Source organism: Homalodisca vitripennis, chromosome X (genome assembly GCF_021130785.1).
Source record: "Homalodisca vitripennis isolate AUS2020 chromosome X, UT_GWSS_2.1, whole genome shotgun sequence".
Lineage (NCBI taxonomy): Eukaryota > Metazoa > Arthropoda > Insecta > Hemiptera > Cicadellidae > Homalodisca > Homalodisca vitripennis.
Window position 1 is genome coordinate 158,638,111 of NC_060215.1, and position 72,089 is coordinate 158,710,199.

Consider the following 72,089-nt stretch of genomic DNA (forward strand, 5'->3'; position numbering starts at 1 on the left):
CATAAATGATTATACAAACTACACTGAAACTGACTATAATGATGACAGTTATGATCTGATTAGGCTAGAGAAATTTTACAAAACTGTTAGGAAAAAATTGCAATTTACGTGCATTGCAAAGGATTAGTATTTCCCAAATACCAGGCCAGGCCTAAAGTGTAATATCAACATAAAATGCACTTCCTGTGGCATTGTTGTATCTGAAGACAATTGTGAAAAAATAAACATGTAATGTAGGTATGATATTAATGTGAGGTTAGCCTATGCCTTCGGCAAGGGAGAGGAAGCGGCAAGAAACTTTTGTGGCCATAATGAATATACCAAATCCCCCTGCATTCAAGTATTATAGTGATAAGCTTTTACAGGCAACAAAACAAGTTCTTTTTGTATTCAATGACACAGGTCGTAGAGGAAACAGTAAAAGGTAATGACGAGTGTAGGGACATATCAACCATATTTGATGGATCATGGCAACGTCGAGGGACGTGGTTCACTGAATGGAGTTTGTAACATCAATAAGTGACATCAATGGCAAGGTAATAGATGCCAGAGTGTATTCAAAGTTTTGTAAATGCAAACAGAGACTGGACAATGTTCATGAAGTCACATGTATTGCAAACTATTTTCGGGAGTTAGTGGGGGCTATGGAGGGTGAAGGAATTATGGAATTTATGGACCATGTTTGCACAGTCGCAAGCTACACATAACATAAGATACAAATATTTCCTTGGAGACGGAGATAGTGCCGCATTCCCTACTGTACAAGCAACAAAGCCATATGGAGACACATTTTCAGTAGAAAAACTTGAGTGTGTCGGCCATGTGCAGAAAACGGATGGATGGATAGTCGGCTCAGAAAATTAAAAACTAAGATGGCCAAAACCACATTGACGGATGGTTAAAACTATCGGAGGCCGTGGGCGACTCACATTCGCTGCAATATAAATGAAATTCAAAAATTACTATGATTTTGGCAATTCGTCGTAATCCAGGTAACTTAGATGCCATGAAACAGGCTGTCTGTCTGGGCTGAATTCTTTCACCAGTCATCATCCAATGAAGAACCAGCTCACGGTCTTTGTCCGTCGGGTCCGGAGAGTTGGTGTATATATAAAAAAGCAATTAGAATCACATGAAGGTTATGATCAATAACGAGCATACACACTTGCCTACTATAGTAATGAATGAGATCAAACCTATCTTTAAAGATCTGGCTAAACTTGAGCTTCTTAGGGCGGTGCTTACATGGTAAGACTCAAAATGTATGTGAATCACTGAACAATTTGATTTGGTCAAGGATCCCTAAAACAACTTTTGTTCAGAAAACCACTCTTGAAATTTGGAGTCTATGAAGCCACTGCAACTCACAATTGAAGGCAGCATAGTTAAGTGTAGGATTCTTGACAAACTCGGTATACAACCAGGATCAAACTGTGTGGAGAGGTTCAAAAAAGTCTAAGAGCTCCGAATTAAAAAAAGCGGAAAAAGCAAATTGACGAAGTTGAAAAAAATGCCGTCAAAAAAAACATAAGCCAAGAGAAGGCTTGAAGACTTATGAGAAGAGCATGAGGACCCAGACAACCCATCTTAATGGAGCTGGAATGCACTGAGGTAGGATTGCAACAACATTAAAAAAATGTTGTTCTAGTTTAGCTTTTAAACGCAGTTTACTCAAAATCGTACTTTTTCACACAAAAGGTACATTTTCTCGAGAACCAAAAGAAGATATCATCATGATTTTTGTTTTTTAATATTCATTACGTAAATCTGCACATTTAGAAGCAGACTGAATTTCAAAATTAAGACTATTTTTTATAGTTCAAATTTTAAGCCTAAAATATTAAAAAAATAGTTCCATTAAAAAAAAAATAAAAAAATAAAATAATAATTGACCAATTAAAATTTCCCGTGGCTTAAATTATACACAAAGGCTCACTAAATAAATGTATATATATATATATATATATATATATATATATATATATATATATAAAACATTAAGATAGCTCTTATAGTTTATGAGAAAATGTACCTCAAACCTAGCAATTTTAACATGGTAAGCATAGGTCCATCCGACTCCCCTTAAGAGGAATGGAAAGGCTCTGTAAAGAAAGGCATAGTGGTAGAGACGGGATGTGGTATGTATATCGGGTGAGATGTTATGTTATTTCATAGGTTTGAGCTACAGGTTACCCGAATCTCCATACCACAACAATGTTTTTACAATATAACAAAAACTAGTTTAACGGAACTTATTTTACGCACCATCTCTTGAAAGAGTTCTGAGACTCTTTAGCATATTTTGTTGGCAGTGTCAGGCAAGCACAATCTCCTAAGGAAGGTTTCGTTGCTAGCGTGGCAGAATAATCCATCATTCAAGTATCGGAAGACATTCTTCTGGAACGTTACCTTCCCACCAGCAATCTATGGTTTGATAATAAGAACCACTTAATAAGATTTTAAATTGGCTTGTGAAAGTAAAGATAGATATTTTTCGCCCAATTTTACATATATCCAATAGGAAAAAAGATTTGGTATTAGAGGTACAACAGGTGTTTGGAAAAAACTAGTTCGAAGACGAAACATCTCTGGACAAATATAAAGGTCAAGTACAGATAAGAGATAATTCTGGGTTTCAATTGAATCACCACAAACTAAACGCTGGGGATACGTCGGTAAGTGAGGTGTTAGGCCAAAGATTTTAATTTGAAAGAAAGATAAGGAGAGAATGTGAGTGAGGAGTGATAAATGAGATGTCAAGTAGATTTTTTAAAAAGTCGAGGAACATAAATTACTCCTGAGTAATTAAACACCTCGAGCGGAATGCATAATGTGGCCTTAGTTAGTAATAAACTGAGACAAAGGAAATGTTTTATTTTCTAATTTATATATTCACTACATTTTTTGCATTTTAACTAAAGATTGAAATCTAAATATGGATTTTTAGAATAAAACAATTAATAATATTTATTAGTGGATGTATAAACTATAATATTACATTGCAAGGAATTTTCTCAAGGGTTCCGACAACCAGAGCTTATTGGTATTAATAAATAATACCTAAACTACCTATCATTACGTCTATTAAATGGGGATGAATGCCCATTTATCTTTTCCAATTGCAATCGCAGAGTTTTTAGTTTTTTAATTGCTCTCTTACAATTTCATTTACAGCCCACACTATCATCTTCGAACGAGGTACCTATACACAACACTTACTCATCTTGGTTAGCAATACTCTACAAGCATACTCGTTATTCGTGTGTTTTAATATTATATATAAGTTATTTAGGTCTAATTCAAAACAAAATTCCTTTAACTTTTTTATATACTCAGCGAAGTCTATGCAAAACATATCATGTTGTATTTGTTAGTAAATTTGAATTATTGATAAATTTTATCATTTAAAAACTGCGTTTATGTTTGTGTCAGTTTTATGGGTCCATAAAACTTTATATTACCAAAAACTTTTAGTCTGTCATTTGTAAATTTGACATCTTTAACAAAACAGGATTTTATATTTTTGTTTGTTCCCATGGTTGAAAATATAATGCAGTTAACTACCAATTTGAAATATATTGTTTTTTGTGTATATAAATCACACCTACACACACACCATCACACTACACACACAAACACACACATCCATGAACACACACGCGCACACACATCACAAGACACACGACATACACAAAACTTAGTTCGAGAAAAATTTGGACCCATACATGTTAATTGAAAACTTTTAATTATTGTTCCTATTTAAATACACACATTAGCCGTTATCACCAACCAATTTCAAAAAATATTTTCTTGTGAATACACATATATTACAAATAAGACAATAGTCTTTATCCCACAAAATTATTTGCATTCGGTAATAAAATCCAACAAAACAATATGTGGTTCCCAATCATGTATAATTCGTATTTCCTCAGAAGAGACCAGTCAAAATAAAAAATAGTTTAAAAAAAACTTTTAAGTTTATTGGTGGAAACAAACCATTGGGTTTTAGTAATTGTGGGAAAAAGTCTGGTGTTATTGTTAATAGTTTAAGGTTAAAGAAACTAAAATAGTTTTTCCTGTTCACTACGACAACTACTAAAGCAGAGAGAACTAATTTGTATACCATTATTCTGTTTTTAATATCTGTTTATTATATTCTTTAGAAATATTGGTCTACTTCTTCAAGTTGCTAATAAACTCATTTTTCAGTTTCTGTCAATTTACTGTCAAAAACCCAACATAATATGTAAAAAAAACCTTTTGCTATTCCCACTAGAACCACAAACTTCATACTTGTGTCTTTTTAAAACCTGAAGTGATTAATTATCAACAACCTGGTCTACTGCAAAGCAACGCACGAGTTAAAAACGATTTGAAAAAATTCTCCCATTCAACAGAAATACAAATTGAGACATCCTACTTTCGTCAGTTTCTCATATTCCTCCGTGCGCATTTGATTGGTGCATACTAGTGGACTACACACCAGCTACAAAAGCGCAGAAATGTTACAAATTCCGGGAAAATCCATGTCGCTAAGGACTTTCACCTCAATATAACTATCTCAAAACGCTGATCAGGCAGGACTTCAACCAGCAAATTCTATGTCGACAAGCCCTTATATTGTAATGCGTATGAATCCACCGGTTTGACATCTGTAAAAATGTATTTTTCAAAGGGATAACAACGATTCGGACAATGGAGTCGGAACACCGTTTCCGACGATTTGATACTGTATGCTTTTTCTCAGCTTTGAAAACTCTAGGACACAAGGGTTAAAGCAATAAAAATATTCAAAACAAACAATAAAATACAGAGAACAGACTTTGTTCAAATAGTACTTAAAAAGCAAGAACAAGTTAAAAACGTAAAAAACATTCAAGCGATATACCCAAAAAATTTCAGAACAGGTTAGCAAGGGGGGATAGCAACATAACTATAAGTCCTTACACAATACAGATGTACTAAACAATACATGCTGTACATACCAGAAACCGGTGATAGACTGGGAGACATTTACTATATTAAAATTCAGTTTGCTTTCATAAACAACATACAAAAACATTAGGTCATTAGGTCTGGGAGGGAATTTAGCAGACGCCTTCGCTGTTACGTTTTGCTCTTGATTATACAAGTAGTCATTGCTTCATCAATTGGGCTGAAGATTCTTTGGTTGTTAAACATTTTTACGCTTCATAGTTAATCTTTTATATTGATAGTAAATAAACAGATCAGCTTTAATCAGAATATTGACTTTATTCAGCTCTGATCATGCATTGTGTCTAATGATGGAATTATGTGTTACGGGTGGAATAAAAAAATGTTTAATTTTACGATTAAAACTACTGGCCACGATAATTAGTGCTCCAATTTTCGTCAGTATTTTTAGCTAAATTAATTTCCTGAGGTTCCTTGTCTTACTGTGAATACGATAATATTTAAATATGAATGACATAGTCCATCAGAAATATTCCTATTACACCACCTTTAGTTGCTGTATAAATTCTTTGTAACGTAATGTGGAATAGAATTCCAATTCTCTCGGTCCAAGCGAACTCATTTATTTGGATATCTTTCGTACTAAATGTCCTGCCTAAAGGATTTAAATTACTGTATCAGGCAATAAATTTTTTTATGATTATTTCGATCGTTTTCATCCGCAATATGAAACATTAAGCTGAGCAGCAGTAAAATAAAGAATAAAAGAATCGTCCTTAGGTGGAACAGGGCGGATTGTAAGAGCAAAGATTATCGAGTGAGACTGAAATTTACAAACCCAATACAAAAGAGTCGTGACCCCAAACGCGTTAAAGGAGTTGGCCCTAACAGAAGTTACTGAACAGAGTATTAACTGGCATTTATCACAGCTAAGTTTCTCATTACACGGGAATAGTAGCGAAAAGTTCTACCTGTAATACCCCCCCCCCCCCCCACCCCCCCCCCCCCCCACCCCCCCCCCCCCCCACCCCCCCCCCCCCCCACCCCCCCCCCCCCCCACCCCCCCCCCCCCCCACCAAGTGACAAAAAAGAAAGCCCCGTGGAGGAACGATGTCATAAACAAGCAGACTAAACTAAAAAACAAACTCCGTAAGATATATTGGAAAACCAGGGACAGTAAAGATTGGGAGATGTATAAAAGAACACGCAATGAATTGAATGGGATGGTGTGGAGAGCAAAGAGAGATTTTTTCACTGAGAAATTATCCACTAACAAGGATCCCAAAGATTTTTGGACTTGTTTGAAACAGTGTAAATATAGTTATGAAAAACAGAAAATGAAAACATTCCACACCAACTGAAGCTTGATGACATCAATCAGTATTTTGTCAATATGGGGAATGGAAATGAAGCCAGAGTTGAAGAAATCGATGTCTTCAGAACTAGTAAGAGAATTTGAATCGATGAATGATTTTAGCTTTTTCTGCTGTCACTGAAGATGATGTAAAAAAAAAGCACTAAATGAAATAAAAATCTAGAGCTGTTGGTAGTGATGAATATATCCATCCAAATGATTAAGGCCGCCGTGAGTACGTATGCTTTGGGTGCAATTACTCATCTCATGAACAAATCATTGATGAGCGGTGTGTTCCCGCAGAGATGGAAAATGAGTGTTGTTCATCCATTGCCAAAAGTAACGTCCCCTAAAAGTGTCCCAACAACTGAGACCCATCTCGATTTTACCAGCAGTATCAAAGATTATGGAAAAGATAGTAACACGTCAAATAGCACAGTATATGAACGAAGTAAACATATTGCCAAAAACACAATCTGGATTTAGAAAAAATCATAGCACATGCACTGCCCTGGTAAAGTCTGTTCAGTGACTTAATTGATGCGAAAGATAAAGGGATGTGTAGTTCACTAGTGATACTAGACTACTCACAAGCATTTGATTCCCTTAACCATGAACTTTTGTACGCTAAGATGCATTTTTAATGGCTTTGGCAAAAATTCAATCGAGTGGGTAAAATCATACCTAGGAGACAGAAATCAGGTTACAAAGATGGGAAGTGAGACGTCAACTTCACCTTGTCAAAAGGCGAGGTGTTCCTCAAGGAATTGTCTTGGACCTATATTGTTCAAACTTATATACGTCTGACTTCCCAAGTTGTGTTCAAAGCTGTGCAGCTCACCTGTACGCAGGTGATTGTCAAGTTGCGCTTGTCATACGAGCCTGGCTCCATTGATGAGGTTATTGAGAAAATAAATTCCGACCTAGTGAACATCAACACTTGGTCGGTTAACAATGGCCTTAAACTCAATATAGGTAAGTGCATTGTCCTTCATCTTGCCCCACACAATCTGGTGCAGGCCCTTGGTCAGAGAGGAGTGAGAGTAAGGCTCAGTGGGGAGAGCCTGTCTGTCTCTGAGTCAGTCAAGACTCTCGGAGTTGTGCTTGACAGTAAGCTCACCTTTTCTGATCATGTTAACTCATGCTATCCAGCGTGCCCTTGGTAGGCTGAGGGGTCTGTACAGATTTTAGAAGTCTGCTGCCATGAATCCGCTAAGCTCCGGCTTATGAGTTCTCTTGTTCTGTCTGTATTTTATTACTGCTATCCTGCATACGGCAACAGTATCTCTAGGGGAGACACAGATCGGATTCAAAGACTGCAAAACTCTGCAGTTCGATTCATTTTCAATTTGAGGCGCTTTGATCATGTGTCACCCTTCCGAGATGCTGTCAGTTTGTCCCCCATGGAAAATGTATGCAGGATTCCTGACATGTGGCATGATCCACAAGGTGCTTGCGCTGGGTGAGCCGCGGTACCTGATCGAGAAGCTCCAATTTCGGGAGGAGGTCTCTCAACGCAGTGTCCGCCATGGTGACCTGCTTCACTTTCCCAGAGTCAAGCATGAGTTTGGGAGGAGGAGCTTTTCTTACTTTGGCCCAAAGTTGTACAATGACCTCCCCCCAGAACCTTAAACAGACTTCTGTTACTGTTTTTAAAAGTAAACTAAGAAAGATGATTGTACAGTAATTTATTTGTCTTGTTTGGGTGTTTCCTTTAGTCTATAGGTTTTAGTTTTTATTTTTATTTCCCAGTATTGTAAATAGTCTAAGATATGACAAGAATTGTTCTGTAAAGCAGTTGTTATACTGAGAAACGCTTGCAATAATGGCATTTTTATTTATTATTTATTTATTTAAGCATTTAATGTACAATACAAGGTGATATAGCCATATATAACTGTAAGGTCTAATATTATGTTTTTATTTTATTAATAACTATAAAATAAGCTTTTAATTTTTTAAGAACTATAATAAGACATGAGTCGTTTTGTAAACCAGCAATTATTGTTGAAAACCGCTCCAAAATAAAGTTTTTATTTATTTATTAACACGGGTTCAGACCCTTTATACATATTTATTATAGAAGTCTTAGCCTACTTATTATGTAATTTACACGAGTTTGGACGTGTTACAGATATCTATGGTAGCAGTGCTTGTCGACTTATCATGTATTAACACGGGTTCAGAACCTTTATACATATTTATTATAGAAGTGTTAGCCTACTTATTATGTAATTTACACGAGTTTGGACGTGTTACAGATATCTATGGTAAGCAGTGCTTGTCGACTTATCATGTATTAACACGGGTTCAGACCCTTTATACATATTTATTATAGAAGTGTTAGTCTACTTATTATGTAATTTACACGGGTTTGGACGTGTTACAGATATCTATGGTAGCAGTGCTTGTCGACTTATCATGAATTAACACGGGTTCAGAACCCTTTATACATATTTATTATAGAAGTGTTAGTCTACTTATTATGTAATTTACACGAGTTTGGACGTGTTACAGATATCTATGGTAGCAGTGCTTGTCGACTTATCTTGTATTAACACAGGTTCAGACCCTTTATACATATTTATTATAGAAGTGTTAGTCTACTTATTATGTAATTTACACGAGTTTGGACGTGTTACAGATATCTATGGTAGCAATGCTTGTCGACTTATCATGTATTAACACAGGTTCAGACCCTTTACATATTTATTATAGAAGTGTTAGTCTACTTATTATGTAATTTACACGAGTTTGGACGTGTTACAGATATCTATGGTAGCAGTGCTTGTCGACTTATCATGTATTAAACACGGGTTCAGACCCTTTATACATATTTATTATAGAAGTGTTAGTCTACTTATTATGTAATTTACACGAGTTTGGACGTGTTACAGATATCTATGGTAGCAGTGCTTGTCGACTTATCATGTATTAACACGGGTTCAGAACCCTTTATACATATTTATTATAGAAGTGTTAGTCTACTTATTATGTAATTTACACGAGTTTGGACGTGTTACAGATATCTATGGTAGCAGTGCTTGTCGACTTATCATGTATTAACACGGGTTCAGACCCTTTATACATATTTATTATAGAAGTGTTAGTCTACTTATTATGTAATTTACACGAGTTTGGACGTGTTACAGATATCTATGGTAGCAGTGCTTGTCGACTTATCATGTATTAACACAGGTTCAGACCCTTTATACATATTTATTATAGAAGTGTTAGTCTACTTATTATGTAATTTACACGAGTTTGGACGTGTTACAGATATCTATGGTAGCAGTGCTTGTCGACTTATCATGTATTAACACGGGTTCAGACCCTTTATACATATTTATTATAGAAGTGTTAGTCTACTTATTATGTAATTTACACGAGTTTGGACGTGTTACAGATATCTATGGTAGCAGTGCTTGTCGACTTATCATGTATTAACACAGGTTCAGACCCTTTATACATATTTATTATAGAAGTGTTAGTCTACTTATTATGTAATTTACACGAGTTTGGACGTGTTACAGATATCTATGGTAGCAGTTGCTTGTCGACTTATCATGTATTAAACAGCGCGGGTTCAGACCCCTTTTTACATATTTATTATAGAAGTGTTAGTTCTACTTATTATGTAATTTACACGATTTGGACGTGTTACAGATATCTATGGTAGCAGTGCTTGTCGACTTATCATGTATTAACACAGGTTCAGACCCTTTATACATATTTATTATAGAAGTGTTAGTCTACTTATTATGTAATTTACACGAGTTTGGACGTGTTACAGATATCTATGGTAGCAGTGCTTGTCGACTTATCATGTATTAACACGGGTTCAGACCCTTTATACATATTTATTATAGAAGTGTTAGTCTACTTATTATGTAATTTTACACGAGTTTGGACGTGTTACAGATATCTATGGTAGCAGTGCTTGTCGACTTATCATGTATTAACACGGGTTCAGACCCTTTATACATATTTATTATAGAAGTGTTAGTCTACTTATTATGTAATTTACACGAGTTTGGACGTGTTACAGATATCTATGGTAGCAGTGCTTGTCGACTTATCATTGTATTAACACGGGTTCAGACCCTTTATACATATTTATTATAGAAGTGTTAGTCTAACTTATTATGTAATTTACACGAGTTTGGACGTGTTACAGATATCTATGGTAGCAGTGCTTGTCGACTTATCATGTATTAACACGGGTTCAGACCCTTTATACATATTTATTATAGAAGTGTTAGTCTACTTATTATGTAATTTACACGAGTTTGGACGTGTTACAGATATCTATGGTAGCAGTGCTTGTCGACTTATCATGTATTAACACGGGTTCAGACCCTTTATACATATTTATTATAGAAGTGTTTAGTCTACTTATTATGTAATTTACACGAGTTTTGGACGTGTTACAGATATCTATGGTAGCAGTGCTTGTCGACTTATCATGTATTAACACGGGTTCAGACCCTTTATACATATTTATTATAGAAGTGTTAGTCTACTTATTATGTAATTTTACACGAGTTTGGACGTGTTACAGATATCTATGGTAGCAGTGCTTGTCGACTTATCATGTATTAACACGGGTTCAGACCCTTTATACATATTTATTATAGAAGTGTTAGTCTACTTATTATGTAATTTACACGAGTTTGGAACGTGTTACAGATATCTATGGTAGCAGTGCTTGTCGACTTATCATGTATTAACACAGGTTTCAGACCCTTTATACATATTTATTATAGAAGTGTTAGTCTACTTATTATGTAATTTACACGAGTTTGGACGTGTTACAGATATCTATGGTAGCAGTGCTTGTCGACTTATCATGTATTAACACAGGTTTCAGACCCTTTATACATATTTATTATAGAAGTGTTAGTCTACTTATTATGTAATTTACACGAGTTTGGACGTGTTACAGATATCTATGGTAGCAGTGCTTGTCGACTTATCATGTATTAACACAGGTTCAGACCCTTTATACATATTTATTATAGAAGTGTTAGTCTACTTATTATGTAATTTACACGAGTTTGGACGTGTTACAGATATCTATGGTAGCAGTGCTTGTCGACTTATCATGTATTAACACAGGTTCAGACCCTTTATACATATTTATTATAGAAGTGTTAGTCTACTTATTATGTAATTTACACGAGTTTGGACGTGTTACAGATATCTATGGTAGCAATGCTTGTCGACTTATCATGTATTAACACAGGTTCAGACCCTTTATACATATTTATTATAGAAGTGTTAGTCTACTTATTATGTAATTTACACGAGTTTTGGACGTGTTACAGATATCTATGGTAGCAGTGCTTGTCGACTTATCATGTATTAACACAGGTTCAGACCCTTTATACATATTTATTATAGAAGTGTTAGTCTACTTATTATGTAATTTACACGAGTTTGGACGTGTTACAGATATCTATGGTAGCAGTGCTTGTCGACTTATCATGTATTAACACGGGTTCAGACCCTTTTATACATATTTATTATAGAAGTGTTAGTCTACTTATTATGTAATTTACACGAGTTTGGACGTGTTACAGATATCTATGGTAGCAGTGCTTGTCGACTTATCATGTATTAACACCGGTTCAGACCCTTTATACATATTTATTATAGAAGTGTTAGTCTACTTATTATGTAATTTACACGAGTTTGGACGTGTTACAGATATCTATGGTAGCAGTGCTTGTCGACTTATCATGTATTAACACGGGTTCAGACCCTTTATACATATTTATTATAGAAGTGTTAGTCTACTTATTATGTAATTTACACGAGTTTGGACGTGTTACAGATATCTATGGTAGCAATGCTTGTCGACTTATCATGTATTAACACAGGTTCAGACCCTTTATACATATTTATTATAGAAGTGTTAGTCTAATTATTATGTAATTTACACGAGTTTGGACGTGTTACAGATATCTATGGTAGCAAGTGCTTGTCGACTTATCATGTATTAACACAGGTTCAGACCCTTTATACATATTTATTATAGAAGTGTTAGTCTACTTATTATGTAATTTACACGAGTTTGGACGTGTTACAGATATCTATGGTAGCAATGCTTGTCGACTTATCATGTATTAACACAGGTTCAGACCCTTTATACATATTTATTATAGAAGTGTTAGTCTACTTATTATGTAATTTACACGAGTTTGGACGTGTTACAGATATCTATGGTAGCAGTGCTTGTCGACTTATCATGTATTAACACAGGTTCAGACCCTTTATACATATTTATTATAGAAGTGTTAGTCTACTTATTATGTAATTTACACGAGTTTGGACGTGTTACAGATATGTATGGTAGCAGTGCTTGTCGACTTATCATGTATTAACACAGGTTCAGACCCTTTATACATATTTTATTATAGAAGTGTTAGTCTACTTATTATGTAATTTACACGAGTTTGGACGTGTTACAGATATCTATGGTAGCAGTGCTTGTCGACTTATCATGTATTAACACGGGTTCAGACCCTTTATACATATTTATTATAGAAGTGTTAGTCTACTTATTATGTAATTTACACGAGTTTGGACGTGTTACAGATATCTATGGTAGCAGTGCTTGTCGACTTATCATGTATTAACACAGGTTCAGACCCTTTATACATATTTATTATAGAAGTGTTAGTCTACTTATTATGTAATTTACACGAGTTTGGACGTGTTACAGATATCTATGGTAGCAGTGCTTGTCGACTTATCATGTATTAACACAGGTTCAGACCCTTTATACATATTTATTATAGAAGTGTTAGTCTACTTATTATGTAATTTACACGAGTTTGGACGTGTTACAGATATCTATGGTAGCAATGCTTGTCGACTTATCATGTATTAACACAGGTTCAGACCCTTTATACATATTTATTATAGAAGTGTTAGTCTACTTATTATGTAATTTACACGGGTTTGGACGTGTTACAGATATCTATGGTAGCAATGCTTGTCGACTTATCATGTATTAACACAGGTTCAGACCCTTTATACATATTTATTATAGAAGTGTTAGTCTACTTATTATGTAATTTACACGAGTTTGGACGTGTTACAGATATCTATGGTAGCAGTGCTTGTCGACTTATCATGTATTAACACGGGTTCAGACCCTTTATACATATTTATTATAGAAGTGTTAGTCTACTTATTATGTAATTTACACGAGTTTGGACGTGTTACAGATATCTATGGTAGCAGTGCTTGTCGACTTATCATGTATTAACACAGGTTCAGACCCTTTATACATATTTATTATAGAAGTGTTAGTCTACTTATTATGTAATTTACACGAGTTTGGACGTGTTACAGATATCTATGGTAGCAATGCTTGTCGACTTATCATGTATTAACACAGGTTCAGACCCTTTATACATATTTATTATAGAAGTGTTAGTCTACTTATTATGTAATTTACACGAGTTTGGACGTGTTACAGATATCTATGGTAGCAATGCTTGTCGACTTATCATGTATTAACACGGGTTCAGACCCTTTATACATATTTATTATAGAAGTGTTAGTCTACTTATTATGTAATTTACACGGGTTTGGACGTGTTACAGATATCTATGGTAGCAATGCTTGTCGACTTATCATGTATTAACACGGGTTCAGACCCTTTATACATATTTATTATAGAAGTGTTAGTCTACTTATTATGTAATTTACACGAGTTTGGACGTGTTACAGATATCTATGGTAGCAATGCTTGTCGACTTATCATGTATTAACACAGGTTCAGACCCTTTATACATATTTATTATAGAAGTGTTAGTCTACTTATTATGTAATTTACACGAGTTTGGACGTGTTACAGATATCTATGGTAGCATGGCTAATCCACGAATTATGTACTTATGAGATTTTGACGTGTTCAGGTTACCATGGTAGCAGCTTTAGTCGGCGTAGCATGTAACCAATTCGAGTGTAGAAATATTAGTAGTCGCAAATTATAGTAAATATTGCGTTAAATTAACGTACAGAGTGTTAAATCCATATTCATACCTTGTGTACAGCAATATTTTTGCATTTTTATTATTTATTCTACATCTATTTAAATTGCGAAAAACTTGTTTAGTCAATTTGTTTTGCTAAATTTTGATTAGATTTATTTGATATACTACATAATACGGTATTAATATAATTTAACTAATGTTTTTGTCTCATGCATTTAAGAGGAAATTCGGATTGAATTTCAATTGGTTTACTTTTTCATTTAGTATTCTTTGTTTTCTATTTAGAATTTCGGAAGAAGAAATTCTAAATAACAACCAAGCAACAACAAAGTCTTCCTTATGACAGACAATAACTTCAAAGAAATTTGAATTTATTTTTGAATGACTGCAGAAGATGATGTGGTAGTATTTAAAGTAACTATTAACCTAATGTGTTCATTAATTATATAATAGAAATCAAAGTTTTTATTATTACTGTTAACGTATCTCTTAATCTAATCTAATAACATATCTTATTAGGTCTTTAATATTCATTCTATTTTTGTTATGAATTAGTAACACTTAATCGGTTGTCTCATGAGCATCATACCGATTACTTATGATGCCATCATCAAGTGTTATTTCAGGATCTAAGATACATTTACGATGGAACCCACATATTTTAGTTTCGTGGTATTTGTCTCCTTCATAAGATTTGTTCAAAATGATAACGTGTTCACAAATAGGTACAGTGACATACGATTTTCTCCTACATTTGTTGATAAAACCACCTTGATCTACGAAGTTTTCAAACACAAACATTTATTTTTAAATGCACCCAAATATTTTGGCAAGTCCGTTAATTTGGGGATGCTGAACATGTTTTTATCAAATCTCCGAACGAGAGAAACAATCGAAGAATATTTTAATGGAACGAAAATTTGGAATGACGGAGAATTTGTAAAGGAACATCTTGGGAACCATCCAGTGATCGTTTACAACGCATCGGCTTACTGTGTGGTTCACGATGAAGATCATATGATAGTTACCATCATGTGGTCTTTGTTTGAAAACATTTATAGATCACGCATATTTGCTACATTGTGACACCGTGAGCGATGAAGATATGCGTTTACTACGGTTGTTCATGGACAAGAAGAGAATCCAGAGTTTAAGGCTTTCGGATGTCTCAGAGGCCTTGAAGTTCCTCGCTCGGCTGCTCTACCAGCACCACGGCAAGCAGGTAATTCTACTAGCGGATGATATCGGTTGCGGAGTTATGGAGAGAGTGTTAGAAGACAATCTTGATTTAAGGTACCTAACTACTGTGGCAGTTGATTGGTACAGGTCAGTGATAAATTCAATAAAAAATCAGAAAGTGATATCCCACGTCGTCATGTCAGGAGAGACATGGCTTTACGGATTAACTGATCTGGCCAAGGAAATATTTTACCAGGTACCATTCATGTCCAACAAGGAGTTCATACACTTTTATGGCTTTACCTATCCGGAGGTCCGGAAGCTTTTTGATGATTTCAATATCACCAAAGAACAAAGAAACGATGTTATTGAATGGTATTGTGGTTACTCCAGTGTAGATGGAGAGTTCAAAGCGTGTAATCCTCTCTCGATTCATCATTACCTAACCGCACCACATAAAATGTTCAAGGTTTACTGGAGTAGCTCTTCTATAGGACATAACCTTTTGGAGAGGTTGGTTAGGAAAGAGATGTACAAGAAACGCCTTGAGGTCCTTATCAAAGGAAATGCCATTAACATCACTGTTGGCATACGTGAGCAAGGTGAAGCACTGACAGAACAGAGACAAAAGGCTGAGAGCATCCAAAATTACTCAAAAAGTTTTATAAGCCGGGTACTCCTAGAATTAGGATACCTTACTTTCAGTGGGCAGCAATATTCAGGAACATTGTCACTTAGAATTCCTAATGAAGAGATCAAATCAATTGTCAAAAAACTGATTAATGCAAATCTAACGTCTATATAACAATTTAAATTTAGAATAAATTATTAAGTTCTTTGTAATAAATACCTTAATTATTAGTAAAAATGCATAATATATACGCAGTTTAACACGTTGACTGCAGCAGACGCCTTACACAGCATAACCAAAGTAGTCGATCTCTCTCGGTGTAAATACGCAGTCACGTCTTAAAGTGGTTACATGATACCAGGGTGTATTATTTCGTACGGTAATAATAAACAATATCCCGTTAGTGGGAAAGTAACAACCATGTGCTGCCTTGTGAAGACGGAGTACGTCACAGTATTAACAAAGAACGTGGTAGTCACTTTTTAAATTTTATGTTATTCGTTATGGATTTATACATACTAAATACAAAATAAGTTCCTTTAGGAAAGTTTTGCTTTCTGGAGACTACGCAGACATACATTCAAGTCCTTATCTTTACAAATTTAACTGAGGTTAGGTATTGCGCATGTACGAGACAATAAAGTATATTCAGTGTTGTTTCACTAAGGATGATTGAAAGAGCAGAATTTAATGTTTTTATCTTGCATAAAAAATAATTAAGGCTAGATATTACCTATGCTCGTAAAAATAATTTCCATTCAGTATTATTTTAATTAGATTACTGTAGAAACAGTGTTTTCATGTCCTGATCTACATTTATATGAAGTAACTGAGGCTAGATATTACCTATGCTCATAAAAATAATTTCCATTCAGTATTATTTTGATTAGATTACTGTAGAAACAGTGTTTTCATGTCCTGATCTACATTTATATGAAGTAACTGAGGCTAGATATTACCTATGCTCGTAAACATAATTTCCATTTAAGTATTATTTTAATTAGATTACTGTAGAAACAGTGTTTTCATGTCCTGATCCACATTTATCTGAAGTAACTGAGGCTAGATATTACCTATGCTCATAAAAATAATTTCCATTCAGTATTATTTTGATTAGATTACTGTAGAAACAGTGTTTTCATGTCCTGATCTACATTTATATGAAGTAACTGAGGCTAGATATTACCTATGCTCATAATAATAATTTCCATTCAGTATTATTTTGATTAGATTACTGTAGAAACAGTGTTTTCATGTCCTGATCTACATTTATATGAAGTAACTGAGGCTAGATATTACATATGCTCATAAAAATAATTTCCATTCAGTATTATTTTGATTAGAATTACTGTAGAAACAGTGTTTTCATGTCCTGATCCACATTTATCTGAAGTAACTGAGGCTAGATATTACATATGCTCGTAAAAATAATTTCCATTCAGTATTATTTTAATTAGATTACTGTAGAAACAGTGTTTTCATGTCCTGATCTACATTTATATGAAGTAACTGAGGCTAGATATTACATATGCTCATAAAAATAATTTCCATTCAGTATTATTTTGATTAGATTACTGTAGAAACAGTGTTTTCATGTCCTGATCTACATTTATATGAAGTAACTGAGGCTAGATATTACCTATGCAAGGAACGGTATGGTCTATTCAGAATTACATCAGTAAGTGGTTTATTGAAAACTAAGGCAGAGTTTTTATTACTTCATCTACTCGTTTATAAAGTAAATGATGCTAGGTACTACACATGCTCGTGATATGATGACTATACAGAATTATGTAAGTTAGATGCTGCACATAAGGAGTTTACATGCCCTGATAAACTAATATTCACGTACATGCCTAGTAGGGTATATTGTAACTCCGGCTAGGTATTAACCAAACTCGTGATGATAAAGTCTATGAGGTACATTTTCAATTAGATGACTTCAAACAAGGTGTTCATATCGTAATATACACGGATATAAAGTTATTGAGTATATTAATTATCAGTGCTCGTGACTATAATAACTATATTGAATTGTGTAACATTCATATGTTCAACATAATTATGTAACATAATTATGTTGCACATTCAGATGTTGCATGCCTCGATCAAGTCCTATATTATGTAACTGTGACCAGGCGTACACACACACACACATATATATTTATATAGACCCGACAAAACGACCTCCAGCATAAACAACTCATAGAATATCGAACTCGGGACAACAGTCTCCTCTGTTTACGCAATTCAATTAAAACGACCTCCAGCATAAACAACTCATAGAATATCGAACTCGGGACAACAGTCTCCTCTGTTTACGCAATTCAATTAAAACGACCTCCAGCATAAACAACTCATAGATATCGAACTCGGGACAACAGTCTCCTCTGTTTACGCAATTCAATTAAAACGACCTCCCGCATAAACAACTCATAGAATATCGAACTCGGGACAACAGTCTCCTCTGTTTACGCAATTCAATTAAAACGACCTCCAGCATAAACAACTCATAGAATATCGAACTCGGGACAACAGTCTCCTCTGTTTACGCAATTCAATTAAAAACGACCTCCAGCATAAACAACTCATAGAATATCGAACTCGGGACAACAGTCTCCTCTGTTTACGCAATTCAATTAAAACGACCTCCAGCATAAACAACTCATAGATATCGAACTCGGGACAACAGTCTCCTCTGTTTACGCAATTCAATTAAAACGACCTCCCGCATAAACAACTCATAGAATATCGAACTCGGGACAACAGTCTCCTCTGTTTACGCAATTCAATTAAAACGACCTCCAGCATAAACAACTCATAGAATATCGAACTCGGGACAACAGTCTCCTCTGTTTACGCAATTCAATTAAAACGACCTCCAGCATAAACAACTCATAGAATATCGAACTCGGGACAACAGTCTCCTCTGTTTACGCAATTCAATTAAAACGACCTCCAGCATAAACAACTCATAGATATCGAACTCGGGACAACAGTCTCGTCTGTTTACGCAATTCAATTAAAACGACCTCCAGCATAAACAACTCATAGAATATCGAACTCGGGACAACAGTCTCCTCTGTTTACGCAATTCAATTAAAACGACCTCCAGCATAAACAACTCACAGAATATCGAACTCGGGACAACAGTCTCCTCTGTTTACGCAATTCAATTAAAACGACCTCCAGCATAAACAACTCACAGAATATCGAACTCGGGACAACAGTCTCCTCTGTTTACGCAATTCAATTAAAACGACCTCCAGCATAAACAACTCACAGAATATCGAACTCGGGACAACAGTCTCCTCTGTTTACGCAATTCAATTAAAACGACCTCCAGCATAAACAACTCACAGAATATCGAACTCGGGACAACAGTCTCCTCTGTTTACGCAATTCAATTAAAACGACCTCCAGCATAAACAATCACAGAATATCGAACTCGGGACAACAGTCTCCTCTGTTTACGCAATTAAATTAAAACGACCTCCCGTAAACACAATTCATAGCATATCGGACTCTTTCCTTGTCCCATCGACCGATACAACGGACTCTTTTGTTTACAGAATCGAATATAGGATTGATCACTCAGTATACTTTCGCTTATGAATTCGTCCCGAAAATTGCACATGCATATTTTATCATGACCTCAGACTGCCTATGTAAGAGATCTAAAATTGCAAATGTACCAGTCGATTTTGAACGTAACGACGTAATGATCGATAGTTTCACTGTTGTACGACGCACTATGCCGTTAGATATTCGAGACTGGAGCCGCAGGAAGTGTACTCAGCCTCCTAGACTATGTATGATATGTAAGTATTGTTTATACCATATTTTTGTAAATGTATTTAAGGAATGGTTCATAATTTCCTTCATTTCATTCTCTCCGAAACCCAAGTCCAATTTAGTAACAAGCGTAAAAGTTTCCTCAGGAATCTTTGAATATATGTAAACACACGAAAATAACATCTTCGTGAAAAACAGATGCTTAAAAAATTTGTTTCCTTATACATTTTTATTTCACTGTCAATTAAACAAAACTTAGAAATGAAATGGTTCCCTAGAAATTATTAATTTTAAGTCCAGTTGTTGCCCTTTTACAACTTTAGTCATATGTGCACTTCGAATAAACTTTATCATTTGAACTAAAATTTCAATCAATACAACAGGTTCAAAATTACACACTTAAACCACACTCTCGAACAGGCCGTAGAAAAATTGTTCCTCGGAAGTTCAAATTCAACCACAACGGATTTCTAACTATATTTAGAAAACATAGGGTTTGTAAATGAACTCACACGAGTGTAAAACAACAACAATGATATATAATTATAACAATCAGTCGCAAAGACCGAAGAGGAGGACAGTGCCGAACCGCAACAACCTGTAAATATACCAATAACAAACCGTTAGTCTTTGATATTGTTTCGTATAAATAAACAAACACCAAAACAAAACTCTTTCCTCCCCCCCCATCCAACTAAACACAGCCTCCAAAAAATATTGCCCGCAAATTGACTACCTGCACATTTTCATTTTCAAACTTACATAAAAGTTCTGTACAGTAATTTTGTTACTAAACATTAATACATTTTTCTGCTTCTATACATCAAATTCTATGTTCATCTAGTTTACAAATCAGTTTTCAAAATTAAAACCGGTTGAAAACTAAAGGAGAAATAAATTTGCTTCATTTTGGTGCTGGCTCAAATAGGAAACTAATCCCCGGACGTTTAGCCTTAAGCAAATATGACTGTCCGGAAGAATGTCTTTATATGATTCACATTACGAGAGAAATACGCCAAATCTGTACTTAAATACAAAACCAGATATTCCGAGAGGACCGTAAGAGCTAAGATCACGGATTATTGATGTTTTAGTAAACTCTAGTTTAGGATTATTATATTTCGTGAGCCTGTATATATTTTTTTTGCAATATACCGTTTAAACCATGAATATGAAAATACAAGAATAATCTTCCCTTCAACGATCGCTGCGGTCGTGTGGTGCGCCATCAGGGGCGACGTGGGGGCGGAGGCGGGATGGGCAACAATTCGGTTGTCCACCTAGCCCCCCCCCCGAGGAGACTGGTTGGACACTTTGCCTCATGCAGGTGTTTGCGGCTAAGTTTGCAGAAATGCTTTCTGTCATACTGACAGAACACCAGCGTATCAAATGTCAGTCCTTCCATGGTAACTGAAATCATTCCACGGTCTCGCCACTTATATACCAACTGGTTGAGGAAAGCTCAATAGAACAAACAATTACCAACCGGATCGGGTAAACACTCCATAAAACATTGCTAATTATTGTAATACTCGGCTTTGCGCCGACGACTCCAATTATGCAAGCGCATCCCTCTTTCCCGGCCACTAGTGCAATTGAGATTATCATTTGAAGCTGTTAACCCTGGATACGACAAGGTTTCACAGTGTCGGTTACCTAAGATAGGCGTTACTTACTGCGATAGTTTTTAATGCACTGAGATAGTTTTTTACTGCACTGCAATAGTCGTTACTCCAAAACGGGAAAATCACTCATTACAGGTATTTTTCAGCATTGCTGGTGACCTCTACGGCAATATAAAATGGTGTTTGTTCACAATAATATCAGTTAGTTGTCGACCACCAATCACAAACACACAATCTCCTAGAAACTGTACTCTGCGTTGCACGATGGATCTCGTTCCGCTGATTACAAACGTAAGTGTATTAGGTTTAATTTTTAGTATTTCTTTCGGTTCACTTTATAGATAAATTATCATATAAGTTTGGTTTGTCACAGTTAATTCTTGTTAAAACGTTATGAAATATGAACAGTAGGCTCAAAACTATGGTATTTACTACATTCAAAACCATTCTTTGTTTAGTTAATAGTTTATAGAGTTTATTTCCTTGTCATACAATTTTAAGGCCCGAGTGAAAACAAAGCTCATCAACAGGGTCTTATTTACTCATAGTAACTAAACATACACAGAAACTGGATTCAACACGAACAGGATATTATTTATTTATACATCTAAGGACATATACACCCAAATATTTACGTGTTAGTTACACCAAGTTGTATTTTTATAATATTTTTGATTTAACCCTTTGAGTGCCAGGTATTTATTGGGTGGGTATACTGAAAAGTGTCAAGTATTTTTCTAGCGTTCTGACTAACTACGCTGCACACGCAACTTACACTAGTTCTGTTATTGTAATTCACTCTTATAGATACTATGTAGTGTGTGTGTGCGTGTGTGTGTGTGTGTGTGTGCGCGTGTGTGTGTGTGTGTGTGTGTGTGCGTGTGTGTGTGTGTGTGTGTGTGTGTGTGTGTGTGTGTGTGTGTGTGTGTGTGCGTGCGTGCGTGCGTGTGTGTGTGTGTGTGTGTGTGTGTGTGTGTGTGTGCGTGTGCGCGTATGCGTGTGTGTGTGTGTGTGTGTGTGTGTGTTTTCACAGTTCACAGTTCACACAGTTCAAATCATCTTTATTTCAAAAAATACAAAGCACAGTAAATTACAAATGTTGCCAAGTGCTGTAATGCACGTGTGGCAAAAAATATTGTTGGCACAATTCTTAAAAGCTTAAAATGTCTCTGGTCTTGTGTGGATAGTAATAATAATAATATAATTATATAACTTTATTACGGTAACAATAATAAAATTGCATACAAACGTCACAGAATATTTAAATAATAAAAAGGTAGGCCTACACTTCATTCACTCACGCACACAGTCACATGTTTCTCTCATTCACTCTCATCTTCATTCTCACCAGACAATCCTGCCACTGCCACACCAGAACCAGAGGATTGATCGTGTTAGTTTTGAATTTCGTCCCAGCGGCTCTCCATAAACTCGTCAACCGAGTAAAACACCCTCGACACCAAAAGGTGTCTTAGTCGAGTTTTAATTTTTTTTGGTCATTCAATTGTTTGATCTCTTCAGGGAGCTTATTGATTAGCTTGACACCAACCTCAAACTGTAAACGTTCGAATGCTGCAGTTCTGTGTTGTTGAAACGCGAAAGTTGTCCCTGCCTCTAGTCCCATACTGGTGAACGTCCCCGCCTTCAACCAAGTTACACTTAGAACGGCAGTACAGGACAACCTCCAGGATATAGAGACAGGGCAAAGTCAGCAATCGAAGCTCCCTGAAGGTGTTTTTGCATGAATCTCTGAAGTTCAATTTTGAAATGATTCGGACAGCTTTCTTTTGACTTCTAAATACACGTTCGAATTTGTATTTAGAACAGCTGCCCCACAGTCTCAAACCGTATGTCAGATGTGGATATACCAAGCCAAAGTAGGCCATTCTTAGTATATCCAAAGAGCAGAATTTTGCAAGGTTCCGTAAGACATAAATGCCTGAGGAAACCTTTGAACAAATGCTGTCAATGTGATCGTCCCAAGTCAGCCCTCGATCTAGGTGCATTCCGAGGAACTTGGTGGAATCAGTTTCTTCTATTAGAACATCATCCGCCATCACGGCAGCAAAGTTGTCAGGTTCTTGCTGCCGAAGAAAGAAATTGACAACGCTTGATTTGGAATTGTTGATCCTCAGATTTAGTGTTGAAAAATACTGAATACATGAATTCAGTTCTAAAAATGAGTTGATTTCTAATTCATGTTTTGTTTTTGCTCTGATGCAGAGAGTTGTATCGTCAGCATACTGAACCATCTTCCCTGTAAGGATCGATGAGTTTCAATCTGTTGACGTACACAAGGAATAGGACAGGTCCAAGGATAGATCCCTGTGGGACACCGTAAGTGTCCTCTTTAATTCCTCTCCTCTTCAACAATTACACGAGGAAAGTTTTTATTAATTCTCACAATCATTATAAGAAAGAAATGTAACTGTAAATATTATCTCACGAATCATTAAACTGACACCTTTGATCAATCTTTCTCGTTAATGTGGTTCTTTCGTCCGGCGTTCCATAGTTCTGCATTCAACGTTTCCTATAGAATCAGTTGAGTTCTAATCATGGTCGTGTTTTGTGGACAGTTTATTAAAATTCAAACAATAATGTATCTTTTTTAACTACAAACGTTATATATTTTTTATATAGTAATGCAAAATTTCCAAGTTGCATCATTTCCCTGGAGTTTGTATAATTGCATAATTTTATAAGTCATGTTTAGCCGATAGTTTAAAATAGTGCTTGTTATGCTAAATTTTGCAACCCGTTATGCTTGCATGTTCCTATAAAACCAGAATGAACATTCTTTAGTCAATAATATTAGTTACCAGAGATAACCTTTAACACATGATGTGGTACGCAAGGTATTCTTGTTTTAATATGATAATAAAGGATAACAAATATTGTAGTATTTTATATTAGTACTTGACTTTATACACACTATCGAATTTTTCAGTGATACCAGTATTGGTTGTTGGTTAAAATAATCTGCTAATCCAGTGGGTTATCGATAAATAATATATTAAATCATATAAAATAATTATGCACGTATGCGCATGTTAGAACATATTATATTGTCTGTTACAATGGAATTAATTGAAGGATTGTCAGACAATAAAGCGAAATGTGAATCACATGATTACTACAGTAGCCATTGTCTCTCCCAATATTGTTAAGCTCCAAGCTAATCCTGCACCATAGGTCGATTTAACTCACGTAATCATATGGAGATTTTCATTCATGCAGTACAAAAATGTTAAACTTTTTTATAAAAAATTAAAGTTCAATATTGTTCACCATTCAAAGTATGAGAGAGGTTTTTCAACGTTAATTACTAAACACGAAATGGCCTCATTGATTACATATTCGTTACGAGTTTCTTACTGTTACTGTTGAATAGGCATTCTAAAGATACAAGCTCCTCAAAGAGAGCGTTAGCAGAAGTTCTTTACCAGCCTATACAGTCTTGTTGTAACTTGTCTGGGAGTTTCGTTAAATAATATATAAAACTGTGAGTTTATAACTTTTAGTACAAGAATATGTATATTCGTACTCCAGTTATACTTCCGGTGTGCTTTTGGTGGATGCTGAAACAGTCTTCAGACTGATAATTTCTAAATCTTTTCGTTGGGGCATTAGCAAACTATCTTTATCTTCTTTACTAAACCCATCGCTTGCGTTGATATTGTACAACAATAAAAATAACACTGAACGATATCCTTATTAATTAGTCTTAGTACACAATAGTTTGTGTTCATCTACAAAAAAATTATGACAGTTTTTTGTAAAGGAATATCTTTTGTAAAGGCTTACTTAATTGTAAGTAACTAAACACAATCCTGGATCTACTCATAATAAAAAAACCTATGTCTCATTTTCGATCATTTTTGTAAATAATTGATTTTATACGAGAATTGAGCAACATTATTTATAATATATTACGACTAGTGCTCATGCAGGATGCAATCTAAATGAAAGATATAAGTTACGCTTCATATGACAAGATGTAGTTCAAAGGCAAAGGATAAACAGTTTACGCAAAGTTCTATTGATCTTATTCCAAGTTGTTTGTTTATCTCATCATTACATCCCATCTGTCAATACAAACTACGTTAATATATCTCTCTTTATAATTTGAATTAAATTTATAATGTATTTGTTGAACCTTCTGTGTTGTGTTTTAATGGATGCGTTATCCTGGTGTACTTATCTTTAAACATAGTTATACTAGCAGTTACCAACGGTTTTGCACTCAATTTCATTAGCTTCGTATGAGCATTTCTGATTCAAGTGAATTGTATTTCTGACGCCAATGTTAAGTTTGCCTTTTAGGCACCATCAAGAAGTTATGCCAACATTTGTATGTTTATCTAGATAATTGCTTACTCTGTGTTAAACAGCGATTGCAAAAAAAGGTTGCAATAAGAATTATTTTTAACATTAACTTACTCTATACTTTTACATTATCGATGCAAACACATTTAAAATAGTGGTTAAATTCATTAACAATATGTTCGTACTGAAACAATGCTTACACACAACAGTTAATTACATTTAACAGGACTGAAAACATTGATCGGATACTTATATATCGGAAACTTATAGCCATTGCTTTAGTAGCAGAAACCACTATTTAGAGGAAGGAGTACTAAAATGCCGTATAATGGTAACTTCCTCTCAATGATAGCTGCCGCAGGTAGAGAACTGTCACAGTTTGGAAGATCACAAAGGCAGGAATCTGACAGAAGCCGGTCCTGCCAATGGCTGGGTTCTCCGAAAAGGCTTAGAATTCTCAGTGGCTTTGATCACTCAAGGCCTTGGAGTTCCCAAACACCTAGGCTTTGCGATATCAGTGTCCGGTGCTTCTAGAGGTTTAGAAGTTATTGTGTTTCAGATTTAGTGTAATTTATACTCCAGACGTTTTCAGAATCCAGTCGTTTCAGTCACATTAATTTAAATATAACTGTTTTAGGACTTCAACTAAAATGTACCTTGAAACTGGTGGGAGAAGCAATGTTTTTTTTTCATATGCCTAGTTCCAAGGCTGCATTCCAGAAATTTAAAAAGTTAAATCGAATAAAATAAGAAGAAACACTGTCTAGAAACTCCTTGTGTATAGGAGGAGTAATAAAATTGAGTCGAGTTGCGTAATATGTTGAATAAATTTAATTCCATATTATTTACTTATATTAATTTTACACATTTCTTGTGTTTTATTTATCAATTTATGATTGGGGATAGAAAGTAATTTTAACTTTTGGATCCTATCATATTATTGATCAGCAATAGTACATAACCTATAGTTGCATACATTATAAGATATTTAATTTATTTATATGAATATAAAAGATAATTTAAATAAGCATATAAGTCTATAAGTCTTAAGTATAAATATACTTGTGCTTATAAGTCTATAAGCATATACGTTATTGGGTTAAAAATAAAACCTAAGCTACTTACTGTTAAGGATGGCTTGTTCATATAATACCTAGGGTATAATCAACTAAACGCTGCATTTAGTCAAACACACGAATATTTTCCGTAATACACATAAAATTTCGATAATAAGAGTAAATAATTATACAATTATTTACGACTCATCTATGGAGACAATATCACATTGAATGACTGACTATATTTTGCAACTTTTGGAAGAGATTTGTCTCATTTTTTTGTTTTTGTGTTGGTAGACAGCGATTTGATGCAATAGGTTATCTAATAAACGATTCAATTAAACATAAAAAGAAAAATATTAATGCATTCTGAATGAATAGGTGGACTCAAATTACTTGCAAATTTTATAAATATATAATATTGTTTGTATAAAGGTAGGAACCTTTCACATTATTAATGTTTTCAGAATTATATATTTCTTTTGGGAGTGAACCACAAGAAAAGAGACAGGGGGACATGGTCACTATGAAATGTTCCGATCTCATTAAAATGTTTACAGTTTCCATGAAAATTTACATATTTAAGGTTTATTTTGCCAAAATGTTCGGTCTATATTTAGTAGATTACACTGTAATTGCATTAAACTTGATTTTGTATTTAAAGATTTCTATTCAGGTTTTGAAATGATTTCTCATTTTAAATAATTTCTAATCTACTGGCCTCTCTAAACATGTACAGTTAAATAGTGTGAGGTCACAATAAGACGTAACATTTACTTAGAGTAAACCACAATTTTAATCAACTGAGACACAAATATGTCTTAAGACTCCCGTTCCGGTGTGATTGCTGGTTATAATTTATAGCAACACTTTATAGTGGCATGAGTAAAACAAGGTACAATGTTTATACAGTATTTACATGTAACATAAATATAGTACATGGTATGCAGTAGTTCCTGTCTCGCTCGATACAGGTCTCGGCTACATCAGCAGCTCAGTTAGTTTTAGTTCCTGCTGGTCTCTCTCACCTTCCATCACACTAAGAGGTATATTAGAAGTTTACACAAATCTTCCACTTATCCATTTGATGAATATCGATACAACACGATAACTTAAATTATTCATTTTAACTTTTCCTACATAATCATCTAATGTAATTATACTTTGTTATTAAATATAGCAGTACTTTCTTATAACATTTTAAATCAGACTGGCTAGTTTTAGAACAACAGACTTGTCAAATAAAATCAATTTTCAGTTAATATTGAATTTAAGATTGCATAAATCAAATTGTTATATTTTACTATATGTAAAAACAATTCACAGGTATATTGTTGTGAGAGGTTTTGCTAACTCATAACTCACTATTAAAGCCACATTTTGCTACGTTTATGTTCCAATTTCGACATAATAGTTTCAGGTAAAATAACTGGAATCGTCTTAGAAATTTATTAGTTTATTTAAAATTTATTTGTCCAAGATCATCGTAAAGCTTGAAAACAAACATATAATTCTTGTTGGTGATACAACCCTATTTACATCCCTACATTTTCCATGTTTGGTAATGAGGCCCATGAGTGTGTCTGGGAAATGTTATTTTTTGAAGTCAGCGGGAAGTTAGAGAAACAAAATGAAGACATCCTAGGAGTTTCAACCCCTGTGGGTGTTTGATCTACATGAAATTTCTTTTCTTTTTCCGTTATGAGGATGAGATCAAATTTTATTTTTGTAGAATATTGTGAAGTTGAGGAACAAAAATGCAGTTCTTCTAGGGTTTTAAACTCATAATTCATGTATTTTTATGAACATTCTTTGGGTTTTTTAAGTGATGAGGCACGTGTGTGAGGAATTTAATCTTTCTAGAACATCAGGAATTTGGGAAAATAAATAGTTACTCTATTGTTACTCTTATTGCATTTCAAACCATCTCGATGGTAGTTAAACTTCATGAGCAATCTTTTATTTGTCTGTCGAGTCCATAAGTCAAATCCGTCTCAAAATTCATCGTTGTAGGACTTAAAGAAGTGAGACACAAAATACAGTTATTCAAAACCTACTAACCCATTTCAATCTCATTCAATCGGAGGACCAATAATACTTATCAAACGACTTTTATTGACATTAGATAAATTCGTACAAAAGGCAATAACCTAATTTTATTTTTCTATTAACATAGTATCACAAAAACTTCTTGATCCTCTGGGACTCAAACCCGGATCTCTCCCTTTCCGGGTGAGTGCAGTATAATAAATTACAGAGCCCTTACTTTTTTTAAATTATTTACATATACAATTTGTATACGTAGCAATAGCCTGATTTTATTTTGAATTAACATTTAATTTAAAAAAAATACCTTCTTACCTCTTCCGCGGGGAATCGAACGCTGGTCTCTCACTTGCCAGGCAAGGATCTTACCCCTACACCAAAGAGCCCTCACTAATAGTTATCATATGTTAGTTTGCTTGTTTAAACTCATATGTGACAGAAACAGCCAAATACAAAATAACTCACCCGTAAACAGTGAATGCTCTGTAGTGTAGTGGTAACATGCTTGTCTGGCAAGTGAGAGACCCGGGTTCGAGTCCCGGTGGAGGGAGTACTTTTTAAGTTTCAATGTTATTGAAACGTATATATATATATATATATATATATATATATATATATATATATAAACCTAAAAAGTCTGGTGTGCAATACAATAGTCATAAATATATACTTGATTTTGGTGAGTACTGAATTCCGTGCAAAGCATCTGGTAACTCTAATATGTTTATAAATATTGAAAAGATGTAGTTTTAGATGCAAACATCCCTATCGGTAATTTAACTCCAATTTGTAACTATTAAAATAGTTCGTGACCAGTCCATTTTGAAAGTGGAATATAGCAGTTGCGGAACCAGAAGAAATACATTACAGAGACGCGGATTTGTTTTATTAGTATAAATTACCTCAGTCCCGCTAGAAGGAAACTCGCTTTTCTTGTCTGTCTTCGGGATCATGTTTCTATTGAGGCAATTTTGTATCTGTCTTGGATAGAATATAACTCAGAGATTGGATTTTTTTTAAATGAGCATTAGTAACATTAAAGAGACTCTGAGTCACTCTACTTATCTTCTTTTATTGGAAATACTGTACAATACAAGGATTCAGATGTCATTTTCTTATAGACTAACACGACGAAATAAGTTACTGAGATATAGTTTTCTTCCAATGGTCATCACATGAAAGATGGCGATCTCGTATATCAGAAATGCTATATATCGCTGTTAATATTAGGTTTCTAAGTATCGTCACTGTTGTGTACGCTTATTATTTATTCTGAAGTATCGAGGCAGGACAAAGTTCGAGATTTCAATTTTCAATAACAACATAACAGCAAATAATGATTTTAGGAGGTTTTTTCACTATTCATGTCACAATTTCTCCTTTAGGAAGTCCTATTCGACCAGATATGTATAATTTAAACAGTGGTCTAAGGATTTCTTTCGTTGACTACGCCTTAAGACACATTAGGACTATTAAGGAACAAATATACTATTATTTTTATTATTTAATATTTTTGACGTTTGTATGCAATTTTATAATTGTTACCGCAATAAAGTTATATTATTATTATTATTTTAAGTTATCACAATATCTTAGTCATACTGATCTATGGTAATGCTATACAAACAAGTTAAATATAAAAGACTAACCGTGTACTGAAGATGTGACTCACCTTTACATTCTGAAATATTCCCATCTTTGAGAGTTCCAGATCACCTTCCACAACCTTCCTACCATAGTTAAGTTATATGTGGATTCCCATCACGTTCCACTCGGCCTGCGGCGCTACTTCTCTCAATCCTTGCGAGTGACTCTCTGTTGTTTAAGCATACAAAATGACGCAACATACTCGCAAAACCTCTTTCTGGATTATATTATCTTCGTATTCTAAAAATATACCTCTGAAATGGATTTCTTAGTCCATAACTGTTTCAATTTTATGGAACACGTTTAGCCTAGCTTTTAAAATCTATATTATTTAAGCAAGATACGAGTATTTTGCAAAATTAATTTCTGAACTGTTATGTAATTAGAATAATAATTGATTACTTTAACAACTCCAAATCTTAACTAACTAATTTACCTTCATTTCGCATTTGATTTTTTTGTATTTGCCTTAATTCCCTTCACCAAATCGATGCCTCTCGATATATTCTTTCGTTTTCTATACATTTATTTTTTATTTAATAACACCTCGTGTTGGCATCTGCTGTTAATATGTTATGTTGTTTTGTGTTCGACTTTTTGATTCATAAAATGCATCATTACTGATATCTTCACCTCTTTAACTCTTTTCTTTAAATCTGTTGAAATATTTAGGCTAGATGAATTTCTGTACCGTATTATGTACATACGGGGTTTTTGGCTTGTGTGTGTGTGTGTGTGTGCGCGCGCGCGCGCGCGCGTGTTGAAGCTTGAATGACGTTATATGATAATAAACCTAAATAAAATCCGTCATAAATTTTCCGGGAAGCAAATCGAGCCTATGCACAGGAATTTCTGGTTATGTTAGGCTCATTTCCTAGAGCACTTTAATCTTATGTTTATTGTGGTTTTTTGTTAACATTTAACTACTAATAAAAATGATTGAGACTTGATAGTAAAATTAATGTCCAATTAGTTGAATTATTTAATTCCGTCAAATGTATAGTTTACTAAATTTTCTTGCGTTTGTCGCTAAATTTTATTGAAATAATTCTGAAGGAGTTTCTTTTAATTAAAATACTGCATACTTATATTATATTGCATATGCATATTATATTTTGTAAATAAATTATATTATTGCAATGATTTACTTTATATTTCATGTACTTTCTCCTTCTCAGAAATTCCTTTCGTGTATGCGGAAATAGACTTAATTCAGTTTAATATCAGCGGGGCAAAATTGACGAGAGAGCCTAAATGTTGCCCTACTCAAAAACAATGTACAAATATGATTATTAATGTTTTATATTTATATAGAAATACCATATTTTATTCAGATAATTTAAATTCTTTTAAAACTTTTGTGACATGGAAATAATGTACATCACCTTACATAAATTGAAACACTTCCTCGATGATTTAAGTACTTCCAAATTTTTAATGAAAAAAAAAATTACCAACTGCCAATATGACCTATATTCAAGGCATATATACACAGACGTTGTTTCCCCAATGACACATCTTTGCATATTAATTCATTACTTAAGGTATTTTCACACATACCGGCAAAACCGAATCCAGGCGATTCTGCTCTCTAAATAGTCCAGTAAATAGTCTGCTTGTGTGAGGAGGTGGTGTGTCGTAGAATACGTACGGTAAAAATACAATACAGCATTGCTCTTTTATTGGAGGAGAAGATTCCGCAGGCAAAATAGAGTTACTGGGTTAATTTCCTTTAACTGTACGTTAAGGTAATTTCATGCCGTACTTTGATCAATTAAGAGGCAACAATAAATGTTGTATAATCATTTCATATGAATAGTGAGATTTATTTTTGATCAAACGTACCAATCATTATATCCAGAACTTTTTCCTTATATTCATCACTGTTTAGTCTCATAAACAAGATCTTCTATCCATAAGATCAATTAAGGACACTAGACCATACTTAAAATTTGCCATCACTATGTACTGAAAAAAACCAGCTGCACTCTTTTACGGTGAATCGGTGCCTATGTGAACATGCACTTAAGAAAGTATTCAAATCAAAATCATATTTTATTGCATTTTTACAATTGTATATTCCATTACAAATGTCAGTAAATTATTTCTGTAAATAGTATTTCATTCACATATGCACGCCAAACTTACACCTCCACATATTCACTCAAGCACAATCTCACTGACCCCAGATCCTAAGCCTCTCAAAACTCCCAGCGACTCATCGACAGAGTAGAACGCACTAGTCACCAACAGGCGTTTTTATACAAGTTTTGAATTGGTTTTCATTGCTGGGAGTTCTTGTTGTGGCAAATGCTGAGTAAGCGTCAGCCTTTGATGTTGGGGTCGATAGTTGTCCCTGCCTCTAGTATCATATTGGTGAATGTCCTCACCACGGACCAAAGTGAATTATGATCTGCAATATGTGATCACGTCGAATATGTAGAGGCAGGGCAATGTCAGAAATACAAGCTCCCTAAAAGATTCCCCTGAACGACTCTCTGTAATTTAACTTTCCAATTATTCTGACAGCCTTTTTTGGAGTCCAAACACTCGCTCAAATTTGTTTTTGGCACTGCCTCCCAAAGTCTCACTCCATACACCCAAAGTGTCGGTGGAATTAGGCCATATTAGGCCATTTTTAGAACTTTAAGGGAACATGACATTGCTGTGTGTGTGTTTGTGTGCGTGCGTGCGTGCGTGCGTGCGTGCGTGCGTGCGTGCGTGTGTGTGTGTGGTGTGTGTGTGTGTGTGTGTGTGTGTGTGTGTGTGTGGTGTGTGTGTGTGTGTGTGTGTGTGTGTGTGTGTGTGTGTGGTGTGTGTGTGTGTGTGTGTGTGTGTGTGTGTGTGTGTGTGTGTGTGTGTGTGTGTGTGTGTGTGTGTGTGTGTGTGTGTGTGTGTGTGTGTGTGTGTTGTGTGTGTGTGTGTGTGTGTGTGTGTGTGTGTGTGTGTGTGTGTGTGTGTGTGTGTGTGTGAAAACGCCCTATATATTTCCTATTAAAGGGACAATATCTATGAAACAGTACAGTTGTTAGAAGCCTTAATAAACTGCAGCAATCGTTTAGCTTTTTTAATGTTTCATGGAAGCCCTCCCAAAATGATTTCCTGTCTATTAATCAGTATAAAAAATTTATTATATAGTGGTTAATACAACATTTTAAAACATGGGTCTTTTATTGCATACATATTCAACTAAAAAATCAAACGTAAAATTTAAATATGGTGGGTTGTTAAAGTGCTATAGTGCTTTTCCCAATCTTAGTTTTATGAATATTTGAGGGCTTCCATATAAGATCTCTAGAGATTGCACCACCACTCCTCGAGCTGTAACGTTTATTAACGTAAAGCATAAGAACACTTTGTCAAGCTAATAGGACAAATTATTACAGCAAGATAAAAAGTGCAGAAGGTAATTTTATCAGCAGCTTAAAATTTCTTTTGAACATTACATTATAGGGTATTTAATATAATTATAATGTCTACTCTGTAGACATCCTCTGTCTATGCTGAACGAGGAGTCGGTAAAGCTCAGCTCTCTGGCATTGCTTTGAAGTTCAGATCTAATTAACAAAACAACAGATCCTTGTAAGTCTTTTCTTGTTTATAAAAATTGTTTTTTTTTAAATAGTATTTTATAATTTTAAATAATTGTTTAACATGCTATATAACAAATTATAAATAACTCACGAAATCTACATAATATTTTTAACTAATTCTCTGTGGTTATTAGTTGTTAAAAATGTAATTAGAATGCAGTTTTTGCATTGCAGTGTGTTTACATATTCAGTTACAACATATGCAGTGCTTCGCTTACAAATAGGCATATCAATATCTGTAATAGTTAAAGATCTACGTGAAGCATAATTTACTAGACTTTGCTTTTTAACCAATCTAAACAAAAAAACAAAATTCAAATTGTTAATTGATAGATAAAAATATACTTTACAGACACTAATTTAGAGGATTAGTGAAGCCATTTATCAGAACCAATAATTGTTATTCGACGATTTATCATAGTAACCTGCCGATTTCGCATCACTCACAACATTTAAGGCCATTTCACACCGCATGTAGCGTGCGTGGCTGGATGTACGCGATGCCGGCTATGCTAGCGATGCGCCAATTCACACCGCCGCGAGGGTTGCGATGCTATGCTGGTGGCTACGTTTACGTCAGTATTCAGGAAGATGTCTGCTCCGACAGTCTCATGGTGCGAGTCTGGGTTTTCTTGCGGATTACCCTGGTTCGATGACAGCAGCAGCAGTAGTGATGATGATGAGTTGATTTTGTTATATAGTGTATCATCGAGAAACGAGTGGGTACATCGCATCAATAGAAAAAGAAAGAGTTTTGGTGAATATCACCACTTGATGAGTGATCTTGAGGCTGATGATGAAAAATTTAGGACTTATTTTAGGTTAAGTCGTGAACAGTTCGACGAAGTCCTGGCAATGGTTGATGGTGACATAAAGAAAAATAATACAAACTACAGGGAGGCAATTTCTAGCCAGGAGCGGCTGGCAATTTGCTTGAGGTAAGAAAAAAGTCTCTTATTTTGACAACATTATTTCAATAAGAATAATAGACAGGCTACATTACTTTAAATACAAACAATTTAAAATTACAATAACATTAAAATAAGAAAATTTTGTAAAAGTGGTTTTCAGCTATTTTCTGTGTTAACTTAATAATCATAATATAAGAAAAACTGAGTTGCCAAAAAATAAAGTATTTAATGATTTCAATATACTGTAAAGGTATATATTAAGAATGAAAAAGCCCTGTTGTTGGTGTGTCCGTTCCCTCTGAGTCACAACCGATGACTGCCGGCACGCCACCCACCTAAACCACAGGCTGAGCGCCTGCGGGAAAGGGAGCACTGTGCCGACAGGTACCGAGCTGTTTTAAACTGTGAGGAAAATACGGCACACGAGGTGGTGGCCCCCAGAAGGAGGTGCCACCCCTCAATATTTAATTATATAAATCAAGTACAAAATAATAAAGAACTTGAGACTACAAAAAATGGACTCATCTCGCAGGATGAAAGAAAAGAGACGGTGCCTGTAATAAAGGACTTACTAAAAAAAGACCTCATAAAGGATTTACTAAATATTTTATATATTAATTATAACAAATGTCATCATTGAGTGAAGATAAAATATATCTAGTCTGGGAAAGAGATGTCTCATTGTTTCCTGGGATCGGAGCAGTTGACTGTCGAGACTGAAGTGTAGGTGAAGGCGAAGCTGATGAAAATGGTTGTGATTGTATACTTGTGGAGGAGGATGGAGTGGCAACAAACAACTGCTGTGAAGTAGACCCACAAGCAGAGGTACAGTTCCATTCATGTTGCTCTTCCGCTCTACAAATGCTACTTAACAAATCCATTTTTATTTTGTTTTGTAATTGGCGGGGTAATTTCCGAACCGATTGGGTAGCACTAGCAAAAAATAAGTCTACATCATCAGGAATGCTTTTAGCTCGAGTTTTTTTATTGCATTCTTTATTTTGCATATAAGCCAACACTTTGTCTACGCCTCTTGGTGATCGGTTTCTTCGTTCTTTTACCGTGGAAGTCATTTCACTTGCGTTTTCAGCATCATCGGCCATACTTTCCCCGTCAATGTCATCTTGTTGCTCGGATAAATTTCTCTGCTGTTCCCAATGATTCGAATGTTCCTCGATTTCATCCGGCATGGGAATGTTAGAGTCGCTCCTGAAAATAAATAAAATACAATAGTAGTCGGTCCTATTTTAGAAATTATTAGTTTGCGACTAAAATCCAACAGCCTTGTCATGAAGAAAAACACGATGTTTATATCGACACAGGTCATATGAAAAAGTTAGAATTTCCTTCTCAAAAGGAATGTAAAACATCTTTAGTCCATGCCGACCTAACTAACACCTAAGACTAACAAACACGTACAGTGTGTATGGGATAGAGCCTCACAATATGAGAGAACATTAAGCACTCAATTAAACACTTATACTTACGGTCTATGCGTGCTAGTTTTAAGCACAAATGACATTTGATCATCGTATTTCCATTTTTTAATATTTTTTGCTGCCTGCCCAGTTGTTGTTTTTCGGCGAAGTACAGCTTGGCGGTGACAGTCCTTTAGTTTTTTCCACTCACGTCTCAAAGAGTTTTTCTGAAATTTTTTTTTTTTTTTTCAGATTCCTGGCAACTGGAGAGACATATACAACAATCAGTTTCAGCTACAGAATTGGGATAAGCACAGTTGCTAATATCGTAGAAGAAGTGAGTGATGCATTATGGCTACGCTTGCAACCAGAGTTCATGCCAACACCAAATGAAGCTCTGTGGCGACAAATTGAGAAAGGATTCAAAGAAAGATGGAACTTCCCTCACTGCATAGGCGCAATTGACGGGAAACATGTTGCAATCCAGGCACCCCCTCACTCTGGTTCTAGCTTTTATAATTATAATCATTATTATTCAATTGTACTACTTGGACTTGTCGATTCTGACTATAAATTCATAGCGATAGATTCTGGTGCGTATGGTAAAGAGTGTGATAACAGTATTTTTATGGATAGTGCTCTTGGACAAAGGATCTGCAGTTACAGTATTGCAATGCCGCCTGATGAGCCAATTGTTGAGCTGGGTATCAATCTGCCATATGTTATAGTGGGAGATGAGGCATTTCCTCTTAAGCGATTTTTACTTCGCCCTTTTCCACGTGACAAAAGACTCACACCTGAAATGCGTGTATATAATTATTGCCTTTGCCGTTGCAGGAGAGTTGTGGAAAATGCGTTCTGTATATTAGCACAAAGATGGCGGGTGTACTTTCGGCCATTGACTTGCAAGGTTGATACAGTAAACAAAGTCATAAAAGCTACAACGGTTCTGCATAACTACCTCCGTTGCAGAGGTGACACGTTGTCCATACTCTCTGCTGAAGAGATCGCAGAGGGCTACAAGAAATGCTGGAAGCCTGTGCCTCGTTTCGGATCGCAAGCCTCTAATGAAGCAAAACACATTCGCTATGAGTTTGTTGTTTATTTTAATTCAGATGAGGGTACAGTGCCATGGCAAGATTAACAAATGTAACAATATTAATAAACAATTGCTACTGTAAGCCTACTTTCATTCATGCGTTTATGGTGTGGTGTTTCAATGTGCACTGTATATTTTTTAAACAGTAGTAAAAAATAAACTTTATTTCTTCTGATTATACTGTAAATAAAATTAAATGGCAGAGTATACTATAAATTTAATTACTGTCTTTTAATGTCACTTGAGCAATTTCGTCCCAGGCTTTGTCCTTCATTCCAATATCTCTGTACACCTCTAATGTAGAGTCGCAAATCACTGGACGTGCACGTACTTCTTCGATCAGCTGTTCCATTTTTCACTAAGATAACCAAATTAACAATATCCAAAGATAAAAATAAGAACCACACAATGGGGAACGCTGCAGTGCACGTGTAGTTGAGGCTGCAACGTGGTCTTAACTGCGTTCTGCGCATGCGTGGGCTAAAACATAGCCGCTATGTTTCAAAAATATCGCTCACCGAGCGAACGCTGGCTACGCGTAGCGGGCATAGCGGGCGTGGCGCGTGGACGTGGCCCTGCAGTATGAACGGACTCATTTGATAAGCTGGGGAGCGATCTTTTGAAACATGGCTAGCGTACATCCAGCCACGCACGCTACATGCGGTGTGAAATGGCCTTTAGGCAGTGCTCACACAATATATACAAGTATAGGCCTTTCTATCTATAAATTTTAAAATCTTGGCTGAAAAAAAGTTAATCTAATCGATTTCGTGTTGATGAGACAATAATAGCGAAATAAAAAAAAGTATATAAACATTCATATATTTTTAAGGAAGTTTAAATCCTACGTTCTTATACTCTTGTATGCCATCCAATTTGAAACACAGTTGAAGGTCCAGGGATTTTGTTCAAGTTTTAAAATCGACAAGCCATTTTGAAATGTGTATTGCTTTGTCTGATAGGAGAAGAATGAACCATACATTAGTACGGTTTTTTTTTTGTTAAATGTATTTAGTAAATTTTTTATCAGTTTTAAATTATGATACAATGTCCAGATCAAGGTAATTGTAACACCATGGAAATATTGGCAAAAGGTATTAGACTTCAGGAGTCCATTAAAAGATATCATAATGTAGATGTAAAGAAACTGTCATTTCAATTAAACTTGCGTTTTAAAAAATAAAAGTGAAAATTTCTATTTGTTTTGTATTTTGCCATGATTCAAACTATCACTAATAATATTATCTACATTCACTTATATTTATCCTACTGAAAAACATGATCGTGATTATAAATATTGATTGGTCAATTAGCATAGTTCATTTTTATAAGATCTAAATCAAAAATAATGTTTCCACATTATCTATGTTTAACAATTCCTGTGTCATTCCGGGTTTACGTAATACAAGTGAATGTGAGACTTACGTTCGAGAAAGATAGAGAAAGAAAATGGAACTTGAGATTATTTAAAAAGTAACTTTAGTAGTATAAAATTGATAGTATGATAAGTTTTTCCACAAATACATACTTCTGTATATAAAATGTATACTTGGGAGTGATATTTTGTTCTAGAAAAGTTCCTGTAAGAAGTACACGGTGTGAATTGAGTGAATGGCTTATTAAAATGACGTTACAGATATAAGTATCATTTATTTTAGTGATACTCGAGTATCATATTAGAGTGCTCCTGAACCTTCACTCGAAGATCTTTGTAATGTGATTCTATCCGTAATTCCTCCCCATCATTATTCGTGAATTCAGTGAAATCCACTTTAAAGTGCCTGATGTACTGATACATGATGCGTTGGATAGATTAAAACTCAATTCTCCTAAGACGTGGCAATTGCAGGGAACTGTAATTAGCAACGTTTGAAAATAGCTTAGTTATCATTATCCATAACTGTTGGTTATAATAAGAATTTAATCCATCTCACAATTCCCCACAAGGTAGGAACTGTTAGATTGTAGGATCCTTTATAATTCAGGAAAGCTATATTGATCAACGTGTTTTTGTGTAAGCTGCAGTATGTTTAACCTGTAAGCTGTAAGTTGTGACCTCAATATTGTCTGGTAGTAGTATCCAATAACGTCTGAAACAATTCTCATACACCACGTAATATGGCGGTAGCATGAAAATTGTTCCTAACCGACTTGACGGATTGACGGGTGTACCAACAGATAAGACTGCATTAAACTTAGAGGATACAAAATATCTCACTATATCTGTCACAATATCACTTTTCAGTTAAGGTTTAGTTTAATATTTTATGTTTTCATAGTTATACTATCAATGCAGAATACATTTTATTATGGTCCCAAGATGTGTTTTATTTTTGCGTATAACGACAAAAGTCTTTCTGGACATGTTGTTTTTTAAGCCAACATATACAGTATAAATTTATATTTTGTTTGCATCGGTTGAAAATGAATAAAATAAGCACATATACTGGATAGAATCTAAATTCTGCTCTAATAGTTCTTACAAACGGTTTTAACCGAAATATTTCCAATAAACTGAAAATAACGGATTTTAAAATTGTTTTAGCTCACTAAGAAGTAGGTAGATTTATGAAAACTGAAATACGAATAGAGTTCAGAAATACACTACATGATTCCTCTACACTTAAACAAACGCCTTTTTCTTTTCGTAAGTAACAAAATTATAAGATTTTCTTTAAAGTTTACAACTAAAAAAATCTTCTTTGGTGATACAAGTTTTAGCTATGGTATTTGTATGATCAGTAAAACCTTGCTTTAGTGTTTCGCAAGTCTTATTGACGGTAAGTTATGAGGAATTTACATATAACCAAATTTAGAAAAGTATTTAAGATGCAACTAGCTTTTATATAAAAAAGTGTAGGTAATACGCATTCAAAGTCACTTTTTACTTTTCATCTCGGTCCATAAAATAATGAAGTTGCTAATGATAAAAGGTGAACGGCAACCATATGAACGGACAGTTGTATCGTTACATATGGAACACATATCCGCGTTACACATTATGTCCCAGAACTCTCTAGCAATATTCTGAGGTATTACTCTTTTATCAAGAATAAGGCCAAAATATTATATTAATTCACTAAAAACTCAATAATTAATTAAACCGCTATAATTTGGTTTTTTACAATATTTTTTGTTAAAGTTTTTAACATTTGCCATTTATTTATTTTACAAAAAGTATAACACAACGTATGTGATCGTTACTGATAAAATAACTTATACTGCAGTAAGGTAAACGGGTAGACAAATGTTTGTTAATACGCTTTCTTGGATTTTGGAAAGGTTGCCTAATGCAACGTCAACAAACTAGTTGTTCCACCTCTTTGTTAACTAAAACGTTATTTTAGTAATTCTAACTAACAGTAGTCAGGCTTTTCCCAGCATTCATTGCGGTTTTTAGAACATACCTAGACTAATGAAATTACTATTTATTTTAAACTCCACGATAACAGAACTTGCACACCTTTAGTAAAAACTAAACTAACAAGCCTGTGTGTATCATGTATATAATTAATTATATGTTATGTTTATTATATATAATTAATAAATTAAAAATCATCGTTGTTTGGTAAAACTAAAATAGTATACAAATATATATTTGTAAATATACTATATAAATAGTATACAATTCAATATATTCATAATACCAAATTTAGAATGTTCAAAAAGAGTAACTGCAAGTTCATCGCCATTTTCCTTGCTTGTGACATTAGCCTACTACTACATAAATTAAATAAAAACAGCTGTAAATGATTAATTATGAAAGTCTAAAGGTCAAATTGCATCCTTTGAAAGTATAAAATTATTTACTAAAACTTTATCTTGAAAGTACGTTTGTGTGAATTACGTATATACTGTTGCGTTTGCATGTCTGATTTGCAAAACATCAAAAGGTAGTAAATATTGGTCCAGCTTTTACTGAGTCGTTTATTTGTTTTATTACTCCTTCACTTTAACTAGTAATTTGGCAAGCTTTTAAAATTCAACATACAAATACCGGTACTTCATCTACACACTGATATCATATTGATGTTTGTAAATGATTACTGATATCAATAGCCTTTTGCATTTCATTAAATGGATATTATTATTAATGCAGAATAGAAAACATTTGCTATGGGATTAAGATATATTATTATATAAGCTTGAGCATGAAACAGCACAGAAACTAATTACTCTACAGAACTAGAACAACGTTGATTTAAAAATAAACAACATATTAAGATTTTACTTCCTAATGCTGTGAACACATATTCTATTAGTTATATTACTTCCTTCATATTCTAGTTCGTTCTATTGTTCAAGTATTCGCTCCATATTTATATCATCTATTCTATTATATAAAAATTACAATGTGTCCATCTGTGTGTTTGTTTGTATGTGTGTTACTCAATCAAGTAAAGACTACTGGACTGATTCTAGTGAAGTTTTAAATGAACATATTAATCGACTTGTCTTAACCAGCAGATAGTAAAAAGTGTTATCAATCACCTGACGATAAAGTCACGAATAAAACATACAATAATTTATACACATTTAAACAGATGATATTAAATTATTTATTATTTATATTATATCTGTTAAAGGCAGTTACATTTTACAAATCCCATGTGCCGTGCAAAAGCTTTTTTTCTGGTTTTGTTTTATTAGGATTTTTATCAGCTACAGTAAAATGCCATAATTCATTAAAGTTATAAGTGTAATTCTTTCTTTAGGCTTATGATTTCTTTGCCTGAAACAGTTCAATTATATTGAATTATATTTGATATTCAATGCATGAAATATTGTAGAGAAATTGCTGAGGTATTTATTAAAGTCAGTTTCATTCTCCGACTCAGTACACATCTTTAAATTTAATTCTAAAATGGATTAAGGAATTGGAATATCTTTCAGTAATAATCAGTAATAAACCTCAGAGTTGCTGAACATCTAAATGAAATTCCTCTTTATATTTATAGTTACTCATAGTTAAATATATTTATGGGTGCGTGACAAGGAGAATGGAACGGAATAAGTCACCGAGATGTAGTTATCTTTCAATTCCATCTCTACCCTCACATATGCTAAGGAATATGTCATTATTGACAGTAAAGGTCAAGAAGTCTCCTTTGGAAGCAGAGTGGGACAAGAACCTGGAGCGATGCAAAACAATTGAGTGTCGAGATATTCCTTTGTGGCATAATGAGTTTTTCAATTATTGTGTGTTACTTAAGAGTATATTTATGAGCTTCCAGGTTTACATTCGACTTTTAAATGACGCTCTTCTAGAAATTAATTGAAACTTGATATATAGCGCAACAAAATGGAATAAGTCGTTAAGATGTAGTTATATTTCAACGACCATAACTTACCCCAAATATGCTATAGAAGATAATATCATAGTTAAATGTAGCTATGGTGGGAAGGGTTGATGATTCAATGTGAACTTTGGTTCTAGCACTAGGTCACCTTACTCTTAATACAGCGTCTGAAATCTGATGCTGTCACAGACGACCCCTTGAAACATGGAGTCATGTTAGTTAGTTTGATGAGATGCAACATCTTAGAGCAGCAAGGTAGGAGAGAGTATGGTAAGTAAAGTTTTTCTACCAAAACCTGCAAATGTAAGTTTACTGGAACAGGATTTTAAAAAGTATAATTTTAATTTATTTTTTTACCATGCAACTATTACTGTCAAAACGACATATATCACAATAAATAATAGCACTTAGCTAACGATGTACTGCTATAGCTTTGATTGTATTAGTAACAATGCGATTGTTATGCAACTAATTCAGTCAGAGGATATATTTATGTAACAGCTTGAATTAGCCATACTTAATAAACACATAGATATTTTACTGTGATAAGTATAATACAAATACAACTAACATATATTTTTACAAATGATTGGTTAATGCAATCAAACAGAACATTTACAAAATGATTTCTTTGTTCGATCGTGAAATGTTATGTATGATTAAAACACTACTTTAATTATCTTAACTCGTTGTGTGGCTGAATATTTTATACCAGGTTAATTAAATAATTTACTATTATAATACCACAACTTACAGAGAAAACACTTATACCACTATTAAATATTTAAGCTTGGATTACTAAGGATATAATCAGGTGCCTCAGTGAAAATCAAAGTTTGGAAATACAATCAATCTTTAGTATTTTACTTTTGATACAATACACTTGGAACTAAATCATCCACTTGACTAAAGCCCAATGTCGGTTAACAATTATTAATATAACTCTACGCGTGATGTTACTGATAAGATATACCAAGGAATAAATACAAATATAGTATTGCTTTGTTGGTTTTTTATAAAAGACAGGCTCTGGAACCTACCTAATGCCCGAAACTCCGTAAAGCGGATTATAAAGGCGTCACACGCAAATAACCGCCGGGAAGCTGGGGCTCTGTATCAATGGTTCAATATAAGCTCCATACCAATTCAGCGGTTTGATCTCTATCGGTATAAATGTTAGATTGGATTTTTAAAACTTTTATACCGCATCCCAAATACCAAGATTACATGTTTGTCAGGTTTTCTCAGTCCAATTTCATAAGGTCATTAGTTAATGTTACTTTTAATTTGTGTTTGTAACTATACCCATAGATGAACTAAATGTAAAGGAAACATATTGTTTCCATATACAGGGTGACCATTAAGTCTTAGGACGACTTTGTAACTTTTAAACGACAAGAGATATCATAACCAAATTTTGTATACCGTTACTGGAAATTGTAAGCTACTTTTCTGTGTACATGGTGGTCGGATGACAGCCTATGTTGAGTTGTACATCAATTTAAATGTGTACTTGAACTGAAAACAATGCCGCAAACCGGACTTCAAAAGGTTCATCCAGTCGGAAGAAATTGCTGTTCAAAAATTTAAAAACATGTTAATACCATTATTACGTACGAAATAACTAATACTGTAGCTGTTAGAAGTTAAGGGGAATACTTACAGAAAGTCTTTCAAAGTAGGAGTTCAAAATGTTCACCATCGGTCGTCCCTCGGAAGTTATAAAGTCGTCCTAAGACTTAATGGTCACCCTGTATAATTCGTAATTAGTTGCATTACAGAATCCATTTACAAAAACGCACTGCGGTCACATACTAATTTTTATACTAAAGATTTTGAGAATCAGTTCTAATAAATCTTAATGTTTCAGTACTTTATTTTTTTGTGTATGGTAAGTACAAGAATATAATCAGAAGGTTATAATAATTTGGATCTACTAATACTAGTAACATGCTTCGAAAATTCCGTTTTTTTCAAATTTCTTGAAGGCAGTTAATGTTATACTCGTTTTCAATAAAACTAATCCGTGAAAAATGAGTAACTATCGTCCAATATTTGTTTGCCAGTTTTTAGTAAGGTATATGAAAAACTATTCACAATTTTCAGGAGAAGTTTCATATTTTGAACTGTGAAAAGTTTGGATTTCGTTGGTTAATGAGAGACTTATCAACCAACCGCTTGAGGGTTATTAGGAAATTCGCCGAAATCAGCTAGTCAAAGCTCGTCTGATACGGGTAATGTTGTCTAAAATATTCTTCTCAGATGTGACGTGTGCAGTTTATGGTGAGTTATGGTATAAATAATGTAGAACTGATCACTCTACATTACATAAATTTCAATTCATCAATGTCGTAGCGCGCCGACATTGTACCAATTATACCAATGCCCGTACGTCACTCTTGCCTGTTCTGCATAAAAGAATAGCCCATTGAGTAACCTTTTATCTCCGGTGGACTGTTCACCGCACGACCGGACGACACGCTGCGGCAGGTGAAACTGATAACAAACAGCTGGTGGATTGATTAGTGAGGAAGCTTGCGAGTGACTGGATTGCGTCGGTGCTGTGTGTGTCTACGAGCCCTTCAGCTTCGCTGGATTTTCGGGAGCCGACTAATAAATTGGCCAAGGTGAACTACTACCATATATTTTTCTTAGTTCTCGTCACTCTTACGTGAATTCAATATACTAATTTTAAAGTTTAAAACACTACTCAAGATTATAGAATCACTCAACTGAGCCTTTGGAAAAAACTGTTAGGGTTTGAATTGAACGTGTAAAGCTAAAACGTGGCATTTACTTTTAATAGTTAATAATCTTACCTAATAATTTGTTTTAAAGTATTTGTTTCAAAACCAATTACGCTAACTATGTTGACAACATTTCTAAGAGAAAGAGGTAAACTTATAAATAGTACATATGTTGAGAATTAATGTCACAACTTGAACTGTTATAACTGCAATGTTTTAAATGTTTCAATCGAAGAAAATTAATCTCTTTTATAGTAAAGTAAGTATTTAATTATATAAAATACATACAAGTCGCATAAAATACAACCATGATTGACATATATTTTGTAACAGACCGTGTACAGTCCTAATTTGATGTGTCACAGTTTCATGTTAGTACGATACAATAGTTTCAAACGTTTCTTCTTAATATATCAATGTTTATTTGTAATAAAAGTCAAGGTAAATTATTACCTCAAGCTATTAATAATTAGTCTTTGATATCATATTAAATTTATAAATTAAATTTTGTTATTATACTGCCTATTATGTTAAATCATACTGTGTACATGTAGGGTACTTTAACTGTTTATTATTTTCGACAGTGTTTATTAGCCTTTGATATGAACAGTCAAGCTTACAATTCTCATGATTTTATAGCCAGAAATTGCATAAATACAGGTAGATTCATTATCCCCTAGAGTATTGTTGCTTAATCAGCTGAATATACATTCTAGCATAATATTTTCTTTGCTTCAAACTAACAAAAACCTAATGTGTTTATTTTTAAATGTTTCATTGTTGTTTTTCATTTGTATGTAAATGTCCATTTCAATTGCTACTGAGAACTGTTGTTATCTGATGTTCTCTGTTGGTTGAACATATTAATCAGGTAATTTAAGTAAGTTAGTTTTAGTAATTTAATTAACTAACTATAAGAAAAATGAACTGATTTTAATTGATTGGATGATACTACACTTGTCAACTTGGATAATTTCTCTGATTTAAGGTTTTATATGTTCATAATAACATTAACCAATTATGTGATATACCTATATACCTATCGATAAGAAGCTTGCTGGGTCCATAACTATTTTGCAGTGAATGTGTTCAAGGGCTTTTGGGATTTGGTATGGGTACACTTCTGGACTGCGCCCGGAGCCTGGTGGACTTATTGCCGAGCCGCTAGTGGGTACTCCAGCTTGCACTACCCTGACACTGGCATCTGCTCCTAGCCGTGCCGCCTTACACCTACCACTACCGCACCGCGGATCCGCTCTCGCCGCGCCGCGCTCTTCCGCGCCACGGTCTGGACCGGACGTAGTAGGCCTTTTGTGTTGTGACTCCCAGTTGGTGAGTACAGACTTGGATTATTTCACAGAGTGCTCTTATGGATTAGTGAGTCGGACGCGGACTGATGTCTAATTCTGGACCAGGAGCCTTTGTATTGTGGAAGGAGCCCTTAAAATTTGGTTCAACGCTACCCTCCAGACGTTAACTGCACACCTTAGTGCATTATAGTATATCTTTAGTATATTTACTTGTGTCGTCTATTATTTACATGTCTAGGCCATTTATTGCATGTGGTTTATTGTATTTATTTATGTATGTTGAATGTTGTTTTGAGGAAGTGGAGCGCTCCCTACCATAAATAGAGTTCATTTAGCCATTTGTAATTCTCTCTAATAAGTGGTAACATTGTATCTTCGCTATATTTGTTGTTGATTATTTTCTGTCTAAAGCATTTACTTACTGTAAGGCTGGATTACTTGTGATAATGTCATACAATTCCTGCACATAAATACTTAGTTTAATTGCAAACATTTGAGTGTTTTGTTTCTTTTGTTCAGTCCTAGTAACTGGATTTAGATAACCTCGCATAAGTATTAGGGGTCTATATTTAACCTTATATTAAGAATATTTCAATACAACTATCTGTGTAGTCCAAAGGCCTGGTTGACAAAAAATAGCTTTAGTGTATGGTAGTAGGGAGCCTGATTGGTACTTTCCTTGGAGCAGGGGTACTGTTCCTTGTTGGAGCCCTGCCTGTTACCTGTCCTACAACAAGGTGGCGCCCTTTCCCTCACCGAGCAACCTTAAAGAAGAAGAAGTACTAATCGTAGGTTACCCTTTACCCTTACGGCGCGCTGTCAAGGACCACCCCCTTTCTCCACTGAGTGATACGCAAATGGGTACTCCCCGCTTGCACACCCTACACTGGCATCCCGCTCCTACCGTGCCGCCTTACACCCACCACTACCGCAAACCCCGGATCCGCTCTCGCCCCCGCCGCGCTCTTCCGCGCCAAAGGGCTGGGCCGGACGTAGTAGGCCTTTTTTGTTTTTGACTCCCCCTTTGGGGAGTACAGACTTGGGTTATTTCACAGAGGGGCTCTTATGGGTTAGTGAGTCGGGCGGGGGCTGAGTCTAATTCTGGACCAGGGGCCTTTGTATTGTGGAAGGAGCCCTTAAAATTTGGGGTTTAACGCTACCCTCCAGACGGGTTTTCTCACACCTTAGTGCCTTAATATATCTTTTTGTATATTTACTTGGGGTCGGGCCCATTTTTTACATTCTAAGGGTTTTTTTTGCAGTGGGTTTTTTGTATTTTATTTATTATTTGAATGTTTTTTTGAGGAAGTGGGGCGCCCCAAACCCTAAATAAGTTCATTTAGCCATTTGTAATTCTCTCTAAAAGTTTTGGGAACATTGTTTCTTCGCTATATTTTTGTTGAAATTTTTTTTCTTCTAAAGCATTTATTACTGTAAGGCTGGATTTTCCTTTTTTGATAATTTCATACAAAATTTCCCGCACATCCCCCCCACCCCCCCCCCCCCCACACCCTCCCACCCCACCACCACCATCACCAACCTACACTCACACCCCCCACCCCAACCCCCCCCCACCCCCCTCCCCCCCCACCCCCCCCCCACCACCCAAAGGGGGGGTTTTCCCCTTGTTAGATAAGGTCAAAATCAAAATCAAAATGTCTTTATTACGTGAACATTAAGTACCAGTAATTTGTCAAAAAGAACAATGGAAATCCACTTGAGTGAAGACATGAAGGCGAAACAGGGGACGACCAAGCCACTCTCTCAACCCCAGTAAGTCTGATTGAACGTCATTTCCCTGAATACATTTCCAGCCACGGCAGGGAAAGGAACCCACCCGACTCGTCAGTGTGTGATTTGCAGCAGACGTGCGGGACGCACGCGGTAAGAAGATCCGCAGGGAATCCAGATACCATTGCCCAGACTGCAACGTTGCCATTGTGTGTAAACCCCATGTTTTCGGGTATACCATACCGTCGTTTGACATATAACATTTTCATTGCTACCTGTTATAGACTAAGTTTTTTGACCTTTTCATGTTTGTGAAGTAGCCGTGTCAATGATTTCATTTTTTCTGCGTTTTATCAAATATATAATCCTATTGTTTACCTAAATTTGTTTTTTTTTTTTCTCCCCGTATTGTTTTCAAAAACATAATTGATCACTTATGTATAATAGCATAAATGTTTAGTATATACATAATATAGCATACGAAATATAAATTTACTTTATATTTATATGTGTGTTAGAATTACTTAATTTATGTGCAAGCTTTTACATTTACAGATATTGTTATAGTTATATTATATATATAATTTCATATACATCAATATATTTTACTATGAATTACTTTCAAACTCGTAAGCTTTTACTTTTACATACTACATTATTTGAGTATACATAGATTGAATATATATACTGTAATATATATTATATATATATATATATATATATATATATATATATATATATATATATACTGTATATATATATATATATAAAGATTATTTATATATATATATATATAAAGATTATTTATATATATATATATATATATATATATATATATATATATATTCTAATATATAATTTTAAGCTTGGCTTTTATAATATATATTATTGATTGCTATCACATGAATCGAATACCCAATTATATGAGCTAAAATTACTCATGTATATACGTTTACTAGCATTGCCGAGATATCTCGGGTTAATCCTTATAGGGGTTTTAAAAAATCCAAAAAACACATGATAGACGTAAAAAAAATTTCTTTTTCTAAACAAAGTGATTAGGCATAAAGTAATGTACTTATTTCATCAATAAAAAAACATGACCAAAATGGAACGTTTTTCGCAAAATAACAAGACCGTCAAGTGGTTAAATTAATAAAAAATTATTTCCAAGTGGTGTGCTAATAAGATGAACTCCTCCATGCATGTTAGAAATATAGTTAATGTGCTGTAAAATGAGAAGAAGAAATCAAGAAACTGAATAGAAAGTATCAAGGTTTCTATATGTGACTGAATAAATGATTTATTTCCTATAAACTTACAAAAATTGAATTAACTTAACAATGATAGGAAAGGTACACTGACCTCTTTTACAAGTAGTGAGGTCAGCGAGAGAAAAAAAAAAAAATAAAAATCTAAAATATATTACAACAATTAATATCCTATTTACAGGTTTAAAATAAAATAAATTTCTATGTCTAGCTTCTTAAAACATATCTAAAAATACGAGCTTCTGCAGCGTCCACAATCATTCTGCGGACCTAAATCAATTTATTATATTATACTAATAGTTAATTATTTACACTAATTTTACTTATTTTCTTATTAAAATATATTAAATTATACGGTTATTAACATGTCAAGAATTTACTGATATAGTTATGATAGTATTCTAAATAAACAACTTAATTCTGGTTTTCTAAAAAGCCACTTTTTTACTTGTGCACAGAATGCCATAAAGTTTTCTATCTGCTTAATGTGCAAAGGCAACTGATTAAATATTTTTGGACCAGTGTAGGAAAAGGATTGTCTGAATTGTGATTTATTGACTTTTGGTAACCTAAACAGTTTTAAGATTTATACTTCTGGTAGAATAAATTAAATTGTTACCTCTATTACCACTTCTCAAGTAAAACTACTCCCTCAAAACTTTAAAAACATAAAGATGTTGTATTGGCAAAAATTTAGTTGCGAATAAAGAGGAAAAGAACTCTCTCTGAAGCTTTTTACTTGCTATGACGCAAATAAGTTTATTTTGTGATATTCTTAGTTTATCTATATGCACTTTAAAAGTTCCACCCCAACAACTTATACCATATTGTAAACGGGAATGTGCTAACGCAAAGTATAAATTTCTCAATAAGGATGGATCACAAAAATTTCTTAGATAAAAAAACTTTCTAATCGAGAATTTAATCTTGTTGTGAAGTTCAAATATATGTTTTTCCCATGTAACTTTCTCATCTAAAATAATCCCCAGATACTTAAATGAATTTACTTTTTCTAAAGGTGTACATTTACAGTTATTTATTTTACAAACTTCTGAATGATAAATCAATGGAGTGTCAAAGCAAAATCCTCTAAAATCAAAGTTTATATACTTAGTTTTATTAGTATTGACTATCATTTTATTCTGCAAACACCACCTCCTCAGTAAGAACAAATCATCACCTGCATGCGCCTGTATCAGCTGCTTGTCCTGCCGTGAGTAAAGAAAAGCAACATCATCAGCAAACGCACACACGCTACCATGAAAGTTAAGCTTCAACAGATCATTAACCCTTTTAACCCTGACGTCCTATATATAGGACAGTTGAGTTATTGCCAAAAGTACTGAGGTCCTATATGTAGGACGTCCTTCATCTCTGCTTAAAAAATACCGACGTCCTTTATATAGGACCTTCACTTTTTTTACTTATTGTTATTTTAATTTTGCCTAAGTCTAACCAATTTTAAATCAGCTGTTAGGTAATGAAATTATAAACAAGGAAATATATATAATTTGTAAGTCTTTGAAGACTTGTCTTGGTAGCAGACTGCTTTGAAAGTTGCTTTGTCAGCTGGCTACATGACTCACCTGAACTGTCCCACTGGTGAACAAACTAGATTGCAGTTTAGTTTTGTTTATGATGTGAGTTGGTTATGTAAACTGTAAACATACCAGTAAATATGATTCATGACAATGTTAGTGATACAATTGAACATGTAATTGCTAATTCAGACAACCTAGACCTACCTGCTATTCAAAAAAATGTAAATGATGATAATTTTACACCCTGTAAATAATGATGACAATGATGATTGGACTGTTTGTGATGAAAAAAATGACCCAGACTATGACCATAATAATATTCTATTCTTTGAGACACCTGGGCTAAAGCATTGCCCTCCTCATAATTCAAAACCCATTGATTATTTCTCATTATTTTTTACAGTAAATCTTCTTACCACATTTGTAAATGAAACGAACAGATATGCTATAGGGAGTACATTAGTAAACATTATGACACATTAGCTCCAAATTCAAGTGCAATAATGTGGAAAAAACGTCACTTTACCAGAAAGAAAGCGTTTATTACTGTTCTCTTGAACATGGGACTCAATCCTAAACCCACAATAAAGATGTACTGGTCTACTACAGATTCCCAACATATTTACCGTAAATTATGTAAATATGTAAATAGATATGAACTCTAATTTTTCTAGTTATTTTATGATTTATAAACATACATTTTTTATTGCAATAGTCAATTTGTGTTATTTACTATAAAAGTGTATCAAAGACACAGAAACCACTATTGACTTGTAAAATGGACAACATGTTGATTTTACCACAATTTTGAAAAATTCATCGTTCTTCCAAGATTTTGAAGGTAGGTGTCTGAATTTTTGTATGTTGACTTAGAAATACATTTTGATGATTATGAATATAATTTTGTCTAATGAAATGTGTTTATGAAAACTAGCTTTTTTGCTTAAAAATAAAAAAGTAAAAAACCAAAATTTTTTTTGACCATTATTTATTTTTTTTAAATACTTTTTATTACTTTTAATTTTGCGTTTAAGCATTTTTTTACGTAAAATACTTTTATTTTGTAAGAAAATAAAAAAAGTTATGATCCTATGTCATAAAATAAAGGCGTTATGATTTTTGAAAAAAATATCTACAAAAACGCGAATTTTGACCCAGTATTTTTCGCAGTACCTTACAATATATGTCTAGTAATTTTTCAGTATGCCCAAAAATTTTTTGCCAGGGTTAAAAGGGTTAATAAAAATTAAGAAGAGTGCATCGGACAACACCGACCCCTGAGGCACCCTGGCCCTCACATGCAGGGGCGAACCCAGGTGATCACCAATCCGAACCTTCTGTGTTCTGTTTGAGAGAAAACTAAAAAACCAATCTAGGGCTCTACCTCTAACACCAGCCGCCTCCAATTTCTTAAATAATAATTCATGATTCACTAGATCAAATGCCTCTCTAAAATCTATAAATAGCCCTGTAGTTTTGTTACCACTGTTAAGACTAGAATAAATGTTTTCTACGAAAACTGTTAACGCATTCTCAGTAGATCTACCCTTCCTAAAGCCATACTGCGCTTTACTGAAAAAAGCCTTTTTGTTTAGATATGATAACAGTCTAGATTTTATAACCTTTTCCATTATTTTAGAAAAAATTGACAACAGACTAATAGGCCTTATATTTTCTAGCTTATAGCAATTCTGTTTTTTTAATAATGGCACTATGACACTTAATTTTAATGCATCCAGAAATATTCCACTGCTAAAACTTAAATTTACTATATAAGCAAGTATTGGCGCAATATTAATCGCTATATTTTTTAACAAAATAACATTAAATTGGTCATAACCTGACGACTTTTTATTTTTTTAATTTCCCTATAATGTAAATTATTTCCTGAGCGTTTGTTCTTAAACTGTGACTTCTTAAACACATAAGCGAATTTACTTTCCAGCCACACAGATTATTTGGCGAGCAGAATAATACCAATGAACAGCATTTTACAGTGCATCAGCTATTATTAGCATGAAAAGAATGTGAAGAAAGGATACAGAGATCTGCGGTGTCGCCCTTGATGGGTTGAGGAGGCATGACAGGCGAGAGTGATAGAATATAGAGCCATCACATTCTGCTTCCAGTTCAATGTCGAACATGAGAGACGTCTGCACACATTCACAGTATAATGCTACATTTATAGTAAACGGCTACAATACATCTTTCTTACCTAGTCCAACAATTTTGTACATTATCTTTCAAACAAATTATTTTTATTTTGTGTTTTGATCTGCTGTTGTGCAGTATTATTAAACATCTATGAGGCATGATGGAAAGTAAAGATACAATACTTCCGATCACGGAAGGAAGCCAAAATAATAGAATACCGTAAGGAACGGAAATGCTAGGAGAGGAAATGCTTCAGTCGTGCCAGAACTTTTTAAAATTTTTTACTAAAAAGTGGCAGAGTGACTACACTCTATGCGAAGTGGCTTCCAGTATAAGTGCACTTAACTGTGTTATTCCCCAACATATAATTACTCACTTGTGTGCAAGCTTATCTGGTTTCTGTAAGTCCATTTATATTGCCACACTAAGATTAATAATTTGACTACAAGAATGTAACACTCATTCTAAAATACTCAAGAAACTAACCTCTTTCTTGGTCTGAGGTAAACAGTTAAGATTAACAAGACTTCAATAGCTTATACAAAAAGATTCTTTTTCTTTATAAAACTTATTTGCATACAATATGAATGCTTTTCAAGTATTCATATTATACTTAAAAAAAGTTATAAGTAATACATAAGTGAACATATGGCGGCAATGAAGGTCCATTAGTGTCAACAACTACTGACATTGACAGCCCAGCACATTCCATCTGACACCACTGACCCACCTCACTCACACAGTTCGCTGCAATAAATACCGTACCTTACTACATTACTATAGACAATAGACAATTTATTGGCCATTAATAATTTTCAATAAAATTACAATAGGCTTCGTCAAATATTAAGGCTTAAATTACTAGCCTAATCTAAAGTTAAAAATCCTTATGAACGATCTCACAGCTAAAATATTCATTAATATTATAGAAAGGTCTATTTTTTAGCCAAGAATACAATTTATTATTAAAAACTTGACATGGTAAAGTTTGAACAGCATAAGGTAACAAATTGAACATTTTAATGCCTAAGGTTGTATGGTAATTCATGGTTTTACCTAATCTAGCTCTATCTACATTTAACTTATCTTTATTTCTTGTATTATAGTGATGAACATCATTTCTTTTCAAAGCCATGTGTGACTTTTTTCTTACATCTACTAATACCTCATAAATATACAGATTTATAACAGTTAAAACACCAATATTTACAAACAAAGGTTTACAATGATCTAACACAGGTGCATCCGCTAAAATTCTCACAGCCTTCTTTTGGATTACTAGCACCTGATCAATGCCTGTACCATTACCCCAAATTATTAAACCATATCTAATAATACTTTCAAAAAATGCAAAGTAGGCCATTTTTATATACCTTTGTGATACTATTTTTTTTAAATTACACAATAAGTAAATAACCCTAGACAATCTCTTGCATACATAATCAATGTGTTGTTTCCAAGATAGCCTGTTGTCCACTATTATCCCCAATAACTTAACAAAAACTTCAGATTCAAATATAGGCCTATTAATATTCTTAAGAGTTATTAACATTTGTTTTGTTTTTTCTGCGTTTAAATAGAGACCATTTACATTAAACCAGTTAACAGTTTCATTCATTGTAGTCTCTACCAAGTTGTTTAAGTAAAGCAAATTTGTGTGACTATTTAACAAAGTGGTATCATCAGCATATATAGTAGTAAAACTAGAGACATTAAAACTTAAATCATTAATAAATATAATAAACAAAACAGGACCCAACACAGATCCCTGTGGCACACCTATATTTATATCAGCCACTTGGGAATAAGCTCCATTAACCATAACAACCTGTTTGCGATTTGCAAGATAGGACCTTAACATGTTCAAATTCTTTGCACGAAACCCATAGAATTCCAATTTGTTCACCAATATATCAGGTCTAACACAATCAAATGCTTTGCTCAGATCACAAAGTGTGATCTGAGCCCAACAATTATTTTCCAAAGCTAAGAGAACATTATTTACAAGAGTATTTACAGCTTTAACCGTTGAACAATCAGTGCGGTAACCAAATTGACTAGAACTAAATAATTTGAGATTTTTCAAAATGAATACATATTTGATGTTTAAGTAATTTCTCAATTACCTTAGACAAGATTGGTACACATGAGATAGGCCTATAATTATTCGGACAATCAAGTGAGCCATTTTTATACACAGGTACAACTTTTGAAAATTTTAAACATGTTGGAAAAATCCCTTCCAATACACAACAATTAATAGAATATGTCAAAGGCTCAATTATATAATCAATAACAGCCTTAATTAAAATACTACTCAATCCATACACATCTTTAGAATGGGAATTTTTTAGAGATAAAACAATTTTACGAACATCATCTACAGTGACAGGACAAAAAACACACTCCTCAAATGGAGGCAATAACTTATTAAGACATTGATTTGCACTATTCACAGAACTTTTCACTTTGGCACTGATCTCTTCAATAGCTGTCACACAGTGTGAGTTGAATTCATCAGGCAGAATATTACTGGACCGACTGCGTAGGGTTTCCTTCCCCGATGCTTTGTTAATGATTGTCCATGCTGCTCTACATTTATTGACTGAATTTTCTATGTAATCTTCATTACTCTGTCTCTTTGCTTCTTTAATAGCCAGTCTATAGCGCCTTCTAAGAGTTCTCAGCAAGTTGAGTAAATTATCATTATTCGTTCTATTATAAATGTCATGACAACACAAAATTTGCTTTTTCATGTTCTCTAGCTCTGGGGTATACCAATTTAAATTTTGCTTTTTAGTTCTATTATTAGGTTTATTAATCTTTATCTCTTGCATTGGATGGCATTGATTAAAAATTTCTAAAAATGTATTATAAAACAAATCAAAAGTTTCTTCTGCTGTTAAGTTACAATTCTGAGGAGCAATAAAATTCCAGTCTACCTTACTTAAACAGTATTTAAAACCCCTCCAGGTTCACAGTTGTATACCTTCTTGCAAATTGAATCGAAGGCCTACTTGAATTTATTTTACCGGGGCCATCAGTCTTCTTATTGATAGGCCTATTCTCCGCCAACCAAACCATAATTTGAATAGCCTTATGATCTGACAACAAAGGTTCAAAAATATGCAGCTCGTAATTTTTAGGGCAGAGGTCAGTAATAACATTGTCCAAACAGGCTTCTCCACGAGTAGGCAAATTATTTACACAAAACAAATTATATTGCCGGAGACAGTTCAAAAAGTCATTTACACTAGGTTTTGAGGTGTTTCGGATATCAAAGTCAGCATTAATATCTCCACAAATTATTACTTTACATTTAGGCCTAAGTCTGATTAAAAATCTCAGAAGTTGATCTAACTTGTCCAGAAAGACATTTACTTTACCTTCAAGATTCAAGATTCAGATTCAAGATTCAAGATTCAAGATTCAAGATCTTTATTGGTCTTTAAACACATTCAATAGTGCAATGGACTTCGTCAAGTTACTAAAATATTCTAAAACTAAAACACTAAACTAAAACTAAAAACAAACTACTCAGATTCTACCTACTCAATCCAGCCTACCAGCAAATATATAGATCTATACAATTAATAACAATAATAACCAAACAACCAACAGATCTATATAAATTAACAATAATAAATAACTATTACACATTTTAACATGGATAAAATTTTAAAAACTCAACAATATTAAAAACTTAAATTAAATAATAAATAACTGAATAAATAAATACATTGAGAGACAAAATTTAAAAAAATATTCATTTTATGTACTGTATGTACAGATAAGTTAATAAATTAAAACACATACTATATAACGAATAAATAAAACAAATACAAACAAACAATTACGGTTTATAATTTAACAAATCAATGGGACACACAACGAATATTAATTTTAAAAGCATAAACATGTAATATCGCTGCTTAAGAAAATCTGAGGACTGAGTAATAAATATTATTCTTGAACCAGTTCTCTAATACTCTCTTAAAATTGTTTAAAGGTACAATCCATGCATTTTGTGGTAATTTGTTAAACAGTTTAATTTTCATAAAATATGGCTACCTCTAGTTTTTTCTAATCTTACTTGAGGAAGATCTATAAAATACTTCCTCCTCGTATTATACCCATGTACTTGTTCCCCTAATTGTAAAGCTGGGGAGGACTTCTTTTACACTTACTAAACAACAGTAAATATAAAGATTTGGCAGTGTCATAATTTTATACTCTCTAAATAGAGGAACACAAGTTTCTCTGTCTGATACATTTTTTATTGACCTAATCGCTTTTTTTTTGCCATATGAATGCTCTTTGTGCACTAGTACTGTTTCCCCATAAAGTTACACCATATCTTAATTGCGATTGAAAAAGGGCATTATAAACTAATAACAATGTTTCAATAGATACATAATTTTCTTAACTTTCTTAGAAGATTTCTAAGACTATTCTAAGACTATTCTTTGTAAAAAAACTATTCTAGATAGTTTTTTACAAAGGTTAATCAATATGATAGGCTCAATCCAACTTTACTGTCCAAACAAATACCTAATAACTTAGCAGTTGAAGTACTCTCTTCTAATAATAGATTGTTTAAAGAAAAAATATTTTCTTCCGTCTTATTACTATTTACAACAAGTGAGTTTGCTTCAAAACCATTCTAATGCCATTTTTAATGTTTGATTTTCTTTGTCCATTAATTCATCTAAATGTTTTGTGCTGTTAATCAGAGTAGTATCGTCAGCATATAACACTGACTTACATGTCACATTGAATGAGAAATCATTGACTGCCATTACAAATAAAAAAGGACCTAAGATCGAGCCTTGAGGCACACCTCTGGTAATATTCTTAAAGCTAGATTTATCATTTACGTTGTACAACCATCTGTTTTCTGTCATTCAGATATGACCTTAGTAAATTAAGCTCATTATTTCTAATTCCATAACTGTGAAACTTATCCACTAAAAATTTTTGTGATCTATACAATCAAAGGCTTTAGTTAAGTCAATTAACATAGCAGATGTTGTCATACGCTCTTCAAAACTCATTAGAATATTATCAATTACAGTCTCTACTGCTTTGATTGTACTTCCCCCTGGAATAAACCCAAATTGTTCTTGACAGTATACATTATTTTGGACAAAGTAAAAATGAAGTTGCTGTTTAATGTTTAATTCAAATATTTTACCAAGTATAGGTATTAAGGAGATTGGGCGGTAACTTGAGGGATTTGATTTGTCCCCTTTCTTGAATATTGGACACACTCTAGTTAGCTTTAATGCCTTTGGAAAAATCCCTTGCTCCAACATCTTATTAAATAACCATGTAAGAGGTGTTACTATTCCTTCAATAACATTTTTTATGGTTTTATTCGAGAATCCATATATATCTACACTACTTGAATTACTTAATCTAGGACACAGTTTAAAACTTCTTCTGCTTTAATCTCATGCCAATTAAAAGTTAGGTTTGTATCAATATTTTTATGTATAATATTTACTTTATTAACTAGGTTTAAAGCTTTATTATCAGTTACACTTTTACTCTTATTAAGATTTAAACTACTCACAATATTAAACAAAATAATCATTAAAGGTACTAGAATCTATAATACACTCTGAACTCTGGGGCTGTTGAATGAGACTCTTTTTTAATTATCTCCCAAGCAGCTTTACACTTATTACTAGAGTTTTCTATGTAACATTCATTCTCCAACCGTTTGGCTTGATCTATTCGTATTTTAAACAATCTTTTTGCTTTGATATAATCTTTTTTGTAGTCTGGTTCCTGGGCTGTACCTTTTGCTAATTTTATATCTATCGTAGAGGGCTAATTTGTACTCATTGATTTGTTTCAGCTCAGGTGTGAGCCATTTTTAATTTTTACCTTCTTTTGCTTATCCTTAACCTTAACATCTTTAACTTTACAATTTTTTCTCAAAAGAAATCGTCAACAACTCCATAAAATAATCAAAGGCTTGTTCTACATCATTAAAACAGTTTAAAATACTCCAGTTTGTTTGAAGTAAGTCATCACTTAAAATTAAAAATTGCTCTATCACTCATATCTCTAATACATTTTTTTTCAAATTTAGGCTTATTTTTACATACATACATATCGAAAAATTGAGCAAAATACACCAGAATGATCAGATAAATGTGGTTCTATAACATTACAATTAGTTTTATTTCTACTGATTGAAGTTACAATGTTGTCTAGGCAAGCCTCGCCCCTAGTTGGGCTCATTGTTTAACAAATACAATGTTATGTGATCTTAAAATATTTAAAAACCACTTCACTTCTGGTTTTTTTTTGTCGTACATTAATATTGAAGTCTGAAGAAATTGTATATACTGTAAATTATTGTATTTGTCATGTAAAAATAATAAAAATAAATCAAGAGTATTTAAAAACTGTGGTACATTAGAGTCTGGCGTACGATATAGAGTGACAGTTATTAACTTAAGTTTAGGCAAGAGAATACCTGCTACCTCAAAAAGGCCTGTTACACAAAAAGGTCTTAAATCAATTGTTTTAAATTCCAATCTCTGGCTTAATATAAATAGAACTTCAGGGAATGGTACAGAGAAATAATAATGACATTTAATTCAATCAGCCTGATAGCACACACCTCAAAATGTAATTCTTCACAAAATGTATTTACGTTCAATTTCTCAGTGACAAATTTATTAGATAAAAGTATACTTACTCCTCCTCTTATATGTGTCACACGGCAGTATGCACTACCAACCAAATAGTCATCGGGTACATTATAAGTCACTTCATTATCCCGTAACCAATGTTCACTGAGGCACACAATATTAAAATTATCAGATTTTAAAATCTCTTCAAGCTGTTCAACTTTTTTATGCAAACCTTGAATATTAATATAAAACATTTTTAAGTTAGGCAAGTTCAAACATTCCAAATCAGTCATGTTGACCATGTCCGGGCTTAGGCCTATGTCCTTTCTAATGGTATCATTAGCTGCTCGTTTTAAAGATTCAGCCTGTGTCCGCCTCTTGGTTAGAAACTTAGTAACATACATATTTTTAGGCCAAAAACTTGAATGATAGATTTCATTATAGAGGCTACTTGGTACTCCAACTTTAAATGAACTATATTCTTGAGGAAACTTTGAAGTTAATTTTTCCACAATATAGTCAGCTTCCTTCTTATCTTTAATATATTTCTCTAAGTCTTTAGATTCAATATGTGGACGTAGCCTAGATACAAATAGAAAAAGTTTCTTCTCTGCTACGGATAAATTATTTAATGCCTACAAGAATGTAACACTCATTCTAAAATACTCAAGAAACTAACCTCTTTCTTGGTCTGAGGTAAACAGTTAAGATTAACAAGACTTCAATAGCAACAAAGTATACTGTACATCCTTACTTGTTACAATACTAACTAACATAAATTACAATTTTAAACAATTCTCATACACCAGGACTATTGAATATTCAAATATATTAACTTTATAAATCAAAATTCCCTTGTGACTATTGCACAATTGGGGTTAAGTTTTCAGGGATAAAATGCACTGGCCCCTGTATTATGTGGTATCATGCTGGCTGTGAGAAAATTCCTAAAAAATCTATGAAAATGGGTTGATTGCACAATTGGGGTTAAGTTTTCAGGGATAAAATGCACTGGCCCCTGTATTATGTGGTATCATGCTGGCTGTGAGAAAATTCCTAAAAAAATCTATGAAAATGGGTTGATTGCACAAATTGGGGTTAAGTTTTCAGGGATAAAATGCACTGGCCCCTGTATTATGTGGTATCATGCTGGCTGTGAGAAAATTCCTAAAAAATCTATGAAAATGGGTTGATTGCACAATTGGGGTTAAGTTTTCAGGGATAAAATGCACTGGCCCCTGTAATATGTGGTATCATGCTGGCTGTGAGAAAATTCCTAAAAAAATCTATGAAAACGGGTTGATAAAAGTATGGAAATCCAGTACTTGTAAAGAAAAGCGTAACACCACTCATTCCCAGATTGTCAAAGAGTACAGATTGCCTTTTCACCTCAATAAATGAACTAAAAAGCAGTCTGAGTGAAAATAAACTTTCTAGATCATTTTAAAGATAATGATGAAAAATTAAATTTGTCGCAAAAATAGAGGCGGAACCCCTTGACGAAAATGATTTTTTGAATGAAAATAATATTAGATTAGAATCTAAAGTAGAAACTTTGGGGGAATAGATTGAAAAAATTGGAAAATGAATAAAATAGAGGATCTTAGTAAAATATTGTATACATTTTGTTACAATCTTGTTGCTTTTTACAATTTTTAATGCCTTGTAAGTACTAGTTTTAATGCAGCCTGCTTAAAAAAATAAAAAGTATTACAAAAACTGTCTCAAATCACTAGCTTGTATATTGGTCACTGTAACTGCTACTGTTGGACCTCTGTATGATTTTTATTTTATTTAGTTTATGAATAGTACATTGTTTTATGTACTTTTGACTTGGCCATCTGGCGGCAAATAGACATTGCCACTATTTGTAGAAGTCTTACGGCAATAAACATGGTTTGATTTGATTTGACTGTTCCCCACTGATGTACGCTGACGATACAACACTGTTAGTGTCTGAATCATCCTCTAACAATGTAGCCATCAACTGTTACATCGCATTGCACATGGCTCACCATTACTGTGATGAAAGTGACTTGGTAGTAAACACTAGGAAAACCAAGCAACTTGTTTTTGAAAGAAGAAAGGATGAAGCTTCAACCATATGTACAACTGGGAAGTCATACCAAGTTTCTTGGGATAACAATAGAACAACAACCTACAACGGAATGATCACATCGATACTTTCTCTAGGAAATTCAAGTCAACCATACACTATTTGAGTCAAATCTAAGATATGGCCTCATAGTTTGGACGGGAGACAACAGCAGGAAACCTCATCCAAATGCTGCTGTTTCAAAAAAGAGCAATCAGAATAATGTCAGAGCTAAACCCTAGAACTGCAGAGAGTTTCTTCTAAGCCTGAAAATACTAAAACAGTTAGCTTATACATCAAAGAAGTAATCATGTATGCTGAGATGGAACTCCTACAACAAGGCTATGATATACATAGACATAATACTCGCCACATATCAAATTTCCACCTATCTCTACACCATACCACACAATATGAAAAGAAACCATCTTACATGGGCAAAAAGTTATTCAATCATCTATTCATGAAGAATCTACAAGGGAAAAAGCTAAAGACAGTCCTGACGAGATGGCTGACTAGCAGACCATTCCACTCCGTAGAGGAATTGTTGGACCAGAGAAGAAAAAACCAACACAACTTGACTTTGTATCTAAACTTCTCCTAGAAATTGCAATAAGACTAATGACTATTGAGACCATAGTGAGCTGTAACAATGAGTGTGTCTATTGAAATTTACACCGGTTCCAACTCAATAGAAACTCCTGCTAGAGAGTAATCTTTGACAAAAAATAACATCTGGAACTAACTGGAAACTACGCATTTTATAAAGTGTATCATCATTAAGGTACAATAACAGAATATTCTTAATACAAAAAAGAACTGTAAGAATTATTAACAAAAAAAACCCCCACTGATCATCACAGGAAGTTTTTTCAGAATTCAAAAATCATGACTTTATCAAATTTATTTTACCATTATTATTACCTGTTATGCAAATATTGCACACAACATAAAAATAATTTTTCTCGTGATACAAACGCCAATAAACATAATACCAGACATAATTTTATACAGAGAAAACAGCATATAAAATAATATGAAACATCCATAAATTATATGAGTTTTAAAATAATAAATAAAATATGGAAATGTAACAAAGAATTGGTGTACAGCAAAAGGTTTTTAAAGGAAGTTAAAAAAAACTTTGTTAATGAAAGCATACTATTCGGTAAATTAATTTTTTTATGGCCCTTTCACATAAAACAGGGTTTACATAAAAAGTTTTGAATTGTAATAGTAGTTCTGATAGTTTATAGTCAACAATGTTTCAAACTTCTTACTGAATCTTTATATTAAGAACTGGTTAACTTTGTTTTATTTAAAAAAATGTTTAGTGATATTAACAAATTGTGGAGCTGGACTGATGAAAACCGTATGACTTTATATTATATCTATGACAATTGCCTATGTACACAATGTATTGACTGATAAATAAAAATCTATTGTCTATTATCCATCTATTGTTGTTGGACCATAGAACTAAATAGTAGATAAGATACAACAATGGAATGCTTGCTTAACAAAAGCCCTATCTACGATCCATTATCTTTGACTCACATTGAACAGACAATGTTTTCACAACAAAATATATTTACTGGTAAACCTTTGTTAACAGGATTGTAAATGTTTTTTTAAATTAAATAATAAAAATAAATAAATTTTAATAATTAATTATTATGGGTATTGCAACTGTAATTATTAGTCGTGATATAATAAAAGGAAACACTAGAAAATAATTATTTATGTCAAAATTCGTCTAATCTTTAAAATCGTTCATTTAAAAATTTAAATCGTTAAGTTATAACTTACGCCATAATTGTTTTATTTACATGATAACTCAACAACGGTTATAAATGTTAATAGTCCACTTTTAACAGTTTTATTTTAAAACACTAGTGATGAAACAAATTTTGCTTTTCTCTTTTAAAAAGAGAAATGTTGAGTTTAAGAATGGGTCTGAGATTAAAACAACTACATCATAAACAACCATTAATATGGTACTTGAATGGAATATAGGCTACTTCCAACGACAGTTCTTTATACAGGACATTGAGTGTTGTAAATACTTTAGTTATTACAGAATAAAGATACATTAATAAAATATCGGGGCTTGCAAAAAGTATTTTAAGTGCTATTGAGAATCGTCAATATCTTGATACCATTAAGTATTCAAGTATCGGAATCAACCCATCCTTACTTGTATCTTTACTTTCCAAATAAACCTCAAATGACTCTGACTCATGACACTAATCTAAATAATAAACTGTTCTTAAAACATTTAGTAAATGAACTAAACTTAATCAATGTAAAAATAATTGTTCTATAAAATATATAGTACACATATGTGTGACATTTGAAGTGAATGCATTGTAATCAATACAAATTTTTTAATTAAAAAACACTTGAAGTAAAATAAATCACTAAAATACTCTTATAAGTAGGAAAGAAATTTATGAACTTATGGCACACACAAGAACACGATTGGTTGAAAAGCAACAGCAATAATTTGTGTTTTTTGTTCAATAAATCCAATTATTCTCGTGCTTTTAAAGCCTTAATTTGTTATATTTATAGTAACAACTTCCCTAGAAAATTGAGCTCTAATTACGTTAACTGAGGTGCTATGAAACATGTACCGAGTAACTCACTTTTGAGGCTTGATGGTGTACAAAGATCAAGTTGTCAACGACACTCAGAGCGAATCGTCCACTTCTTCCCAGTTTTAGAACGTGAGTTTTTTTCACCGTTGACATCCTGAAATATGCATAGCTTTGAGTAAATTCAACTACGCTCAATTTCATTGCAATTAAGACAAACCTCAGTAAAATATAATAACTACCTTTGAATACCAAATTGGGCACAGTCAGGTTATTAAATAAAATAATTATTAAAAAAAATTAAATAACCAAATACTGAAGCGAAAAATAATAGTAATAACTACTACTTTTACATCATGATACTGAATTTAGACCCAAGATACGATCTCAGTGGCTGAGTTGTTTTTTTACAGTGAAGAAAATGCTAGTGCCATTCTACGCCTGTTGAGAACGATGGTTTCAGTCTTCTTAGCTAGACCCAAGACACGATCTCAGTGGCTGAGTTGTTTTTTTACAGTGAAGAAAATGCTAGTGTCATTCTACGCCTGTTGAGAACGATGGTTTCAGTCTTCTTAGCTAGACCCAAGACACGATCTCAGTGGCTGAGTTGTTTTTTTTACAGTGAAGAAAATGCTAGTGCCATTCTACGCCTGTTGAGAACGATGGTTTCAGTCTTCTTAGCTAGACCCAAGACACGATCTCAGTGGCTGAGTTGTTTTTTTTACAGTGAAGAAAATGCTAGTGTCATTCTACGCCTGTTGAGAACGATGGTTTCAGTCTTCTTAGTCCTTGCAGTAATATTTAAGTCAAAATCTCTTTATTTACAAAATTTCATAGAGAAATGTATTGGCGTCAATAATACAATGTTAAAGTTTAAAATTTACAAAATAAATAAGTTGAATTGAGCAGTCTTGATGTCTAAGATGGTCACGTGTCTTGTAAATATTCTTCCAGCGTGTAGAATGGCCTGGTCACCAGCCATCTATTCAGTGCCATCTTCAGTTTCTTGCCCTTCTGAGCCTTTATCTCGGTTGGCAGCAGGTTGTAGAGCTTGCGTCCCATGTACGATGGCTTCCTCCCGTACAGTGATAGATGGTGTGCTGGCAAGATGTAGTTGTCAGCATGTCGAGTGTTGTACTGGTGTACATCTGTTCCCCGAGGGAGTTCATTCATGTCGGCAAACATAATCACTTCCTGGATGTAGAGGGCCACAACTGTCAAGATGCGAAGATCCTTGAAACCTTCACGACAGCTTTCCTTGGGTCCTAGGCCTTTAAGAGTTCTTATTACTTTCTTCTGTATCAGGAGAAGTCTCTGTAGGTTAGTGACTGTGGTGCCTCCCCATATAGCAATGCTGTACCTCAGATGTGATTCAAAAAGGGCATAATAAGTTGTCTTTGCAGTGATTAAATCACTAATGTGGTAAATTCTTTTGATAACAAAGAGGCTGGTGTTTAGTTTCCTGCAAAGGTTGTCAACATGCTGAGTCCATGAAAGAGTTTCGTCAATTGTTACGCCAAGAAATGTTGCCTTGGGTTGCATGTCAACTTCCGGTAGGGCTGCAATTTCATCTCGTCTTCTACCGAATGCTAGTTGTTTGGTCTTGGTCATATTGACTACTAGGTCGTTTGAGTGGCAGTACTGGTATGCCATATTTAGTGCAGTATATGAGTCAATTGCTAGCTCTTCTGCAGAGCTCCCAGTGAGCAGAAGAGTAGTATCGTCGGCATACATTAAAGTACAGGGCGACAGGCTTTCAACTAATTTCTTGTTGTTTGCAGATGATGCTAAGGTCTTTGTTGAGATAACTGGTCCTGATGATTGCCGTAGATTGCAAAGTAACTTGGATGGTCTTGTAGAATGGTGTGTGTTGAATGACATGGACTTGAATCCGGACAAATGTTTTGTGATGACATTTGCACGTTCTCGGTCAGCTCTTGAGTATGGTTATACTATTGGAGGTGCCCATCTGAAGCGAGTGGAGAGTGCAAAGGACCTTGGAATAATAATGGTACCTAATCTTGACCCTCGGGAGCACTTGCAAACATATTTCTAAAAAAGCCAACGCTTCCCTTGGATTTGTCATAAGAGCCTCACGTGATGGTCTTTCTGTTCCCTCATTGAGACATCTCTTCATCTCGCTGGTCAGACCACATCTGGAGTATGCGTCCGTGGTGTGGGCTCCTTTCCAGAAAAACCATTGTGACCTACTGGAAAGAATTCAGATAAGATTTTTGAAGACAGTTGGAGTCCGGCTGGGATTTAAACTATAGGGAGGTTCCGGTGACAACGCTAAGGGATGCTCTTGGACTGCCCCGGCTGGAGTCAAGAAGAAGGTATCTGGACCTGATGTTCCTGCACAGACTGCTAAATGGTAGTATCGACTGCCCCGATCTCCTCGGCATGGTAGATCTGCGTGTTCCAGTCGGAGGCACCAGGTCGAGAGACCTCTTTGGAAAGACACATCAGCTAACCAGCTACGGCTACCACAGTATCATCCCTCGTTTTACTGAGACATGGGAACTCTGTTTCAGCACGGGCCGACTTCTTTGGCTCTTCACCCACTACCTTCAGGGAAAACATATTGCACTCGTGATTATTCAGGAAATTTTATACTTATTCTTTTTCTAGTCTTATCTTCTTTTTGTTCTTAGGCATAGCATTTAAAATGTATTTAAATCAAATGCTAGTTGGTCCCATTGTAGTTAATAGCATTTATATACCTACATATCAGTATTGTTCTTGGGTTGGTTGAAGTCAATTGTTGTTAGAGAGTATTTATTGATTGTTGCTTAGTTTATACTCTTTGTTGTTACTATTTGTGTATTTAAAATAATTATTTGTTGGAAATTATTTATATACATCTTGAAGCTATCTAGTAAATATTGTTGTTAACTTATGTTGTAATTTGTACTTTTGTATGTACTAGTTGCTTGTTTGTACATTTGTGTAAATGGCACTGACCGTTGATAAATAAATAAATAAATAAAAGTAGAACAGTAGGCATTTAAGAGATGAGGCATGTCATTGGTAAATAAGATAAACAGTACAGGGCCTAGGACTGATCCTTGTGGAACTCCTCGGCTTACAGGTAACGGTTTGGATCTGATGTTTTGTATTATCCCTTTGCTATGATGTCTTATCTCCACCACTTGGGTGCGTTCTTCCAAATAGCTTTTAAACCACCTGTAAGCAGAGCCACTAATACCCAGGCTTTGAAGTTTTTGCAGGATGAGGTTGTGTCCTAGGCAGTCAAAGGCTTTGCTGAAGTCAAGCATTATGCCAGTCACAAGCTTTCCTGCTTCCAGTTGATCGCAAATGAACTCTGCCAGCTCAGCAATTGCAGTTGTTGTGGATCTGCTTTTCACAAACCCATGCTGACTATTAGTTAGCAAGTTTTGTTGTTTAAGGTAGTCCATCAGTCTCTTTAATACAACTTTTTCTATTACTTTGGAAAAGGTGGAGATCAGTGAAATTGGTCTATAGTTGCTAGGTGTCTTTTGGCAGTTACTTTTATGCTTAGGATATACTTTTGCAACTTTCAAGGCGGATGGAAAGAGTCCCGATGATAGTGACTTATTTATGATGCTGACCAAGGGGGTTGTAAGGGCTTCACTGCAGTGTTTAAGTAACTTTGATGATACTTCATCAAGCCCTGCTGAGGTTTTAGACTTCATGCTTTTAATCATAATTTGTACTTCTTCTGTAGTGGTGTTGTGAAGTTGGCTGAGCCTACAATTTGCTACATGGAGTGTTAGCTGTTGACCTTTTTGGTGCTGATTATTGATGTCCAACGTTTTCTGTGCAACTTTGGTGAAGAATTCATTGAAATGTTCAGCGATTTCATTTGGATTGGTTGTTTCTTTTCCATTTATCTTCAGTTTCAGCTGCTCTTTGCCTTGTTCTGCACTCTTCCTTTCACTGTTTACTATTTGCCAGATTGCTTTTGATTTATTGTCAGCTCTGTTTATACAGTTAGATGATGCCTGGCGTTTTAGCATTTTTAGTCTAAGGTCATAGTTTTTCTTAGCAAGGGCTGTGTCTGTTTTATGCAGGTCACTTCCTGTAGTCTGGTACTTTCTAAGGCATTGAAGATAAGTTTCTTTCAGTGTAAGAGCTTCACCGTCTTTATGGTTAAAATTTGTTTTCTTCTTATTTCTGGTTTTCTTTTTAGGGCAAGCTGCATCAATGTATATTGCCAGAGTATTTAAGAAGGCATTGTATGCGTCTTCAGCATTTTGGGCTCCAAATACTCCAGCCCAGTCCTCATTGTGCAGTAAAGTTTTTAGAGTGTCAAGATTGTCCTTTTTCATTTGTCGTTGAATAAGACTAGAGGTTTCTGTTTTCTGTGCTTCAAGAGATATTTTACTCAATTGTGCGGTGTGGTCTGACAAGCCTGTGTGTATTACTGTGGCATTGATGTTGGATGCAGATAGGTTTGAGCATATACAGTCTATGGAGGAGGTGGAGTTGTAAGTGATTCTGGTTGGGGGTAGAGGCAATCTCATCATGTTATGGCTGGCCAGTGTTTCTTCAAGTTTTCGTGATTCATTATTTGACACTAGGCTGTTTACGTTTATATCACCCATAATGATTATTGAGTGGTTTTCAGCCTTAGTTTCTTCAATGATGTTAGAAAGAATGTCTAAGGCTTCATTCAACTTTTCGCTTGGAGATCTATATATGCCAGAGACGTAAAGGTGTTGTTTTCCGACCGCTATTCTGAGCATTGCCACCTCACATACGAGTTCCTTGCAATGATGCGATATCTCCAGTGGCTCTGTTTTTTGTTGAAGTGAGTCTTTCACATATATTGCAACCCCTCCTTTTCTGGTTTCTTTCCTGCAAAAGTGTGCTTTGAGGGAGTATTCTGGGAGTTTAGTATTCTCTAAGAGTTCAGACTTCAGACCATGCTCACTCAAGATGACTATGTCAGGTTGAATGTCTTGAAGTAGATGAGATAATCTGTCTACTTTGTTCCTTACCTCTTGTACAATTTTGATGTAGTATTAGCAGTTCCCTTTTAAATGACTTCTTCTTTACTGCGTTGGGGGTCAAGTTCTCTCCTTTCTATATATTTGTGACAACATTATCAGTGTGTCCTACGAGAAAACTCCCTTAAGGCATTCCCTTAATGTGGAAAGATATCTCGTTGTACTACTTGAAATACCTAAAATTGTTTCCTTATTTTCTGCGGGGAATGTATTTAAAGGACTATGACTAAATGTTTTGTAATTTAAAATGAGATTCAATTTTTGTTTTTAATCGAAAATTCATTGTATTACATCTAAATGGCTAATACCATTGAGAAATTGAACTTAAAAAATGGTTGAAACATTTGTAAATCTAGGTATTTGGTATGGTGTGTCAGCTTTAAGTTTGTAGAATTAACATACCACAAAAATAAATGCTCAGGGTAAAATTCGGTATGTTATTAGTGAACTTAATCAATCCAAAACTGCAGTGATCTTAACCCCTTAACTGCCAACACGTGTCAAAGTGCTACTTCACTTCACGATGCCTGACAGCTGCAAGACGAAACACACTGGCCTCTAGTAGTGTTTAATTGAACTACTAAAAATCCACAACAGTAATGTTTAATTGCTACTACACTCTGATAGTCAACTAAGAAACTATCACAAGAGCATATGTTGATGTTTTACCTGAATGATATAAACAGAACGTTGTTGTTTTGTCGTTTTTTTTATTGCGTCTTTAAAGTTGCTACTGTAATTGTTTTTATTTTTATTGTTGTTCAATCGATATAGCTGGAATTATTTGAAATAATGGTTAAAACTTTTTATTAATTTTATATTTGTCCAGATGTGTTGTTGTAAGTTAGGCATTCAGCAGTGTGTAACTTTTGTGAGAATGATGTCGACTGGTGGACTCAATTTATTAACCACGATCTTACGTGACAAATCAGGAGATTTTGGCATCAGTTTGGTAAATGAAGATGTTGCTATAGTTGATCATGGTAGACGATAAACACGCTACAGGTATGCTGACTATGAAGCAGCTCTGTGCGCTGCAAATAAACCCGGCACTTAAAAGGTTAAGAATATTCAAAAGGCTCACTCATGCTAGTAAAAGAAAATAATTAATATTAATTTTCTACATAAATAGCACAAAGAAAGGATTTTAAAACACTGTACGTCTCTGTAAATAATTTCGTCAGTGTTTTAAACGTTTTTATAATTTACATCTTGTACATATTTATATTATGTTACTTTCATCAGTCAAAAAATCCTGGTAAATTGTAATACAGATTACAAGTTAATATTTAGAACTGACATGAAATATAATGTATGTATAACAAAAAAAATAAACAGAAGAGGTTTCACATTAACTGATTCAGTGAATGAGCTTCTTCTGATATTCAAAAGGATTAAAGAAAGAAAGATACCTAAATACGTTGACTTACTTTGAATATTGCATTTGCAATAATAATGAAAATTAAAGACTATAATTTAATTGTATAATTAGTTGAAAGAGTTTCCGTGTGCTCCCTTTGAATATGTAAAAAAGTGTTAGTGTAGAGAATATTTAAAAATAAAGAGATGTTTGTATTATTTGTTTCAGGGCTCACGACAATACTAACCGATGTTCTCTTTGAATATTACTGTATATAGAAAAATTGAATGCCCTATTTGTATAGAAAAGGGTAACCTAAATAGAATATTTATCTGGGGTGAGGGGTAGAATTTATGTGTTGCGCATTACAGAGGAGGACGGACTGAACCAGGGTACATTGCGTGGAATTTTTCTGGGGAAATATAGCAGCGGAATACCTTTTTGTAGATATTTGCATTTGAATTATACAAAAAAGTACATATACTTGTATTTATATCAACATATACTAAACTATTTCAGTGTTAGTCCCTTTTAATAGTATCTATAACAAATCTCTTGAAAACTTAATTAAATTCAGTTAAACAAATTAATAAATATATATTTAATACAAATACTTCATTCAACATTCAATACTAAAGACATTTAATGTTGAATAAAATATTTTCTTCGACTACATATTATTATTTCGTTAAAGATATTTCAGATGC

At 34.0% G+C, this 72,089-nt stretch overlaps 2 protein-coding genes across 2 annotated transcripts in view; both read right to left on the reverse strand.

Annotated features, from left to right (window-relative positions):
• Positions 1 to 21,134: 21,134 nt before the first annotated feature.
• Positions 21,135 to 36,818, reverse strand: LOC124369705. Its single transcript, XM_046827760.1, has 3 exons — positions 36,603 to 36,818; positions 35,882 to 36,324; positions 21,135 to 21,316 (listed from the first exon to the last, which is right to left on the reverse strand). Exons 1-3 carry the CDS (start codon positions 36,635 to 36,637, stop codon positions 21,135 to 21,137), a joined length of 660 nt encoding a protein of 219 aa, XP_046683716.1. The 5' UTR covers positions 36,638 to 36,818.
• Positions 36,819 to 53,508: 16,690 nt separating this feature from the next.
• Positions 53,509 to 72,089, reverse strand: part of LOC124370061 (regulator of MON1-CCZ1 complex-like) — a 24,783-nt gene continuing 6,202 nt past the window's right edge. Inside the window, exons 4-5 of the mRNA XM_046828379.1 lie at positions 65,080 to 65,185; positions 53,509 to 53,685 (exon numbers count right to left, since the gene is read on the reverse strand). Of these exons, the coding sequence (XP_046684335.1) occupies positions 53,524 to 53,685; positions 65,080 to 65,185 (268 nt within the window). The 3' untranslated portion in view covers positions 53,509 to 53,523. The remainder of the gene's footprint in view (positions 53,686 to 65,079; positions 65,186 to 72,089) is intronic.

Excerpts from the sequence above, each read along its gene's own strand:
- LOC124369705 (XM_046827760.1), bottom strand. The coding sequence starts at position 36,637 with ATGTCATTTGTGCTTAAAACTAGCACGCATAGACC. Across the intron at positions 36,325-36,602 it reads AAAACTAGCACGCATAGACC|GAGCGACTCTAACATTCCCA; the intron begins GTAAGTATAAGT and ends ATTTATTTTCAG. Across the intron at positions 21,317-35,881 it reads CACTCCATCCTCCTCCACAA|TTACCATGGAAGGACTGACA; the intron begins GTATACAATCAC and ends GAATGATTTCAG.